This window comes from Alligator mississippiensis, chromosome 2, assembly GCF_030867095.1.
Source record: "Alligator mississippiensis isolate rAllMis1 chromosome 2, rAllMis1, whole genome shotgun sequence".
NCBI lineage: Eukaryota > Metazoa > Chordata > Crocodylia > Alligatoridae > Alligator > Alligator mississippiensis.
The window spans coordinates 15,976,785-16,048,873 of record NC_081825.1 but is presented as its reverse complement, the minus strand read 5'-3'; the positions used below and the strand labels follow the sequence as shown (position 1 = coordinate 16,048,873).

Below are 72,089 nucleotides of genomic sequence, written 5' to 3'. Positions count from 1 at the left end.
ACTACAGCCCTGTTAGCCTGACAGCAACAGCATACAAGCCTTTAGAAAATATTTTGAAAGAAAAAATAATTAGGCATGAAGATAAATGGAAAATGAGAAAACATGCCATATGGGTTTACCAAAGGTAGGTTGTAACAGGTTAACCTGATACAGATCATTGATAGGAGGTCTGATTTTGTACTTAAAGGTACTATGGTTTCTCTCATCTATCTGGATTTCAGTGAAATGTTTAAAAGCTCCACATGGGAAATCATTACTTCTGCTGGGGAATATGGCAGTTAGTAAAAGACTTGCAAGGTGGAAAAGGAACTTGCTAGAGGGCAATGGGTAATGTTGGAAAGGAAAACATCAGCTGACTATAAGGATATTGTTAGCGTAGTTCCTCAAGAATTGGCCCTGGGAACTGGTTTTGTTTAATCTTTTCATTGGTGACCTTTGCTCAAATGGGAAGTTTGCTGATAGGGTAAAGTGGGGAGCAGCTGTCAATACAGATAAGGATTTGGGGTACCATAGAAAAAAGTACTGGATGATCCTGAGGACTAGAATAGTAGTAATGAGATGAAATTCAGTGGCAAAATGCAAGGTCGTGCACTTGGGAACGAAAGACAATTTGAGAGAAACAACCCAGGAGGAGGAGCTCAGTGTAGTAATGCATCATGAGATAACTATGAGCTGCCAATGTGATGAAGGCAAGTTTAAACCAGAGTGTACAAGGAGCTGTACTTCCAGTAGAGCAGGGGTTCTCATCCTTTCTAGACACAAGAACCCCTTGGAAAAAGCTGGCTCTTGGCTTTCACTCATTTTTTGAAACATAACAAAGAAGTCTTTTGTTGCAAAGGCCTTGGAACGGCCACCACAAGCCAGGATGTCGTTGACACTAGAGAGCCCTCCTTGAAATCTCTGGGTTTATCTTGTAAATCGTGTAGATGTTTGTCTTGCACGCCACCTGTAAAAGCATCTCAAGGCACACCAGGGGGTCATAGCCTTGTTGAGAGTTGCTGCAATAGAGAGTTTAAAAAAGATGAGGGTGTTTTTATACTGGTCAGCTTTACCTGGAATCCCATGGACAATTCTGGTCACTATGTTCAAGAAAGATAAACGGGAAGGGATATGGAAAAGAACTAATAGGATGATCAGGGCACTGGAGAGATTTATCTTAAAAGAGGAGATTAAAAGAGCTTGGCTTATGTAGGCTAGCAAAAAAAAAAGGCTGAGAGGAGATTTGCTCACCGACTACATATATGGCATGGGTAAAGGCTAAGAAGGGAGATACCTATTTAGGCTAATGGCAGTGTTAACATAATCAACAGGGATAAACTGATAATTGAATAAGTTTTGACTGCAAAGTAGAAGGGTCCTTAAAAAAACCAAAACCTACCTACTTTAAGATGGAGTAGTATTACTCCCAGCTTCTGTTCCTATGTTCTTCTTATGTTCCTAATTTAGCTTTTCCTTGAATTGTAAATTCACTCCCTCCAGACACCTGGATTTTATTTTTTTTACTCTTCTTTTAATGAGCTAATTCTTGTTCCTCATCGCATACAAAGGATACATACCTGTTACCAACGTCAGTGTGTCACTCCCAAGCTCACAGTCTGAAGATCCCGATGAGGAAAATCCTTGCCTCACATCATTAACTAACTTCAGACTTCCTTTTCTTGAGCAAAGTTGTGGGGAAAGTATTTTTATTTTCTGGCCCTGCACTGCCTCCCTCAATGATTGAGGTTGGCTTGCCATATAAATGGGCTTGCCCGAGTCAGAGTGCTTAACTGCCTTATGCTTGGCTTCTGATTAAAACAAACAAACAGTAAAAACCTCTGTCTTTTCCTCTTGTTTAACCTCAATGGATATTTAAATAATATCAATCACTCTGCTGGAAGAGGAAGAAAGTGCTGCCAGTCATCCCTCCTACGCAGTTGACTCCGACCGCTCTAGCCTTTCCAAGATTCGGAAATGCAGGCACGGATTTTAATGGGAAGCTTAGATCATTTCGGCTGTGGAAGAATGTAGATTTAAGCCATTTTAAAGGGGGAAGTGAAACTTGCCACCTGGAAGCATGCATCACGGTTATGTTTGCCCGCTCCTATACCAGGATATGTCATCGAAACCACTGCAATTTAATCCTGAATAAAACAGAGTTAAAGTTGCAACTGTCTAGCTGCTCTTACACCAGTACAGGAGGAGATAGCATAGCACATTATACCAGTTCAGTTTACTACAGATAGACCTCTTATGTCTGTCCACTTCCTTAGCCTGGTCTTCTGTATATCATAAGCTATACAAATGTACCCAGTTAATCCTGCAGTGTGCTCAACTAAAACATATTTTCTAGTTTTGATCCAAAAAGGGCAACCGATTTAAAAAATAAAAATAAAAAAAATCCACCACTTCCCTTGGTAGTTTTTTTTCAAATGTTTCATCACCCTTGCGGCTAAAAAACTGCTTTACATAATTTGACTGTCTGGCTTTAACTTCCAGATATTACTTCTTGTTATGTCTTTCCCTGCTAGATTAAGGAGACCTCTGGTACCTAATATTTTTTGATGGATTCACAGATTTTAAAACTAAAAAGAGCCCCTTAGATCATCTACTGTGTCCTTCTGTATATAGCAAATTAAATTTCACTCCCCTATGGAGCCAACTATCTGGTGTCTGACTAAAATACACTGTTTGATAAGCCCAACCACTCTCAATTATTTTCCTTATGTGAATATGCTTCTCCACCATAATTGAGTCACCTTTCAGCGGCTCTGTATTTTTACCTAACGCAATATATCAAATATCTTTTCTGCTCTGCTGTGTCCTTTATCTGTGACCTTCTACTTCCTCCCTTTGGAACATCTTGATTCTAGGTTGAACTGTGATTATTGCTTACAAATTAGACCCTACACTTTCTTGACTTATTTTCTGATATCTTTATCATCTTCCTGCCTTTACCAGCTTGCTTGTTGTGCTGGTAAACCATTATTTTCTGCCAAGCCACAAATGCTACAAAAGCTTAGTTAAAAGCATTTCTTGTCCTGTGAGTCTGATTCCATTATCACTTCAGCTCTGCTACTGCTCAACACGTCAGCGTATACCTTAATCCCAGTAACTTAAAGTTAAGCATGTGCTTAAGTACCAGAAGTAGTGGTGTTCTTGACATACTTTTTCTTACTCTCACTTAATTATGCATCTGCCTATCACAACCTACACCATATTAACAGAATTCATTCTTACCTTGACCCTGCTGTGCCTTTCTTCAATCATTTTGTGCCTCAGTTATTGCAATTCTCGCTCTTTTACAGTATTCTTAAATTATTTCTCTCTAATTTTCAGGAGATCTGGAATGTAGCACTCGGAGTACCTTCTTTCATTACAAAGTATGACCACAGGTCATCCTTGTCTTTCATCACATTCATTGTTTCTATCCATCTCAGTGTAGAGCTCCTGGACCTCTCCTCCTTTTCCTGACTCCGTTGCATAATTATTCTCAGATCTCGTATTCAGTGTCTCTCCTCTAATATCTGCTCTCCCCTCTGCAGCCAACTAGCCTGGAATTTCCCCTCCCAACTTCCTGCATTACAGAACTAGGTCTCTTTAAACCCAGTCTGAAAACTGTCTTTGCCTTTACATTTCTGCTGAAAGCCCCTGTGAAGTGTTTTTTGATGCTACACATCAAGGACATTGTAAACAAAGTAAAATATAGTCTATAGAAAGCAATCCACTGAGATGCTTCCAAAACAATTTAGATTGTCCTTTGAGTACGTCAAGCCCTTGAAAACATATGGTACTTAAGCCTTTTTTTTTTTAATTACTTATCTCCTCTACTCAAATAGCATCTGAAAAGGACAAACAATGGTAGGAAAAGACTGTCAGCAATCAACAGATTCAAAAATGAAACTACAAAAATGCTACTTAAAAAAATGTATCTAGAATAGAAATGATTCAACTGTAATGACAAAACAGACCTCTTGAACCTACATTTTATTTTGCTGACATGGGAAGCCATATATGTCTGGAATTTGGTGTATTGTGTGTAGGACTGTATGTGTAAATGTGGAAGAATGTGAAACAGAAACAGGATTGACATATTTCTACAAGCCATGGCCCATAGCAAGTTCAGATGAAAAAGTGATGGAACTATTCCTGCCTGTTGCATCACGCTCTTTCAAAGGGGTGAGAATATAAACCCCTATTCAGCAAAGCAGAAGTTACATTTCAGCCAAGGCCCATAAAACATGTTCTTGGGTGCTATACTGAGCAAGACAGGAGTTAAACATGTGCTTAAAAATAAACACACGCTAAGGTGCTTTGCCAAATCAATGCCATATGGCATTTGATCTCATGGCAGTTTCAGGTAGTCATTTTTTAAGGCTCTGTCCACGCTCTTTGTCAGGCCGAACATGTTAGTCATATTATGTAATAATTTTGGCTTAAACTGATGAAGAATAAAGCTGTTAACTTAGTTCATGACAGTTGTTGTTAGGTTGAAGGCCATTGTTTTTCTTTTCCCAGCCAACCCTTTCAAACTATTACGCATAGTTAAAATGAGCTATTTCAAAGTATTTCAGTTTGGGGGAACTGCCTTTTTTCCCTACAGACCAATAGTTTTGGTCATCGATCCCTGTAGGCAACAGAGGCTAAGAGGTGTAAAGGTACAAAATAAACTGCATCGATCCACAATGTGGCTCACAGGCTGTAAATCCCCCCTCCAAATCCAAAGTATAAAGGCATGGCTTTGCATGAAGCGATGGCTATGTTAGCAATGAGTTCAGTGCACAGAAAAATAAAGGCAGACAAGGTTCCTTGGGTGAATTTGATATCTTTTATTAGACCAACCTAAATGGTTGGAGAATAGTTATTAAGCAAGCTTTCGGGTTCAAAAACCCTTCGTCAGGAACCTTGTCTGCCCAACACGGCTACATCCTAAACCCCTGCAGAAAAATAAAGACACTTTTAAGGACCTGATGAATTGGATGCTCTTTGGATTGCTATATGTATCATGTTTTGAGCTTGAACATAAGTATCATATGTTCTCAGCTTCCAAATCCAACAATTACCAACTCCAGTGTGTTCATCCATTTGTTTGTTTGAAGAGAAAGACAACTTATATTATGGTATAAGATATAGTGGTCTGTAGAGACTGAAGAACTGTATCCATGTTATACCTAATAAGGGCAGCTCAAGTACAAGATTTCTTACGCTGCTCTGCTCCCTTTCCGGCTAGGAAGGATTCTATCAGTTCTCAGCAAAGGTACCAGGTATTAACCATTGCTTATTAAGTATTGTGACGCAGATACCTGCAAGTTCAGGACTAGATGGATTCAGCTGACTTTATTTAAACAGATAACAGTATAGCCATTGTGCATAACAATAGTTAATCTCTTCCAGTGTGCTGGTTTGGAACTAGTGATGGAAAATAAAAATTTTCCAAGCACCACTAGGATGTATAAACCAGAGTTCCCATTTTAAAGCGAGTCTCTTGCATCAGTTCTTGGAGCTAGATTTCTGGAAAGGTGGGACACATTAGGTAATGTTGTAGTGGGGTTATTGTCAATAGAATGTCTTCCACTTTAAATTGATAGTGTTTAGGCACCTACGGACTAGTCCTGCATTTGTGATGTAACGCTATGTATCATTTCTTGAAGGAAAAACTAATTGTGTCCTTCTCTTAAGGCTCAGACAGAAGTGACAATTTTTGCTCAATCTGGCTCCTTAAAGCACTCTACAATCTTGACCAAACAGAAATACACGGCTGCTAAGTGCTTTAAAAGGGCCCAGTCCTGCAAACATCTGAACCTTTGTTGCATGGGGGGTTCAAAAAGAAGACATCTCAAAACATAGTGTCTTCAGTAACTTCTGTCTGCCTGCCTCCTAGCTTTCGAGCTGTTTTCAGAATAGGAGGTGGTGAAGAGAGCAGAGGGAGTTTGGTTTAGGGCTTTTTTCAGCCCATGCTTGAGCATGAGGCAGGTGGGGGACTTCAATCCACCCATACCACTCTCCAGCACAGGCTGGGGAACCCCTAGAACAAGCTCCCTCTGCTCCTTTCCCCCCTCCCATTCTGAAAGCATGCTGACCGGGAGGAGGGGGAGCATTGCTCGGCGAAACAGCTGGCAGCCGGCAGCTGGATTTCCCAACCCCTCCCCTCTTGACCCAACAGTAAAGTATTTTTTGGTCCAGGGGATCGTTGTAACTTGGAACGCTTCCTGCAGAGTGCTATGAGTTACAGTGGGGAGTTGCTTTTCTGTCTGTGCCTTCAGTGAACAGGTATCCACACTTCCTAGCTTGCATCTATTGTCAGCAGGAGAAGGGAAAGATTTTGCTGCTCTTGCTGTCAACAATGTGCATCAGCTGATGGTGAAAAAAGCCTAACACCACTTACTGGCCTAACTACACGAAAAAGTAGGGAAAAATAGAATGGCAAAGTCCGTCTCATTCTTTCTGTACCGTAAACTCTATGCATTAGTCATCATCTAGGCCAGAGTTTGAGGTGTGAATCTTCTGAGGTACTGAATTGCATTTTAATACAGACCCAATCTTTGGGTTCAGTCAGAGACATCTAAAGTTTGTTTCAACTTTTCAGTCTGGGAACAGATGGACATTCAGAATGCGGCATCGTTGTTCTCCAACATTTCCTCCCCAGCAGTTATACAATGTTGTTTTACCCTGTGGCTGTATTCTCACTCTCAACTCTTTAACACTGGAAGTGTGGAAATCCTTTTATGTGAATGTCCATGCTATTCTTTAAGTACTGCGTATATTACATTTGATCATTTTATCACATTGCTTTAACTATACTGTAGTTTCACATTCTTATTTATCTCCTAATTTTGCAGACTCTGAAAATAATCAGTGTTGGTGTCCGGAAGTGGAATGAAAGTCTGAAAATAATTGATGATCTCTCAATAGCAACCACTAGGTGGCAAAACAGACACTTCATGGATTAAAGTTAAGCATAATAATATAACTCAAGCTAAAACCATGTATCTGTGATTTGTATATAGCTCTGTTCAGACTGCCCCTATAAATGTCATTTTTACAAGCTACCATGATGTACAGCACAGCTAGAAATCTGCAGTTAAAAATTTCTTGTTACTTATTGGTCACTCAAATGTTAGGGGGTACATTTTTTAAGAACATTTCAGCCAGGGAATTCAGCTCTTTTCTCAAGGGAAAGACAGAAATTAGAGAAGGAAAGGATGTGTTGGGTAGCTTTGTAAGATACCATGCATTTTATCACTAAACTTACTCACCCACCCTTCACCATGATAAGCTTTGATTATTATTCCTTACTGGCTTGTATCACTGTAGAGCCCTGGGGAATTGGCCACAATCAAGCTTCATTATGCAGATATGCAGTGAGAGGCAATCTGTGCTCCAAACATCTTAGTCAAAGAAGACAAAGCAAATAAAAGGCCCACAGAGAGCAAGAAGCACAGAGAAGGGAAGGGTGCAGGCAGAAATGTCGCTCCCTGCTGTAACTGAGAAAGCTTTGCAGGAAGTGTTCTGACTTGCAACGATCCCCCGGAGCAAACACAAGTTCACTGTTGGTTCCAGAATCTAGCTGCTGGCTGGGGGCCTGCAGTGGGTTTCCCCGAGAAATGGCCCCTCTTCCCTGTGAGGCAGCAAAGTTTTCAGAATGGGAAGGGGGAAGGAAGCAGAGGGAGCTTGTTCTAGGGGTTCCCCAGCTGGTGCTGGCGGGTGGGGTGGGTGAATTGGAGTGAACTTCTCTTTGGTTCGGGGGGGGGGAGGTGTTACTGTAACTCAGAGTGCTTCCTGCAATGAGTTCTCAGTTATGGCAGGGAGCTGCATGTCTGTCTGCACCCTTCTCTGTGTTTCTCTTTCCCTGTGCGCCTTTATTTGCTTTGTCGTCTTTGACATGCCCCCCACTTTGGGTGGGAGGGGGGCTCCAACCCACCTGTCCCACCCTCCAACCCCCAGCCCAAACTCCCTCTGCTCCTTTTCCTCCCTCCCATTCTAAAAACAGATGAGGCTGGGAGGCAGCACAGACACACGTTACAAAAGACACTGTTTTGAAACATCTTCATCTGACCCCTCCTGCAATGAGAGTTCAGATTTTCACCTGATGGGCCATTTTTGAAGCTGTCCGCAGCTGTTCACTTGTGCTTAGTCATGGCTATTGACTACTTTCTGTGACCAGATCGGGCAAAAATTGTCGTTTCTGTCTGTGCCTGAAATGCCTCCCATGCTCACACAGCATGGCCACGCAGGTCCAGGGCAGAACGAGGAATAGGACCTCTGTCACCTGAGTACTAGTCCTGTGGCCACACCACAAGAAAGAATTAAAAACCTGAAAGAAATGGAAAAAAACCTCTCATGTCCTAATGTGAGCACTCCTAATTAGCGAGTGCTAATGCACATAGGTTCCCTTCCCCCTGCCTGTCCAACAGTAGCATGAGATTCTCTGCTAACACTTTGGCCAGTTTGACCTGTCTCAGATTAAAGGCTTATGTTATGGTCTTTGACAACACCACAGTCTAATTGTTCTGAGGCTGTTTATGTACTGGTATATTAATACTGGGCCAAACCTGGCCTGCCTTATTCATAGGAGACTTCCTATTGACTGAATGGGACTTGAAAGGCAAGCAGTGTTGAGCCCGGGTCTGCTGTATTGCAGTGCTTCAATAAATGTATGGTAGCTACATGGGGAAACCATCCAGCAGAAAAAGATATAACCAGATCCCTGTCTAGAAGCTAAGTTAATTCAGATGAGAAGAAAGGCACACAATTTTTAATGGTGCTGGTAATTTACCACTGGAGCAACTAAAGAATCTGAAGTGTTTGGATACCACAGGAATAGTGACCATTATAAGCCTTTAGACGGAAAGGCCATATGAAAAGCTGGAGTTTTGATGTACTTTCATATTAACTGACTAGAATTATTCTTCCTGAATTCCCCCCTAGGATGGGAGTTTTCCAAGGGCATGCACAATTCCTGCTGTTAAAACTGGCAGATGGCAAAAGGTCAGTATCCTTTTGTGCTCATGTAAGTATGGCACAACAGTGAATTTGGACCACAGGAAAATCTCTGGATTTACTAATGTTATGTTTTGCTTGGAAAGGACAAAGAGAGGAATCAAGAGGAGAGATTTCAACAGCCCCGTATGAATGAATCTAGCTACCTAGCTCTTACCTTCAACTACGCAAACTGCTGATGTTATACATTTAAGGATCATTTCTTATCTCCCCTACCCCTTTACCCGTGGGAGTCTGTCCTTCCCTCCCTTCTTTCCTTCTCAGAGACTGGCATGCCATTGCTATGGCCAGTCTCTTCGACACATTCTCACCCCTAAATGAAATAAATCCTGAGCCAGTAGCAGTTTGGGGAGAAAATGTGTTTCTTTCCTCTTAAAACATTAAGGAGCCTCAACCGGGGTTTTCTAATTTTCATCCTCCTCTTCCCTCAACAGCAGACTTGTTAATTGTCTGTCTCCCTTATCTGAGCAGCCTTTGCTTCAGTAAGTATGGCCAGGCCTAACCTGTCTTCTCATTTAGTCTTATTCATGAACAGTGGTTGTGGTGCTGTTCTTTTGGAAATCTCCCATGTAATTATATCCATGTCAATACAGATAGATATAGATAGAGAATCTATTGCAGGAAGAATGAGCCAGTAATTAGGATGTGTGGTCTATCAACAAGAGGAGGCTAGATGACTTCAAACATCAGAAGGGAAACAATGAAGGTAAGGAAGTGCAGGGTGTGACTCCTTGTTAATGACCACACACACAACCTCCTTGGGTGCCTATACACATGCAGCAAGGCTGCTCTGAACCACTGTAACCAAATCTGCTGAAGTGTGGTAATTACCTTACTCCAGCAGACTCCAGCATCACGTCCATCCCTGCACTGAAAAATGGTGGCAGAGGTGCTCTAACAAAGCTCATTTGACAAGATTTTGTTAAAGCACCCCCGCTGCCATTTTTCAGCGTGGGGACACTGATTCATGTGATGCTCCGGGCACTTTAATTAGAGTGGTTCAAAGACAATCTAATTAAAACACCCTCCCACTCCTGGAGCATGTGTATCCATGCCCCTTGTGCACAGCTGCTGGACTCTCTTGATGATAATCCCTGACTTTCACCAGACTCTAGGTGTTGTGTTGTGGGGTCTGTTCGTTGAGTCAGGAGCCCCTTTAACAAAGAGGTTTCTTTATTCATGCTGCCAGCACCCACACAGCCATCAGACTCTCCTCTCCAGCTCTGCCTCTAACTCTGCCTCTTTTAAAGATATACAAATCAGAGTGAGGGTTGAGTTTCTCGCAGAGTAGATATAGGCTCCACAGAGGCCTCTGTTCAGTGTGTTCCCCACTGCCGGGGCTTATCAGGGAAAGGCATGGTTTCATCTTTTTCTGAAAGAGAGAGAAGGGGGACTTGGTGCCTGTTTCCCAAATGGCTTTAAAAAAAAAAAAATCTGGGATTGAAAGAAAAGTAGCACGAGCATAGTTTACATTTCTTTTCTGTGTGTCTTTCATTTCTTGGGCATTTATATGACACCAATCAATATGGCACCTAGGCTGTATTATAGGCAAACATGTTAATACAAGTTACAAACTGAATCAGGATTGAACAAGGAGATAAACAGAATATCGAATAGTTACTCACTTATTGAATCCAATCCTTTCTATGCATTGAATGAGGCAGTGGAAATACAGCATGTTGTCATATAATTACAGATGGAATCAAAATGCGTATTGGATCAAATTCAAGTTGTACAGACATTTTCTAGCACAGTAAATACAGCTCGTTATGGAATAAGTGGCCCACGATTAGCAGCTTTGGAGAAGACTGGTATTTCCATGCTGTGATGAATCTGCTGACAGTGGTTCTTGCCATGGCTCCTGACTGGCGTGCATGGTAGGCGTGGCAGGATGTTTGGTGGGGGGGGGAGGTCCAGGGTTGGTGAAGGATGGATGGAGATCAGAGGGATGAGGCAGACCACAATAAAAGCATAGCAAAGCACGGGGTAAATAATCATGTTGCACCATGTCACGCTTTGGGTTATGTTTGTCTCAGCTGCCAAAACTGGCCCATTGCGAGGCCTCAGATATCAGCCACGTCTACATAACATGTTTCTAGCACTCGCTTAGTCATCGTGTCTTTGTCAACAGACCCAATTTTTTAAAGTCGACCAAAACTCACAATAGCACATCAGTGAGTTGATGTCGGGCCTTTATATTATTAAGAGGTTACCCAGGGCAAACTATTAAAAAAACTGGTTAACTTAGCTTTTATACAAATGGAGGGAATTACAAGCTGCATTAATTGTAGTCACTGATAATATTGTGAAAGCAATTTTAAGTAAAAAGTGCCACTTATGGTAGAAGCACACTTAAGGATTTTGTAATTATAAATATTTGTACTGTTAAGTGAATTGCATTAAAGTATTTGTTGTTCTTGCTTTATTTCCCTTGAGGAAACTTACATGGTGGAAGCTTTGTTATGTTGATAAATGCGCCTGAATGCTTTATAACATAGTGATGCATTGTAATGATAAATAGATCTGGTTAAATAGCATAGATCAAACACACAATTAAACAGAGTGTAATATACATTTTGCTGAGCAAGGCAGAATAGGAGTGGAGTCAGTAAAGAGTAATATGAATGGTTTTATTAAACTAAGCAAAATATGAAATTTGTTATGCCGACCAAGAGAAGAAAACCAGGTATTTGACACTTAACTAAACAGATCTATAAAATACACTTTGTAGCTTAACAAATAATTGTTTTGGTGTTTGGTATTATAATCTAAGGATAGCTCTTTCTCCAGAAACTATTCAAGTCAAGAAATAAATGTATCCTATGGAGGTAAATTAAGTCCGCACCAGGTTGTATTCTCCAAAGCGGGAGACTGCTTCAGTGCAGTAGATGTGGTGTATACATCTGGCAGAGCAGTAAAATTAACAAAAACATGTAGCACTTGACAGAAATATTGTAACTGAATATTGGCATCACCTGATCACATTGTTGAAAATTTCCTTTCCGAGAACCGTTCCCAGCAGGAAGTTAGTTCACATTTGGCAGTTCAATGGGAGTTTCACACTTCTTTTACTGGCATCAGAGGTTGTTCCAAATACCAAAAGAAAATGTGTTTCAAAGGTCAAAGAATTTTGAAAGAAGAAATTATAGTTGTGTATTGACGTATAACATCGCATTCAACATGCTATAGTGCCTAGAATTTTTTTAAAAAAGAGGGGACAGTTACAAACACAGATGCACGACCCGAAATTCCAGAGCAGCGTGACATGTTCGCAGAAGGCTGGCCTCCATTTCAAGCTTGAATTACCACTAAGTCTACCTAAATGAATTAGCTTTGCAATGGTACCCACAGCAGTCAATGCAGCAGTGATTTCAGTGCCTTGTCCTACAGCTATCTCAGGAAAGCAACTCTTCCAGGAAACATCAGAGGATTTAGGTAGGTGTTATATAAAATAGGTAGAGGAAAGAGCTGGCTCTGATGGTTTCTAGACATGGCCATAAAGAAACAAACCAGCAGTAACTATTTGCATTGCAAAGCTAATTCATTACCATATACAACAGTATAATACTGATTTTTCTCAGGTAACTCAACACCATATTATAAAAGTTACAGTAATGTAGAGCTATATATTGTGTGTCCGTTCCAGTTTTACATCAGTGTTGAGGGAGGCTACCAAGTAGTGTATAGAGATCCATACGCAGCAAGTGCATATCTTTATAAGTTTACATGTAAATATAGCCATCTTTTTAACCTTTTTCTACTGGTGCAAGAAGGGGGAGGTTATCAAAGCCATCTGAGGCAACCAATCAATGTAATGTATTGACTCAGAATGACAAAAGAATTACAAAGTTACATCTGTAAGTGAAGAAATGCTTTCTGGAAAAAATTGCTATATGTTGGGCACAGCTGCTGAATGGACCTTGAGATCCCAGGTTATTATTCTTAATGTGTCACAGTAACATTTTTTTGTTAACTGATAGTAGCAGGATGAGTGGAAAAGGGAAGAAGGAGCTCGCTCACACCCTCCCCCTTACTGGAGTGAATCCCAGAACTTGCCAGCATTGCTGCCAGACTTGCCAGAATGCAGCCCGAGCTGGCATGGAGCAAACCCTTCCCCCTCTGGAGCAAGGGGTGGGGGCTGCCCCCGCCATCTCTGGTTTTACCAGAGTGCCAGCATGAGGCCAGCCAAGCAGGATGCACCAGCCCACTGTGCCAGGGAGGTGCAGAGCAAGTGCAATGGGGGAAACCCTAAGCAGGGCACCTGGGAAGCCCAGGAGTTCTGGCTTTGCTGTGGACTGTCCCCAGTTAGATGGTCTCTACTCACCTGTAGGAAGCTGGAGTGGTGCAGCATCAGAAGTGCCCAACCCTGACCCACTGGAGCACCTGAGAGGCTGCTATAAGAGGAGGATGCAAGTGAGAGTAGAGTCCCACCACGCCCGGACGAGAGGCTGAGAAACATGCACCAGAAACTGGTGAAGGGCAGTAATTCTACCCACATTTTTGGTTTTTTTTATTCAAGATGGACATTTAGGGATCCTGGGTGGGAAGACCAGAGTCTATTCCCTAGGAAGGCACTCTGGCCAAAGCTTGATGGTATGAGTGCATTAAAAATTCTCCCAGCTTGAACCAGGGTACAAGTGACTGATTGAAGGACTTATAGGCTTGTGGAGAAAATTTAGGGGTGGGGGAGCTCCCAATTGTCCCCATTAGCCTCACTCAGGATGAAGTCTGTCTATAGGGGAGAAGAGGCTACCCTTTGACTGGTGCACAGAGGGATAGACATGAAGGATGGACTAGATGTCGTGAAAATGGCAACAGCATACTAGGACAGTGGGTGCCACCATGAACAGCAGGGTGGATGAAGTTCACCGGAGCTACCAACCCAGCAGGACAGGAAGGCCCCATCAGAAGACTTCTACCTTTTAAATATCAAGTCATGATGGGCAAGTCTGGAAGTGGGGCCACCCCTTTCTGCCCGAGGTCATTAACAGGCATGTCTTCTGGGCTCCGCTGTCGGCTGTTACACTGATCCACCTAGACAATACTTCCATCCTATATTTGTTGACAAAAGGTTTCAAATGGCAGAGTGCCTCTCAATCTCCATATGCATTTGGTTTGACATAGTACACGTAAAACAGGCCAGGAGTGAGTAGTTGTTGATTAACAGTAGTGGTCAGACCCAGATATAATAAAGAGTCAGTACAGAAGTGCTCCATGCACATTTTATAGCATTGTAATTTAGAGCACTTTTTATAACACTATAAAGTTACTGTGCTCTTAAAGATGACAGAAGTGCAGTGTTGGTGGTGGGGTGGGGAGAGGGCTCTGAGCGTCCCTGCATTTTCCAGACTAGGCAGCAGGGGGCGCTCCACAGTTTCCTGGGGCTTCTCCAACGCTGATAAATTTGACCAGTGTACAGAAGTTATTTAAAACACGGTAGGTTGCTAAAGTGCTGTAAAATACAGGGCTTCAAATTTAATACCTCATTTAACAAGGGTTAATTTAAAGCACTTTAAATGGCAAAGAAAGCAAATTCTGAACACACCCAAAATGGCTTATTCATCTGGAAGTCACTTGGTAAGATTCCCATCCTATTTGTAGTGAGCCTAGACATAGCCTTACATTTACTTTACTTGGTCCCTTAACGTAACACTATCACTTCTATATTTGTTTTCCATTTTGAGTCATATGAACAGAAGCATACACGTACATGTAATGTGGAATAATGGCTGGGTGTTTAAATTTGCTGCTGCCCTTTCCTATTGCATTTCGGTGATACTCACAGGTTCATTGATTTTAAGGGCCAGAAGGGGCAGTTACAACTTCCTGTGTAACACAGCATATAGAATCGCACAGGGTAATTCAATAACACAATAACTTATGGTGAAAAAAGGACATGCCAATTCCCTTGCAGATCTTTGCTGTTGTTAAGATTCAAGGCATGTGCACAGCCAGTTTCCATATTTGAGACATTTAAGGCTGGAGCTGAATCTTTTAATTTTGTGGTGTTAGTTTGGGCTTGAGTTAGCATTCTCACACAGAGCTATCAACCCCGCACAAGACAACCTCCTGGGGTTCTTTTAAAAAACAATCTCCATTTACAGTCTAAGCTAGACAGCAGCAGGGAAGGAAGGAGTAGGCTACATTCATTCATGGTGTCAGCAGCAGCACGACTGCAAGGGAGCCATGTTCATCCAGACCCCAGTTACTCAAACCTCTTTAATTTGTGAAGAGTTGGTGTCACCTAGAGTTTAACTTGAATATTCAAGGTTACCTTGACAAAACTATTATGTTCTGACGGTCTTTAAGGTTAACGTGTCCAGAGTTTACAAGAACTCACCTGTCCAGAATGCATAGAGTCTACAGGTTCGTCCAGCAGAACCAAGGCTCCACCTAGGAGGGAAAACTCATAGTGGAGTTAGGGGTTTCTTTGTACAATCCAATTATTGATAAAGAAAACACAGTCTTGTTTCCGTGAACACAATAGGAATTAAGCAAGAGAGTCTCTCTGCTCGCAGCTCCTTTCAGGCATTGCTCAGTGGAGAAGTTTTTCATTCTAAGCATTCCTCAGGACCCTGCTCCGTGTGCTTGTTCTAACTGGCTCGTGTCTCTTTGCTGCCTAACCTTTCAAATTTTCTTATTATCTTTCTAATCCTTCTCTCTAACAGACATACCAACTTCAGAGAGCAGCGAGACTCCTTCATGAACACATGCCTTGCATGTGCCTTCGTTTGGGGTGGAAGTTGCTATTGTTTCAGCTATGTAATTCCACAAAGGAGTTCAAGTATTTCTTGCACCTTTCCTAAATAAAGGGCAATGATTTATAGATTCATAGGTGTTAGGGTCGGAAGGGACCTCAATAGATCATCGAGTTCAACCCCCTGCACAGGCAGGAAAGAGTGCTGGGTCTAGATGACCCCAGCTAGATGCTTATCTAACCTCCTTCATATGGTTATACCCTCCTTCATAATGTCAGTAACGTGTAGCCTATACTATACTATACTATACTATACTATACTATACTATACTATACTACATATGCCTAGCCTACAAAAACGGTGACTACTCTTTGTGTGGCAGTGGGATGTTCTCTTAGAAAAGTTTTGGAGGCAAGCAGCCTAGTGAGATTGTATGGAAACTATTAGCTCTCCTCAGGTCAGAATTCTTGGATGGCTGTAGGGCGTAATCTTTTTTACTGAATGCAAATCAATAGTCCTGTAAAAACTAGAACCAAGAGAAGAAATAAGATGTCAGTCTGAAATTCTTTGATGCTGTAGCAACTTATGTATAACTTTTTCTTGTATATGGGCACCCCCTGCTTAACACTGTTTTGCTTAGCGCTATTTTGCTATAATGCTCGTTTTACATTCATACCTGATTCCACTTAGCGCTCAGCAAATTTTGTTCTAACGCTCGCAGGCATCAAACAGAGAGTGCCACAGTGCATTGTCCCTGCCACCCACCACCTGGCATGGAGGGGACCAACAGCACCACCTCAGCAGCCTGGGCCTGGGTGGGCACCAATGGCATGCTGCCAGCAAAGCTGGCCCTGAGCTACTAGGTGCTCATGTCACTGCTGCTGGGCACTCTGGTAATGAATTATATTTATTTACCTTAATTCCTATGGGAAAATGGGTTTCACTTAACGCTGTTCCACTTAACGCTCGGTTGTTCTGGAACCAAGTAAAAGCGCTGTGCAGGGGTTGCCTGTACTTAGGAAGCCACATTAAAATCAGTGAATTCCTTATATGTATTAAAATCAAGCATGTAAGTAAATCTTTGCAGGATTGGAGGCAATGTGTTAGACAGAAAATTGAATTTGGAGATGCCATAAGTTATATTAATTAATGTTAGTTAAGAACAGTGATGTCAAACCACAATGAGAGATGGTTTTGATGAACCTTTTTTGCCATCACAACAAAAGAAAATAGTTTCCACCTACAGAGTTTTCCCTTGTTCTAGGCTTTCCATGGATGGCTTACGTTATGCACTGACAGGCAGGAAGAAGCACTGACAGTCTTCAGGCTGAGAGACTAGCTTGGTTCAGCTATTGTTTAATTATGCTGTAAGTGATAACTGTTCTTTGTAATGTAAGCTTTCTGCCAGTCTTGCAACATTTGGGGAATGCTAAGTAATCAGATGTTTAGAAATGCGACTGTGAGCTTTTCTCTTTTTTCTGTCATGTGCCAAAACTCTGCATTTGCTAAAGGTATATGGATTTGCATTTGGAAATTGCTTAGCTAGGTTTATTGACTGTGGAGAGGTTTGGCAAGATAGAGCCTAAATTCTCACTTTGAAGGAAGATGACATAATTGCCCAAGCGTCTGTCCTGGAGTCCCATCTGTGAAGAGTTCGGAGAAAGTTCTGGTCTGGGACATGGGCCATGGTAGGGTAGCAGCTAGGATTGCTGTTGCCAGAAATGGCACACAAACTGGTACAAGTGATCAGAAACCGGTTCAACAGAACTGGTAACACAACAGAAAGTCAGTGCGCATAACCCGCTTTCAAAATGGCCAAAACCAGTTCAAGATAAATCTGGATGGATGTAGTATCACACTCAACTGATTTAGGTGAAATCGGTTTATTGAATTTCTGTCCCAGCTCCCCTCCAGATTCAAATTAACTCACAACTCTCTCCCCCCCAGCATCCCAGAATGCCTTACACCTCTCCTGCAAAGCCCCCCTCGCAGTGTGGGTGGGCTAGGCTTGACCCAAGCTGTTTGCTCCAGCCAAGCAGGGAGGTGTGCTCTAGTGCCCCTCGGCTTCTGGCCTGGGCCACTGCAGGCATGTGGCTGCATTTCTGGAATAAAAAATGAATGTTTGTTCAGTTGCTTATCAGTTCAATCTATGCATTTTAGACTAACCTGCAAAGACTGAATCAATGCAGCCTTGGGCTTTTTGACTGTCTGTTCTTAGCCCTGGGGATTTTTCTACCCATATTGAAATATCCCTATACAAGCGGAAATGAAGCTGCAAATGCTGTTGTGTTACATATACAGCTGTGAGTGTGCCACACCCCGACCAAGCCCCATGTGAAGCCCTTTTGGAACACAGTAGCTGAGTGTGTGAGCCCAGGCATTAGGTGTATCATATGGTTCTTATTATCTAGCACGTATGTGACAAAGACGTGGAAGACGTGCATGAGGTGCTTGAGACCACACAAGCAGCCCTACTGGGATGTCCTGCCAGTTGAGATGGTACCAATGCCAGAGACAGCCCTTATAGTCTGCACAAGTTCAAATTCCTCTGGTATCATCTCTGGAATAGGCTCTGCTGATGTTTGTGACTAAGTTTACGGCCATCCCAGCCGGAGTAGCTAACTTGTTGAGCAAGGCCTGCCTCAGGATGCTTTTTGGCTTTGCTAACCACACAAAGGGGTGTAACAGGTAGGTGCCCACAACTCAGGGAAATGAATACTTGAGGTCCATGCCAGATAACCTGATACAGAAGCTGAGGATGTGTGTAAGGCACCTAGACATCTGTATGGGAATGAGGAAGGTTGATAAGTGAGAAAGGCCTGCAGTCCTTTGAAGGAGATACATCATGCTGTCGGGACAGATATCTGAGGGAACAGAAAATGTAAAGCTTGCTGTACATTTAAGTTCATGTCTACACAACCTCCTTCCTGGCCCTGGGTCTGCTGCTAACAAAATAAGCCCCTCTCACTTGAGTGCACCTGAGAGCAGCAATTAGGAAGAACAGTCACTTCAGGACCGGACCCAAGGAGCTTGGAGTGGCTTTAGCAGCCCTTTCTTCCCCCAGCTGGTGCTGCTCGCAGGTTCTCCAAAGCCCAGAGCGTGGCCTGGGCATATGCACTTAGAGCTGCTCTGAGCTGCCTACTCAGCTGAATTGCTCATTTCTCAAAGCACTCAATGGCAGAAAGCAGGGAGGACGGGAGGATGTTATTTTGTCATCAACAGAGTCAAGGCCTGGAGGGAGGCCATGCAGGCAAGCCCTCGATAACCTTGCATTAGTTTTTAACTCGGAGTTCAGTTTTAGTTGCAATATGACTGGAAATGGAGAAGGAAGCTCAGGGTTTGGTGGGGTGGGGAAAGGACGGGCAGAATCTGATTTGTTGGGACATCAGGGGCAGAGGAATGAAAATTGCAGCCAAACTCTTTTTATACAAACCCCAGTCTGAGCTTGTGATTGTGGCCTCTCAGCATGTTTAATCAAATTTCTTTCTCACGGCTGGCCTTGCTGGTTGCCTCGGGCATTGCTAATGAAACACCAGCTCTGTAGCAATGCCTTCTGCAGTAGCACCTGGAGATACCATATGTATTCAAATACAAGAGGACCCTGAATGTAAGGTAACCTCCCTCCCTCCCCCCCCCCACCCCATTATTAGATTTTACATGCAGAAAATTTATAAATGTATTTATAGTTTTCCATGCATCCAGTTATTGGAGGATCATCTTAAATCCACTTGCCCCCTGCTGCCTGTCCCCCCACTTATCCCCTATTGTGCCTGCCCCCACAGCCTCAGGTTGCCCTGATTCTCCCTTCCTCTAGTCCCCTCTCCTCCCCTCTCCATGCTGCATCTGCCATATGAAGCCTAGAGTCCCCACCCCCCCGTCCCCCCATCTCCAACCCTGCAGTGTCTGTCCCCCTGCCTTCCCTTCAAATCTCACCCCCTTACATTTGCTCTGCACCAGTGGGATCCATCCCTACTGCACTTGGGGCATGGAGCATAGCTCCAGCCCAGCCCTATAGCAGCGGTGCAGAGCCAGCGCTGCTGTGCTAGCCCAGCCCGGTTGCAGCAGCATCTTTTTGGGGACAGCTGAGGGATCAAAGTAAGATGAAGGGCTCACATGCATACATTTTGGTCACACTCAAAATGGAACTGCTGATCCATACACTTTTGTGTTAACATATACATCCTTTGTAGGAAAATGACCTCTGAGGTAGTGTCAGCCTACAATTTCAATACCTATAATTTAATCTAGTCCCAAAATTCAACTGGGAAAATCACACAATACAACAGAGATGCATTCATTTGGCAGACATTTTGTTATTTAAATCTAAATATAAAGGTCCAAATGACAGGTTAAAGGCCTGAAAATATATTACAAAAATAATTAGGACGACTGAATGTGGCATTCAGGCATACAAGATTTTTTAAATGAACACTTAGGAGAATGAGGAAGAAAAGAACATAATGTTTTAGTGTCCTGCATAACTACTTTGACATTTTCCAGACCAAATATTCCATATCCAGTCACTTTAGTTACAATAGTACCAAAAATGTTATTATATTTAATAGTTAAAACGTTAAGTGATTTAAATGTTTATATGGTTATAATTTAAGTGGGATGTATAAAAATCATTCACTTATTACAACTATGGTATAAACTTTGTTCAGCTGATGCTTAACTCCATTCTTGTAGACACAGTATTGGAGTCTCTGGAAACATGTTAAAGCAATTCAGTGTGTTCTGGCAGTCTTATAACTACAACGTTCCCTAGAGATACTACTGAAATTTAACCATCATCAAGTTGTCTTTTCTTGTGAGATTTGGTCTGGGTCAAATGGACCATGTATCCTAAACTCACCCCAGCTACATGCAAGGATGATAAATAATTTAATAGAAATGTTTAATAAATTTCCATTGCAAAACTTTAATGGGAAATGCAGCTTCTGCAAAATGAATTTGTTATGGAATTATTTTGATTTTAACAGTTTCATAGATGTTAGGTTCACAAGGGACCTCAGCAGATCATCAAGTCTGACCCCCTGCCCCGGGCAGGAAAGAGCGCTGGGGTCATATGACCCCAGCCAGGCACTCGGCCAGTCTCCTTTTAAAGACCCCCAGGGTAAGGGAGAGCATCACCTCCCTTGGAAGCCTATTCCAGATTCTGGCAACCCGAACTGTTCTTTCTAATGTACAACCTAAATCTGCTCTCTGTTAGTTTGTGGCCGTTGTTCCTGGTTATTCCAAGGGGTGCCCTGGAAAACAGAGCATCTCCTATTCCTTGCTGCCCCCCCCCCCCCCATTTGAAAACAGCCACAAGATCCCCTCTCAGCCTTCTCTTGCAGAGGCTGAAGAGATCCAGGTCCCTCAGTCTCTCCTCGTAGGGCCTTACCTGCAGGCCCCTAACCATACGAGTGGCCTCCTCTGAACCCTCTTGAGGTTGTTCACATCTCTCTTGAAGTGCAGTGCCCAGAATTGGATGCAGTACTCCAGCTGCGGCCTGACCAATGCCGCCTAGAGGGGAAGTATCACCTCCCTGGACCTGTTCGTGATGCATTTGCTAATGCATGATAGAGTGCAGTTAGCTTTACTGATTACTTCATCACATTGGCCACTCATATTAATCTTGGAGTCAACTATGACTCCGAGGTCCCTTTCCACTGTTGTGCTGCTGAGAAGGTCATCCTGCAACCTATAGATGTGTTAGCAATTCCTTCTCCCTAGATGCTGCACTTTGCACTTGTCTTTGTTAAACTGCATCCTATTTTTTTCTGCCCACTTTTCTGACCTGTCCAGGTCTGCCTGGATTTGATCCCTTCCCACTAGTGTGTTTACTTTACCCTATAATTTCATGTCATCTGTGAATTTGGATAGGGTGCTCTCCATGCCCTCATCCAAGTTGCTGATGAAGACATTGAATAGCACAGGTCCTAGGGCCAAGCCTTGGGAGACCCCACTGCCCACATCTTTCCAGGTTGATACCGACCCATCTACCACCACTGTCTCGGTATGACCCTTAAGCCAATTTGCCACCCACCTGACCATGTAATCATCTCTGTCACAGCCACTCAGTTTGTTTTTGAGAATAGGAAGAGATACCATATCGAAGGCCTTCTTAAAATCCAAGTCGATAACATCTACCTTGACTCCTGCATCTAAGCAGTTTGTGACCTGGTCATAAAAAGAAACAAGGTTAGTCAGGCTGGATCTACCTGCTATGAACCCATGCTGGTTGCCCTTCAGCATTATTTTTTCTGCTGGACTCCTACAAATGTGATCCTTGATAATTTTTTCAAAGGTTTTCCCAAGGATAGAGGTGAGACTATCTGGCCTATAATTACCCGGATCCTCCTTCCTCCCCTTCTTGAAAATAGGGAAGGTGGCAGGAGGGCAGCTGGGTGTGCAGGCAGCTGGAGAAGGTGGAGGGGACACTGCCCTGGGTGCTGGAAACCTAGGTGGGCTCTCAGAAATTTGGGCTTGGTGGGCTTTCAGCGCCCCATGCACCATCCCTGCTGCCTTCTCTGGCCACCAGCACACCCAGTCACCCTCCTGCCACCTTTCTTTGCTGCCCCAGGGGCAAGCCAGTCCATTCCTGGGTGGTCCCAGGTGGCAGGAAGTGGTAGGGACAATGCACAGGGTGCTGGAAACCTTGGCGGGGGGGAAAAATAGTGAGGGGCCCACTTCTGGTTTTTTTTCCAGAATTTTTTCTGCAGCGGGGGGCGGGGGGGTGAGCTGCTGGCGGCATCTGAGTTGTGAGGGCCCAGTCCTTCCCTCCATGGTGGCAGCACCCCTCAGGGCTGCCCAGGAAGGCTGCCAGCAGGCTGGGTGCTGTCCCACCTTAGAGCCAGCACCGAACTCACTAGCACCCCACCTAGGAGGGCCCTGGGGGTGCCACCACCTATGGAGGGAAGGACCAGGGCCTCCTGCAGCTCAGGGGCCACTCAGCCCACTGGCAGCTCACTCTTTGGCTGCGGGCACGCTCTGCCGGGGCGGGTAGGGGAGCAGTGAGGGGCCCAATACTGTCTTTTCTTTCTGGCAGAGTCTGCCCGTGGCTGGGGAGTGAGGTGCTGGTGGCATCTGAGCTGCAGGGGTCCCCGGTTCTTCCCTCTGTGGCCATGGTGGCCCCTGAGGCTGCCCAGGTGGGGTGCTAGCAAGCTGGGTGCTGGCTTTGAGCAGCTCAGGACCTGTTGGCAGCTCGTCCCCAGGTTGTGGGCAAGCTCTGCCAGAAAAAAAAAAAGATCGGGCCCCTCGCTATAACAGTGATGGAGCCCCTAAATTGAAATGGTGGGTTTTTAATCATTGCAATTAAAAACCCACCAATTAAAATCCCACTGTTTCAATTTAGGGAGAACTACACCTCCGTCACGTGTACAAGCGGCCTTTGTTTTGTCAAACTTAATTTGCAATGTTTCATTTCGAGTCAGTTCAGCAGCTGAACATAAATTTATGGGGAGTTTTGTTCTTGTTTCTTTTTTGAATCTCTGTGGTGCCCCATAAAAGGTGCAAGATGCAGTTGGGTGTCAAGCCTCCATTATTTTAAAAGCAGGTACTCAAATCTCCCAGCACCTCACTGTCTGATTGAATCACCATAGTTTGTATCCTGCGATGAAAGATGTATGGGCAGCATGATCCATGAAGGAGAATGAGAGCATGAGCTGTGTTGGTAGTTCAGGAGAACATGAATGAATGGTAAATAAATCCAAAAAATCACATATAAAACATTTGAAGCCTTTCTTTTCATGACAATTTGGTATTTCATTTTTTCCTTAGCGTTAAAGATGATGATTTTGAGAGACCATGTATACTAATTTGCATTTCAACTCTAAAATCTTCTGATAAACAGCCAAAGAGCTGTATCTTCTCACTGTGGCTTGATTTATCATTCAGTGACAAGATCATTTAATATATGAAAAAAAATGCACCAACATTGGCAACCTGATCTTGGTAATATTTATTTTACTCCATTTATCTTCTATATGACTATTTTCAGCTATGGCTAAGTTGATCATATCACATCTGACTTGTAGTACCTGCAGTCACTGTCTCTGGGGATTTTGTTCTTTTCTCCCAGCCACAGTTAAAGCCTTTTGAATTCTTAAAACAAAGTCACAACACCCTTCTTTGGTTTCCTCCAGAATATTGTCCAGTAAGGATACAGACTTTCACATCATCTTCTATACTCTCTTACTTTATCCATAAAGGATCATCATCATTTGTGAGTTAGGTTGTGTCAGGTTCCAGCCTGAGTTGATAAGCATTTCTGGTTGTAGTTTTTGCTCAGATAACCTCTCAATGTGTTTCTCAGCTGTCTGAAGCTAAGGAGTTTGCTTAAAATATGTTGAAATCAATCCACTTTGGCTTTTCTCTAGATTTTTCACAGCATCACAAATTGCATTTGGAAATGGATTCTGTGCAGTTGAGTTCCTAATTGCATTTCCATCTGGAGTCCACACTCCAATACTGGGACAAACACCCTTGACTGAAGAAAGCATTGCAATATTGACTCTCCGTATGTGCTGGAAATCTACTCAAGACGTAAGCTCCAGTTGTCCTGTTTGAAACTCTTACAATCTTATAAGAATCTCTCCTGCTTTGCACATATTCAGAATTGTCATTCAGGCAGGATTTCTATTTAGCCCTAAGTTAGATAAAATATTTAGTGTACCTACAGGACTTCATCATCTGATCTCACAATGCTTTACAAAGGTGAGTAAATGCACTTGGCCCAGTATGACAGCTGGCGGTGTGTTACATGCTGGCAGGGCCTTGCCACGCGTTGTGCTTTGAACTTGCTTTATTCAGGTCATAGTAAGCATTACTACAAATTAGAAAGTTCTCTGACGAGTTGCATGCTATTGCTTAGCGCTGTCAATTAGTTTCTGAAAAACCAAGTGTTAAACAAAATGAGCGTTAAGCAAAACTGACGACTCATAATGGTGACCACAAGTGTTTTTAATGACCCAAGATGGCAACCGTGAGTGTTACAGTGATACTTCCTGAGTGCTCAGTGAAATCAGGTATCCATTTAAAATGAGCGTGATAGCAAAATTGCCCTAAGTGTAACAGCATTAAGTGGGGGTTTCCTGTACTATGATCTCAGGCCTCTGGTCAGGGCTGGATTTTAGGCTTCTGGACAGGGCTGTAGCCAGCTGTGCAGTAGACAAACAGCTGATTCGTGGTCCTTTTTCCCCCACCACATTGGAGTCTCGAGCCAACTGGTGAGGACTGCATCAGTAATCAAACCTACATCTGACTTGGACAGCTTTCTCTTACAGACTAGTGACTTCCTTTAATATACATGTTGCAGCAGACATAATCTGCAAGGTAGTGACAGGAAAGGCCTCAGACTTGCCATCAAATCTGTGCAGGCCAGACATCTGCAAGAAAAAAAAGGCCCGCTCTCAGGTACGTCATTCCTCATTTCTGGAATTTGCATGTCTGGAGCGGGAGCAGGTGGGTAAGGTATTTTTCATGGGGGCAGACACACCATGGTGGTGGTGGTGGTGTAGACAATCTCTAAGTGACTTGCCTGCAGTCCTTTAGGAAGTCTAAAGCACTGAACCCGGTTCTCCCAAGTCCCAGGCAAGCACCTTAACCAATGGGCATTGGCTCTCTTTCTGGAAAAGCACCTGCTTAAATCATGAACCCAGATATTGGAAGGCTTTTAATGGTGCTGGCAGCAGCATTGCTGCATGACTACCACCGTACATCAAAGTATCCTGATACCACAGCTTTAGAACAGGTTGCATCTTTTGTCATATCTCTGTATGCTGTTGCCCTTTTTGCTTTTGGGCTGGTTCCCCACCCAGTGGCGTTCCAGATCTTGAGTGATTTTGGAGTGAGCAATTTTAAGCTTGTGTTATAAGACTTTGGGTGTTGATTGATTTGGTGGTGTTTCTGAGAGAGGCTAAAAAGGAGACATGACTGCCCTGTGGGCTGCCCGGTAGGTGGCTTTTTCACTTTGCATATTTGTTTTGTATTTTAATACCAGTGGATTTTGGATTGGAAGTGTAACAGCTGGATGTCACCGGGACTTGAAGTAAGGAACTTAAAGGCTCAGAACTTGAGCAAAAACACTGTTCTCCCTCGCTTGAAGCTATAGAAAAATTGTGCAGTGGTGCAGAGCGAGATGCACAACATACACGGAGCAGTGGGTCATGGAAACAATGACATGCTGATGCTCTGTACCGCTGAGCGGTGTCAGAAGATGGTGTTTGCAGTGGAAACTCTGCAAAAGGAAACCTACCCTTCGAAGTGTGGGCACACGTAGCATATACTTCTGTCACTGCATCTTGTCACTGTACTCCAAACAGAAGATTAAAATAAGTCAAAGCAAATGGATTATAAGGGTGAGCATGTGGGAGGGAAGGGGAATGAAGTACTTATTTGAGGGTTTTTTAATGGTTGCTGTGTATAGGGCAGTTCTGATGGTTATGCATTATTCGGTGAGATCCAGCTCAGAAAGAAAAGCTGCATCTGGCCAGCAGGAGCACTGCAGGAGTGACCTGGTTTATGAGTGACCCCTGGTAACCCCCACCATTTGCCAAGGTAAAGTTTGGCCATGTTCTCATACACATCTGGCACAATCATACCAAAAAATCGCTTTCCAAATGGTCTTCGAAAGAAGCTGTGCTTCAGTGGAAAACATCTTAAGCTTGCCTAGCAAAAAGAGAAAATCTCTGCTCAGAGGTTTTAAGGCATGAAAAGTTCACGTACAATAAATGCAGCTGAAAGATAGGAAGGCTTAATGCTGTGCTCTCCAGTTAGCCTGCTTCTAAGCTGCAAGGGTTGGTAGAACAGTGTCATCCCTCAGAAAGATAATGGAGGACACAGCTGTAGCAGGATGCAGCCAGTGGTGTTCCTGGAGGTACCCCGAGTAGTGGTAGCACCAGGTAAAAGCAAGAGAGACTGTGTTCCCATTCTCCAACAAAAAGTTCCATGTTGGGGGTTTCATCACATCTGAACGAAAATTTCCAGATCCTTCAACTGGCTAGATGCCTATGGAGTAATCGAGGGCTGGGGGAGGTCTCTTCAGGCCCACTCGGGACCTCTGCAGCACAGCCAGCTCATTGCACACCCGGTCCAAGAGGCCAGAGGGGTGGTTCCCATTATCCCCGTGATTGTAAGTATTTAAAGGAGAGACGGGTGCTACCTCAAGTGTTAAAGCGTGTCAGAACTAGCCCTGCTCTAAGTGATGAGCACCCAAGGTGTTCCTTCCCTTGGATCATGTTCTCCAGTTTATCTGTGCTCCATGGCAAGGGTTACCAGTTGCTTCAAATAAGGGAAAGGCACTTTAAAGCATGTCTACACTGTGTCCTAGGACCTAGGTATTTCTCAGGAAGATTACTGTTGAGCACAGCCTGACTGTCTACTCCTGCTCACACGTGCCAAACCAAGAAATGTGCCAGTGAAGCCACTCAGGGGCACTCTCCAGGTCTGTTCTTGAGTCCTCTGTTGCCAGTGTGCTTGAGTGTGGAGGGCATCACCCCAGAATGGCTTCATTGCTGGGTTTCCTGGATTAATGTGTCTGAATAGGAACAGCTGGGCAGAATGTGTTTATTAGTGGCCCACCCTGGCAGTGTTGGGGACATGGTGTAGTCATACCTTGGATGTCTCCCCAACTTCTTCTATAGCTGGAGAGCATTGGTGACGCATAGGGAGATTGGCCGTGCACCCTCTGGAAAACCAGTGGTCATTTTGGGCTCAGCACTTGGCCTCTGGGAGACCTCCCCCTGGTTGGTGATGAGCCACTGGGCCCCCCGTTGGCAATCTGATGCCCCCCCAGACTCGGGAAGCACCGGTCACCCCTGCTGAGAGAGATAGTTAGCTGTGTTAGTCTGAAGTTAGGCCAAAGGCACAGCAGTGGCGCCTTATAGAGATCTTCCTAAATCGTGCCGGAAGTGCCCTGCTCAGCGGCTCCTTTAATCTTGCTCTTTTTGCCATGTGCATCCCTGCCACTGATTGGCCAAGGGACCCCAGTGTCCCCACTCCTGATCGGCCAGAAGGCAAAAACTGAGGTTTTAAGTATGCCACAGTTTTTTCCTCTTGCAGGTTTCCCATACAACCGAGGGGCTCCAGTGGCCCCACTGCTTGCTGCTGATCAGCCAGGAGGCAAAAATGCTTCATATTTAAAACCATCGTTTTCGCCTCCCAGCTGATCTGAAGCAAGGAGCAAATGGTGGGGCTGCCGGGGTCCCTCGGTCACTCAGCAGCAGGGGTGCATGCGGCAAAAGGAGCAAGATAAAAGGAGCCACTGCGCAGCACACTTCCACCATGATTTAGGTAACCCCCTAATTACAGACTTAGTTAGTCTATAAGCAAGTTATGAGATGCCACGCTGCCCCGACTTCTTCCTCTGTAGCTTTCATGGACACCCTGCGACATCTAATTGTAAAGGGAAATAAAAGCAAAGCGATTACAAAGACAGCTGAACGCTCCCTTTTGCTCATACTTTGCAAGTGAGATCATTTTCTCAATGTTGCCGTCCTCTTGTGTTTATCCTATTCTGATCAAATAAACCTTTCAGCTGTAGTCCTTATCTGTAGCATATAAAATTTTCCTTTATGCTTCTCTCTGCCTCAGCCTTATTATTTAGCTGTATGGGAAACCTGCAAGTGCTGGTGGATCAAAAGTATCTGCTAACAGGACAATGTTGAAAAGAAAGCGCAGGCTTTCTGCATAATCGTCTGGTTACTTACCAACCCCGCTTTGTATTACTGCAGCTAAGCTCTCTGTGGTTGCAGGGCTGAAGTGGATACATATGCACAGGAATTGCAGCATTCACATCAATCACGTAACCCGTGAATACCTCCAGTTCTTTCCCACACAATAATAATGTCACCTGCAGTCAGTGCCCCTGCCAGCTCTACGTGGGGATGATGTGTTGTTCTGAACTGTCGGTGTGAGTATGTAAACCTTTCCTGGCTGACAGAGGGAATTCGATCTGGTGACTCACTTTTTACGTATTTATTTTTCTTCCAACAGCTCCAGTTGTTCTGAAAGAGTAAGCTATATAGAAAATGCCAAGGGCTGCATCTGAGCTACTCACTTCTGAGTTGTGTGACCAATGCAAAGTGAACTCAGATCTCCTCGACGATTCCCCCAGGACAGAGAGACTCAGGGATGGAGCAGAAGAGCATAGCTAGGTCATGTTTTGGGCCTCTTCCACCGCCCGCTTTTGTTTGCGCTGCCCACCACAAAGGGGTGAATCAGGAAAAGGATGCAATGGGTTGGTCATGGGAGAATTGCATCAGGCATATTAGAGAAAAGAGTGTTGATGTGGCAAAACGAGTCTTTGCTTTGTCTAGTGCTCTGGTGGTGCCATGCCTATGGATGCTGTATTAGTGGTGTAAACTAAAGGTTAAAGCTTTCCACTGCAGCTTGAACATGTCCCCGAGCCAGGCCAAGCAGTCGTGGCGGTCTGGCTGTCTTGTCCCTGACCTACCACACCTTAGTTGTACGTAAGTGCAGTGAAGAAATCAGGCAGTTTGGGATGTCCAGTTTAATGTGGAAATTTGCACTCTCGAACTTGGAAGCAGGTTAGCCTTTTTCTTTTGAAACGGACCTGGTGGCAGGTCCCTCGTATACAATTGGAAGCCAAGATGCTGCTACTTGTCAAGAATGCAATATCTGCCTGGATTTTCATGGTGAGAAGGTCATTTTCCTGCACGTCTGAATCGTGTATTCTGCTGTTGTTCATGCTGCATAACTGGCACGCCCATGCTTTGAATTTTTGTGGCCTACAGATCTATTTCCTTAACTCTTTATTAAATATAGCCATAGAGAGGAGCCAGCAATGGCCAAGGTTTTAAAAACTGACTAGTCATTTTGGATGCCTCTATTGAGCTACCTAAAAGGCCATTTTAATGATATGTTAATTTGGACACCCGCTAAATGAAGGCCTTCAGAAGAACTAATCACTTGAAAAACTTACCCTAACACTATCAGAAATATGCCAAATCATATAAAAATGCCAAAGAGTTAGCAGGCACAAAAGAGAAACCTGTGGTATTATTTTAATCATTAATCAGATGAAACAAAACCTTTCATCCTTACTTAGGTACTGCTGGTTTCCTTGTCATTTACTCATTGTAATGATACGATTCCATATAATTTACATGAAAATGGTTTTTGGCAATCCATAGGGCGTTAATTCTGCTTTGCTTCAGTGGTGTAAGGTGTGTCTCAGTGTGAATGATGGTGGTGGAATCTGCATGTAATTCATTTGAATCTTAGGAGACTTTTGCATTAGGGAAAGGTGGAATACAGCAGCGGTAGGAAGAGAGGGTTTCTCTGAGTCTTAACTGAGTATAAACAACAGAGAAACAAGAAAAGGATTGTGCAGCTTTCTTTGCAAGCACTTACAGTTCATTTTCAGCAGCCGCGAGCAGAGCCAGGGCTCTAGATGACAGTAATACTGCAGAGGTATAGGAAACGGAGCAGTGCGCTGTGTTCTTCGCTCTGTGCAGCGTTCTGGTCCATTTGTTACCCTGCCCATCCGCTCCATTAACTTCTTGCATAGTCAGCTGCCTGCATTGCTTGAAGCCAGCTGTGACCTCCTACTTGTCTACAAGCACCTCTGGGCCTTCTTCCATGCACCCATAACCCCCTCAACTATTTTCCTCTCAACTCCTCCTTTAAAGCTCACTTCTGCACTGATAGATACAGAACACTGCCAGTGATACCAGATACTGACTGAAAGTGGTCTACGAAAAGCATGTGACATTATTGCTTCTTCCCCCTCTGCCATTTGTTTCATGGCTTCACTTAGCATAGGGTTATAAGCTCCCTGTGGCAGAGACTTTCGAAACTCATCTTGGATCCCAGATGGGATCCAGACCATGAAAGCTCCACAGGGGCTGGAACCAGCCTAGGGCACGGGGCACTTGCAGTAACAGTAGCCACGGCACTGACAGCAGTAGGGCAAGTGGCCACAAGCTGCTAGTCCAGTGGGCCAGATGGAGGAGCTCTAACAGCTAGATCTGCCCCTTGGCCCATGGGCCAGATGGAGGACCTTTAAGGGCCAGATCTGGCCCATAGGCCATGTTTGACATCCCTGTCTGACTCCATATCTGTACAACATTTATCACAATGGGGCTCCAACTTATTTAGGGCCTCTTGAATAAGGCTGTCATAAGAAGAATGAATAATTCGGTGTGTATAACTGAAAGGCCAAGATATTTTTGAAGCATCTGAAAACTCCCTCTTGGGGATGTATAAGTTGAAAGAGCATTATATGCAAAAACACATCCCATTGCGGAGATTAAAAGTGTATGAATCTTGTAACACGTACAAGCTTGACAGTGCTTGCAACACAATGGTTATTTCAGGGGCTTCAGGGGTGCCATTGCGTTGAATGGAGAATTGCTGTTTCAAAGCATGGCTGAGAGAGAAAGAGAAAGAGAGAGAGAGAGAACGATCAGTTGGGTAATGCTTTATTGGTATATTTACAAAGTTAAAGCAATGTGGAAGCCTACCAGTGTCTTTATCATCATGATAAAATAAATTCTAAATACCTATATGTGTTGATGTGTACTTTTGGTTTTCTTCGCACATGATGGGTGTGTGATGGCGGGATGTGGTGTTTGCAGGAATAGGGTGGGAAGAGGTGTGGGGAAAGGCGGGTAGGTGTGTGTGGAGGGATGTGGGTTGGGGTGTGAGTAGGTGTGGGGTGATTGCTGGGGGGGACTGTGGGTGTGGGAGACCTTGTGGTGGGGCTTCTCAGGAGGAGTGGGTCCCCTGGTCCCCGCAGGGTGCAGCCCCCCCACACAGCACATGGAATGCCCCACTCCACAGGGCCCCAGCTCCCCATGGAAGGCCACAGCCCCTATCCCCCACTGGGCCCCAGCCCCACCATCCAGGGTCCCAGCTCCCCTGCCCAGGGTCCCAGGCACCCTGGAGGGCCACAACCCACTCACCCAGGATGCCAGGCACCCTGGAGTGCCACAGTCCCTCCGCCCAGTCTCCCAGCTCCCCTCTGGAGAGCCCCAACCCCCCTGCCCAGGGTCCCAGACACTCTGGAGGGTCACAGCCCCCCTGCCCAGGGTTCCAGCTCCCCCTGGAGGGCCCTAGCCCCATTGCCCAGGGCCCATTACTTACCTTTAGCAGCAGCAGAGGGAGTGGAGCACTCTAAGCCATGGTGACAGAATGCAGCGCAGCATGTGGGGACCATGTGCTGGACCCAGCCAAGCCCTGCTGACCCTGGGGACCCTCTGCCACCCAGTCGGGCCATTCCTATGGTGGCAGGACCCGGCGCGGCATGCAGGGACCGTGCACCGTGTCCAGCTGGGTCCTGCCAGCCCTGGGGCCCCTGTGCTTCCCGGCCAGGTGGCAGAGGGGCCCCGAGGGTGGCAGGACCCAGCTGGACCTGGCCTGTGGTCCCCGTGTGCTGTGCCGGGTCCTGCCTCTGCCCCACTGTGTGTGCGGGGGTGGGGGGGGAGGTGGCGCTCAGTGGGACCTGGGCCAGCCCCGTGTGCCTTGCTAGTCTGGCTTTGCACTGGAGTGGGTCACACGGCTCTGGGAGGCACGGGTCCTGTGCGCATCTCCCAGAGCCCTGCAACCTGCTCTGGTGCAAAGCTGGATTAGTGACCCACGCAGGGCTGGGCCCGGTCCATGCTCCCACAGCCCTGGGGACATCCTCCCTGCCACTCCCCACCCCCCTGCACCCTCCTGCCACCCCTCACCCACCTACACCCATGAATCCCCCCCCCACTTACCTTGGACAGTGCTGGGGGCCAGAGGCAGCAGGAGAACCAAAGAGAGACTCTGGCTGACACCAGAGCGTCTCTCTAGGAGGATTCACTCCCTGGCATGGTCTGGGACTGTGCCTTGCTCTGTGCTTCTGCAGAGCCGTTTTTTAAGACCCCTGGATATCCAGGGGTCTAATTTTCTCCCTGCACTGCAACCTTGTAGTGCAGGGAACCTTTTTTCCTTCCCGCTTGTGCCTCTTGCCCTACCTCAAAGGGGTCTGAGATGGGGCAAGAGGCACGTGCGCACTCGTCTGGACGTGCCCTATGTGGCAGCAATTCAGAATCAGTTAAGAAAAGACCAAATTACCTCCCCCAGCTGTGACAAAGCAACTAGTACAGCTAGAAGGGCTACAGCTCAAGCAGAAACTGGTGACGAGGAAAGGCTGGAGTTGACCTGGTGAGGTTTCAGGGATCAGGTGGAGAGGAATCCTGGAAGCAGCTCGATGGGGAGAAAGCAGTTCAGGGAAGTGATGAGGGTCATAAGTAGCAGTCTTTAGCTGCCTCACTCAGGATGCCCGGGCTGCTGCCCAGAGAAGAGGCTGGGCCTGAGGTTCCTATATTCTTCTTCCCTTCTCTGTAGAAGAAGTTTCAACCCCCAAGGCAAAGGGCCCAAAGGGTGTCTGAGTTTGAGCTTTCTGGCATCCCAGGAGGCAGAAAACGTGATGTGACAAAAAGTCGCAGCACCAGGTCTGGCCACAAGGGGGCACCGCAGGCACCGATGAACTCCCTCAACACCTCTAGTCTCCCAGTGGACTGTTTCACCTCTTATATTTTTAGTACTATATTAATTTGCTTTCCAAACCCGTTATCAGTATGTTTCCCTTTTCAGACATTTCCACTTGCTAGGACCAAGGCAGAAGAAGGGCTGTCGGCTCTGCTTGGCTTCAGCACTCTGGTGGCAGCCAGCCCTTCCTTTCAACACTTGACCTCTGACGTGCTGAAAAATGCTTTTGCCGTGGAGATTGGACTGGTCGTCCCGCTGCATGGACTCATTCTGCGCACGTCCTCTGTGTATCGCCGCCGCCAGATCCGCGCGCAGAGCCAGGCAGAGACCAATGCTGTGGAGGCACGAGGAGATTTAGTGAGTTCCTTTCCCTCCTCCACTATAACTTCCACACTGCTTGTTTAACATGACACTTCGCTTATGAATGACTTTGGAGATCAATGCGTTCAGTTGCAACATGCATTACCATATCAGTCTCCATCTATCTAGGAATGAAAAATTACATGCAGCAACTCCTCCTTCACTGTTCAAAGCACGAATGATGATGATGTTGGTAATTGGGTGTTTGATGTCTAAAGGATGAAGTTTGTAATCCATTGCTATTGCTGACAGGATGCCTCTGCCAACCCCCAAGCCACGATTTATCTCAGCCATTTAATATCTATGTGTAGGGATATAATGGCGTGTTGAGAACGAGCCATTACAATCTGTCTGTTCAAGAATACAGGGTGTTTTATAATCTTCTGTGAATGTTTCTTACTTTAAACGAAGGAAATTAATGGCTAGATTCTGTGCAGAAATGGTGTTACATGTCTGATGTAAGGCAGGAATGGGAGGATGTTGCCACAGGAAAGTGGAAAGTATTTTTTTTTTCTTTCATCACTGAAATCACAGGAATCAGGAGCCTTAACTCTTAATTTCCTGCCTGTTATCTATTCCCGGTCCTGTTGTATCTGTTGTAATAAAATATGTTTCAGGAGACAGCAACATGTAGATCCAGATTCTCCCTATGGTTTTTTGGCATTTGAGAACTAGTGTAACAATTTGGACCCGTCCCTAAATAGCTCACTTCTTGTTCAGCACAGGCAAGAAAAGCAAGTGCCAGGGTACTGAAGTGCTGAGAAATTAGGCATCAGAGCACCAGGAAAAGGGGCCATAGAGAACAAAGGCAGATGTTGAAGTGCTCACAAAACAGGCACCAAACACTGAGAAAATGGGTGATAAAGGACTGAGAATTACATGTGCCAAAGCATTGCAGAAGATCATCCAAATACTGCAACTCTGTAAAATATTGAACAGCTCATAGTTGAGAGGCAGGGTTGTGAACACGGAGAGCGTCCAAACAAGTGTTGTTGGGACCCATAACTACAGCAATAACCACCGTGGCACAGCTCATGCATATGGGCCCTTGAGGAGGGAACTGAGCCACGTTGTGGGGCAGCATACATGTTGGAGGGTGGCTGCTGATGGGCAGTGGGGACATGGTTTTTCTCCACCCTGCTGGAAGGAATTGTTGCTGTTGTTCAAAATATTGTTTTTAAGAAACCCCACAATGTTAGGGAAAAAAATTGTTGATATTTATGGGGGTTTTTTTTAGTTTGTTATGAAAAGTTTTGTTGCTTTCTTTTCTTGGCTACTTTTAACATTGTTTTGGGTTATAGATCCAAACTGCTTACAAAAATGTTTGTGGACCAAAAACTGGTTTTTTTGTTTTTTTACTATGATTTATCTATGTTCAGGCTCAGTGGTCCTCAGGAAAACTCTCTCTCCTGGTTTGTCAGTACACGCTGGTATGTTAAACAAACGTACTAGACAGCCTCCTTCATGCATTTTCAAATCTGGTGTTTAAAAGGGTACTTTGAAGGGACCTTACAATTCTGGAAAAGCGAACGGTGCTCGGCGATCTTAAAGGAACCCAAACCTGTGATGCTGGAGCTCCTGCAGTGAATATGATGTTTTTCAATGCACTGTGGTTATTTCTGATGTCTCAAACTCCTGGATAGCTTTTGATGCTTGCATTATTTCTATGGAAATTCAACCCATTAGTTGCTGTTATCAATGAGGTACAGATTGAATCATAACACCCCGTGCAATTTAACGCAGTCTTAACAAATAGGGTGGGGGAGAGCTAAGCCATCAAATTACAGGCTGTTAGAAGTGATTTTAGAACACCAAAAAAAATGATTTTCAAACTTCAGAGTGTAAACATCCTGAGCTATTACCAGCTATAGAGAATCGTAAGCAGGGACGAGTTGTGCTAACCTAAGGACTTGAATAGCTCATAGCCTGCGCCAATCGAATTCCAGTCCTGTCATTGAACTGATGCTAATAATAAGTTTCTTTTCTTGAAACTAGGAAATGTTAGACTAGCTATTCACTTGATTTATTGTTGCCACATCTAATTAAACCCCCCCAAATTGTTTTCAAATAAGAGTAAGGATCAGACTTAAACTCATAAAAGCAGAAAAATTAGGATAAGATTGAAATTGTCTCTCGAATTCACCGCACCGTGCCTTTGGGCATTGTGCTGTGCAAATAGCACGTGTCACTGATTAATGCCTCTTCCTTGGGCCTACTGGGAGTGGAATTTCAGGTTTAACTCTGAATTGTCATGCTTTTATGTGTTTTAAGTCAGGCCACCAATATTATTTGAATGTATTTTTTGTAGCTTTATTTCACAGTAATATTTTAAAAAAAAAACAATCTCCCCCCTAAATGAAGAGTGAAAGACAACGTAGTTGACTGATAGGTCCACACAGATCTATCAGCAATATGATATGAGCAATATAGGGATTGATATGAGAATAGCAGTATCAATCCCAATGTAGGTATTGATATGAGAATATGAGCAATATAGGGATTGATATGAGAATAGCAGTACCAATCCCAATGTAGGTATTGATATGAGAATATGAGCAATATAGGGATTGATTCAGCCCTCCAGGAACTACTAGTTGTACCCAGTACAGGTGGCCAGGTAACCCTTTACTTCCTTATGGTATTATCAATAAATTTGATCGCCCTTGCATACAGGCAGGGAGAGGCAAGCCTGAGCAGCAAAGTTCAGATTCAGATACTGATATATGTTTTTTGAATGTTCGTGGTGGTTTGGGTCTCAGACAGAGAAGTCATTAGTTGCAAAAATTGGATCCAGATCTGAACATCTCCACAATGAAGAGGCCTTTGGACATATCGCTAGAAAATGTACTGTAGGGATTGGTCAGTACTCACAAGTGGATGAATTAATAGGCCCGTTCTGTCTCTAAAATGTATGATCCTACTTTTTCCCATTATCCTCCCCTCATCTATCCATCTTCTAATCGGATATTAAGGCCGTATATTAATTTTTCATAATGCCTGCGTCGCTGCTTTATGCGTACCGTTTTGAAAGCTGGTCTTGAAAGGGGCTCAATAATGCGAAGAGCGAGTTCAAAGTTTTCACAGGGCACCCATCACTCATCCCCACCACGACTGAGCCATAATCCTGCCCTGTCAGCACCAGGCTATGATGGATGTAAATACTGTAAGTAGTCCGTTATTCAACACCAGCTCTGCAACAGATGCATATTAGGTCTAATCCCTCTGTACCTTAAAGCACTGTGCTTGTGACAGTCCTAAAAGAAAAATGATAGAGGATGAGAAGAGAAGAGCCCTACTAGCAGTCATCAAAACTGTTTCCAGAATTTTGACAAGCTTTTAGTTTGTTTTTCCACTCGTGTTTTAGGCCCAAATCCTGTGATCTGATTCAGGTACATGAACACAGTGCTAGGATGTCCTCCACTGTGATCCAACAGCTGCTCCCATGCCTACAGACATTTACATCCAAGCGTACTTTCCCTTATGAAAGAAGTCTCATTGCCTTCAACGGTGCTTCTCACACTAATGTTATTAAATGTGCTTATGTGTTTGCTAAATGGGTACATAGTTTATATCTAAAGTGGGCCTAGTACTAAAACTAAGCCAGGCTTACATTTTCATTTCTTCATTAGTCATCCCATTTATTTGTTAAAGTTAAGTAGTTGGAGTATATGCTCGCCCCTTCTCCTTGAGAACAGAGGCAGAACTATTTCATTGTATATCATAAGTCCCATACTGCTAATAGCTGAGAGAGGTTCTCCCTTACACCGAGAGGTGCAGAGGTGTGCTTCGTGATCCAGGTCTACCTTGGCCATCATTGCGAAGTTCCAGAATGACTGGTGATACAATATTGTCCAAACCAGGATCTCCTTGTGGACCATGCATTTTATACCATAACTATAGTTGACACTGCCCCATTTTCAGATGTAACTCAATGGCCTGGAATTGCAACTTGTGGCCTCTCCTCCTCTGGCTTTATTCTGTGCAGGAAAAGACGTGGCCCTTTTAGGTGCCTTGAAGAGTGGCCATGACTGCAAATCCAGAGTGGGGAGAAGCACCTCTTTCCAGCCCACAGATCAGCAGGTGAGTCCCCGAAAGGAGCAAGGTTAAAGCATTCCCCTCTCCTCAGCATTTTCTATTTGCTGTCATAGCAGTTTCCTGCTCAGTGCTGAGTTTTGTTAATACTGTTCTTAGGTGCTGAAGTCTCCCTGTGCATTGCACAGAGAGCTGAATCCCCTAGTCCCATGGTTGTGGAGTTCACTGGGCAGCAGGGTGCCTGGTGAGTCTACCTGGTGACTGCTTTGACTGAAAAATGTGTTTCTGTCACAAGTGCTGCATTTCTGCATTATCGACCCCATGATAAAAGTGAATGAAGGTGATATTTATCTAGGAAACTCTCTTGATGTATCCAAATCCTACAGATTCTTCTCTCTCGTATACTGTATATCTTCTTGACTTTCCTGAATGCATGCTTGTTGTTATCATTATTATCTATCTCACGGAGTATCTAACAGATGATCTTTGTGTTTTGTAGCCATTTTCAAGTTAAAGTTTCATAACCTCCCATCACTGTGTGATCAAAGGTCAGGTTAGCATTATCAAGGTATGCTATATAACCCTTGGTGTTACCTGTGGCCATGTCCAGATGTTCGGGCCCTGGGGTGCCAGGTAGCTTTACCCTTGCTCAGCTCACGTAGGAGTGGCCAGATGCTCCCTGAGAGGAGAGGGCTCCCTTTTACAATGGAGAGACCTTGCAGACTCAGGAGTTTTAATTTAATTTACAGATTTTAATTGTATGTTATAATATGCAAGCAAATATTAAATGATATCAAAAGTTTGAAGTACTCTATTTACAATATGACAAGGGTGAGCTTATATAAAAATCAGAGTTAATAACTATTTACACTTAAGAGATGATCAAGTTGATGGGCACAAAGCCAATCATTTATACACTGTGCTAAATACTCATTATATTAATCCCCTAATTAATTATTCACAACTAATGACTGTTTACCCCAATTTATGTCTGCAGGGTGGGACCATGTTGCAGGCTCTTCCCAAGCCTCTTCACTCAGCACATGCTTCTTACTACCACCATCGGGGGTGGGGAGACACCTGGGTTTAAGGGGAGCCACCCAGCCAATCCCTGGGCTGGAATTTACCTGGGCCTCCGACCTGATTTTTAATTTTTTTTTTTTAAATGTTGAATACCCTTGCTGGGGATAATCCCGGACTAAAAGTATGGCATCCCAATTGGGACAAAATTGATGGTAGTTCTTGGCAAGGTGTCCCTGCTGGGATAATCTTCAAGCATTAAGGCAGAGCCTGATGTAGGACACTCTGAAGGTAAGTGCTCCTTAAACGGCCTGTTACACCTGTTTCTATAGCCAACAGTATGCAAGGGAGTGATGTAGCGGACATGGCAACTGTTTGCCTTTGGGCTTCACCCCGATGATCAGGTATCGATTTATAGCGTGATCAAAAGGGGGTGGGGACGGAGTGTCCTGAGTGAGGCTTTAACTCATACCTCTGGATCCAAAAATCAGATTCCTTAACTTCCTTGCCACAACACCCCTCTTCATAGCTGAACTGATTCTCATCCCAATTCTGAAGACATGCAAGCTGAGGTATGGGGAAATGATGTGAGGCTGCACCGTAGAGCCAGAGCTGTAAGTCGATGCTGCCCATCCTGGGCTGCAGTAGGTCACATCACTCTGTTTGCTAAACCTCGACAGGAGCTGTTGGGGAGAAACAATCTTCTATTACTTTAGTCCAGCAGAGGTAATTTTTGGCTGAGAAGATGAGCCTTCACACTCCAGTGTGCGGGCTAGCAACCTGGACTCTGGCAGACTATCAACTACAGCAGCCTCCCAATGTCGGGATTTTCCATTGAAAATGCTCAACCTCCTGTCCTCAGATGTTGAAATGTATAGCTTTATCCACATGAGCATGTTAAATGATTGCAACCATCCTGAGGAAACACAGGAGGAGAGTCAGTTTCTTTGGTCTCCAGCTTCAGAGGACAGTATCTTGACTTGTGCCCAACGCCAATGGGGAACCACATCACTGCAGACAGCATAGGGAACCTTGTGCCTGTGATCTATCCAACAAAAAAGCGGGCCTCAGACCACTGTGCTCAGCGGCCCTTGGAAGGCTAAGTGAGTGATAAGTTGCAGTAACATGAAATGTAAAAATGAATTTTTCCTGCTGCTGTTGCTAGACATGGTGGTGCATCTGAGAATGATACAGTTCAGTTGTTCCAAAATGTATGATTTTAATGTTTTGATAGGTGCTACTGTTTCAAACGACCCATTCCCTCAGTTTTGTCCATCTTCTCAAACTGTATAAGCAACTTGTTGTGAAGGAAAGAGCTAAAACAGACATTTGGATGAGGGGGGAATGAGGGCTAAAGACGTATCTAGATATACAAGTTGTGGCAGGAGGCCTACTCAGGGCCAGCACTCACTGTCAGCCCGCCCACCTGCCCAAGGGGCAGTCTGCCCAGTCTCGTCTGCTACAACTTGCTGTTTAAAAAACTGGTGTAAAAGTGTGGGAGGCTGCCCATTTAACGCCCCAATTCCTAGGTCATTGTACACAGCTCCGACCTCCCCTCTACTGTGTCCCATGCCTCGCAGATGGCATCCAGATTATTATCACACCTCCAGCTTAAGGCCAGGCCAAACTCAGTCCTATGTTGGGCCTCTCACATTCTGCCCTTCGCTGGGCCATGTACGTACCACTCACTCTCACTGGGCCTCTTCCACTCTGGCCTCTTTCACCCTGCCCCTCACTGGGCCACTCTCAACCTGCCCTGCTCCCTGAGCAGCCACTTTCAGGCCATCGGGCTTCACTACTCACACCCTGGCTGGTGCATAGGCAGCACCTTCAGGTTGCTCGAGCGATCCCTGCTTTACAAGGCACCCTGCTTTTCGAGGCACCAACCTTATGCCCCTCACTAGGCTGAACTCAGCCTCTTGCCCTTCATCGGGCTATTTCACAAGTTCACATTCTTATGGGGGTTGGCCTGTGTGCTGCCCTTCAGGCTGCCTCTACAGCCCTACTCAACACCCCACCCTGGTGCAGGCCTTCAGGTCGCCCCTGCAACCCTACTCTACATCCCCAACACAGCGTCCTTCAGGCCACAACAGAGCACCTTACTCGGTGCGGGCCACCACTTCTGACCCCTCACTGGGGCTGCTCTATCTTCCTCCCTCACTGGGGCCTCCGGGGTCTTACACCCCATAGTGCTCATGTGTCCATAGATGTGCCTGGCCCTCGTGTCTGTCCCTAGATATGGGTAGCCCACCAGGATATGGGAGCTGGGGTTATAAGGCACCCCTACACACCTTTCACTGGGGAGGCAACTGGCCTGGCATTTTTGGGGAACTACCCTGCCACGGGCAGTCCCACTAGGCCATCCTTCCTCAGCAAGGTGTAGTTTTTGGTCATACCCAGGACCAGGAGCCTGAGAGATGTGTCCCTAACAGTCTCCAAATCTGGAAGATTTTCCCTGTGTCTAGAGACACACCCCAGAGATTACCAAGGGTTAGTCTCTGGAAGTGAGAAAAGCCTCCACTTCTAGAAATGGGCCTTGGAGATTGTCAGGGGTGTGTCTCAAGAAGTGGGGACAGACTTTCCTTGCTTCCAGGGATGTGCAGCTGGAGGGTGCAAACAGCTCCAGCTTGTCCACATTCTCTCGCCACAAAGCAAATGAGTATCTGCTGCAATAAAGCAGCACAAATGATTACTATCTTCTCTTGCGACCACATTGTGATATGACAAAGCGTATGGATGTCTATTTGCTTCTGTTTTGTGTCACTGTACAAATGTTTGTGGTGGCACAAAGGTGACAGAAGGCAACATCTGTTTTCATCCTTAGTTCTGTGCAATATGCCTGGCCACAATATGACAGCAGGAAACCATATCTTCTGAAGTATAATGAATTAGCTCTCATGTTCCGTTTAGAAAAATCATTTTCCTTCATTTAATTTTCAGAGCCATTGCTGTGTTAAGTAAGTGGAGGATTGGCTGCTGACACTGTTGAATAAGGAAAGGGAGTATATTTTGTTAAAGGAAATTGGTTTTGGATGTGATTTCTTTTTAATTCATCTTTCTTTCTTTAACTGAGCTATAATATGCTCAGAGAAAAGAAGGTAAAGCCTGATTTGAAGAGACTTTTTCATATGAGCACTTACTTGTGTAAGAACCCCACTGTCTCAGGTGAGTCAGGCTTTGCAAAACTGCTCCCTAAGCTTGTAAAGTTCCCACTTTCCACTACATGTCCTCTCCAAATAGTGTGTGTTGATGCAGGCAAGGAGCTCAAGATGCCCACAAAATAGTGGGCATATAACAATGATGTGCATATTGAATTCCAGAACCCAGAAAAATAGTAAAAGCAACGGCCTGATTCTTCTAAGCAGTGACTGCCCCACAGCTGCTATTCCAAAACATAAACACAAGAAAACCCCATGGCACTGCATTTTTCAATGCCAACTCAGAGTTAATTTGAACAGTAAAAGCTTTCTGTTTTGGTGTCCAAAGGACTGTGTGGAGAAGCTGGTTCCATAAGTGAGTACTTACAATCAATTCATGACTACTCCTGCAGAGCACAGGTGCAGGAGAGAGACAGGGCACAGACACTAGTGCAGCTCCATGGTCGAAGTCATGGAAAGCACTACGAGTTAGACAGATCCTCCTGATCCAACAGACGTTAGCTGTTGGGTTGGGAAGGTGGGAAATCGAGCTCCAATTTGGCGCCAATTCAGGGAGAGAGGCTGTATCTCTGCAGCCTCTTTCCTAGCCCTCACCCTCCCTCCCCTGGCTCTTGGTGCTGCTCAGGATGGAAGGGGGAGAAGGCAGGGGTGGAATCCATTCTGGGGTTTCCCCAGCCTGCGCTGGAGAGGGGGTGAATTGGGGCTCCCCACTTCGGGGGCGGCAGATGGGGGGGGCGGGCTCTAATCCACCGCCCCATGCTCCAGCAGTAGCCACCTCCATCTGAACCCTCATAAAATTCCTAGCACTGACAAAAGCTATGGACTGATTTTTCACTGACTGCCCAACAGGTGCTATTCCAAAAAAATAAAAACAAGACATGTCTAAAATCCCACGATACATAAACCTAATGGGTTTATGTATATCAACTGATCAGAGGGTTAAGGACTTCGACTGCCTCTCCATTCTCTCCATAAATTAAGTAGTAGGGATGTGTGAAGCGGGCCCTATTCAATTCTGATTCGGCCTGAATCAGGGACAGTGATTCGATTAGTTGATTTGGATCACTGTCCCCGATTCAATTAAAGCAAATCCGAATCTGAAGAGTTGATGCTGATTTGGAGAATCAGGGATTCGGACATAGACGCAGCTGTAAATGTTTCTTCTATATACCTTGAGGTACCAGCATGGCTTGTGTACGCTGTGATGCTGGGGCGCATGGAGCATCCCACAGGAGTGCAGGGGGTCCCTCCATGTGCTCAGTGGTGAACCCATAAGTCGACCAGAACTACTTCTGGTTTACTTCTGGGTCTTCCAGGGAGCATGCTGGGGGCCCCCCGCACCCTTCTGGCTCGGCGATTGGCCGCGGGGGGACCCCAGGTGCCCACCCAGACCCAGGATGCACCAATCGCAGCATGCTCCCCAGTGGACCTGGAAGTGGACCAGAAGTACTTCTGGTCCACCTCTGGGTCTGCTGCCGAACATGCTGGGGAGCCCCCTACGCTTCTGTGGGACACTCCATGTGCCCCAGCATCATGGCACTGCCAAGCTGCCTGGTACCTAGAGGTATGTAGAAAAAACATTTAAAGTTGTGTCTATGCCCAAATCTCTGAATCTTTCCGTATCTCTCCGAATGGATTCGGAGGGTTCTGATTTGATTTGGAGAGATTAAAGGGTCCTTGATTTGATTTGGATTCAGAAGTTCAGCCACTGAATCAGGCCAAATCTCCATCGAATCAAATCAGGAACCAAAGCTTCGTACAGCTGTATCAGGTAGTGTTCTGAGACTGATCCTCATTCTTTATGGTGTGTAATTCTGGAGATGCACCTGATCTCCATTGATAGATAGTCTGGTTACAGTGTTATAATCTCCTTTCAGAAAGGGTGTTGGCTGGCACTTCAGTTAATAAATTTTCCTTCCCCTACTTGTGAACTATTAAAATAGTTGAGGGAAAGTATCAGGCTTTAGATTCTTTTTGGAGACCTTTGCTATGCCTGAGGGAAGCTACCATCTATGTTCCTTGGAAAGTAGTCTCAGGGCACTCTGTGCAATCTGTGGCTGTTAGCACCCACTTTAACTCCCTTGGTTTCTGTTTGCTTCTTTAAATAAATCTGTTTTGTCTGAAAAATTCTGGGGAGCTGCAACTTCCTAAAGAAATTCTCCTTTTGCTGATGATGCTCAGAAAAGGCTGTCATACGTCATTTCTGATAACATTATTTCAATGGGGAATAATCTACAATGGGTTCTTGATTATTCTAAGCCTTGGACTACAATTATTGGCATCAAGCTGAATAAATACAGCCAATATTTCCCCTTTTTCCTCCTTTCCTGGTCTCCATGTTCATAATGGGATCATTGTACTCAGATAGTAATTCAAGCAGCATGTGCAATAACCAGGAAAGACCTGCACCGTGTAGCTAAAATCATTTCTTTATTCCGGGACCTGCTAATGAATAATAAGATTTGCACTCAACACTGTCTTGTTAACATGGTGACACATAAGCATGTACCCAACTGCAGGGAGATTGGTTTCAATAACCCCAAAGGTAAATTGCATCATACATTTCTCTCTATGAGATAATGAACTTCTCCTAGCAGAAATGAAAGAATCATGCAACATCCCTGTTAAATTGTTTCTAAGTATCAGTGTCATAAAAATGCCATTGGGATAAATTAACTAAATTATAGGATCATAGGGAAGTAGTGCTGCAAGGGACCTCATGAGGTCACCTAGTCCAGCCCCGTGCTTAAATCAGGATCATCCATGACAAAACCATCCCAGGCAAGTGTCTGTCTGACCTGCACTTGAAAATGTTCAGGAATGGAGAGTCCATAACCTCTCTAGGTAGCTTGTTCCAATGCTTGACCCCCCCCCCCCCCTTATAATCAGGAAGCTCTTCCTAATCTCCAACCTAAATTTCCTCTGCTGTAGTTGGAAGTCATTGTTCCTAGTCCTTTCCCTTACGGTCACCAAGACAAGGCTATCTCCATCCCCTTTATAAGTGTGCTTCAGATATTTGAAGGCTCTTTTCACCTCCTCTTCCTCCTGCCCCCCCGTCTTTTCTTCTCCAAACAAAGTAAACCCTGGTTCTTTCAGTCTTTCTTCGTACGGCTTCCCAGGCCTCCAATAGTTCTTCAAGTAGTTTCTGATTGGTGGGCGTCTCTCACATCCTGAACATTTGACTGGAGATTTTTTGACACAGCATTACCTGTAGACTCTACTCTGGGCTTGAATGCCTCATGGCATTATGCTGAAGGAATGAGGGGAAGTGTGAACTTCCTTCTCCTCAGTTTCTCAACCCCTTAGCTGAGATGAAGTGGCTGGTGGTGCTTGTGGCTCCTGTTTTTTGTCTTTGGACAGTTGTACCCCTTCAACAAGTTACTGTTACTCCGTTTGTATTTCCATACCCTTTTGTTTAAAAAAATAAACCTTTTCGTTGGGCAAGTATAGAAATAAAATGACAACATTAGAAGCATTCACAGGAATTGCATGGGGTTGAAGTTATTGTATCTTTACAAAGGAAACAACATATAATGGTACTTTATAAATGATCACGTCTAATATCATTAGAATGACTACATATGTGAACATACCATTCAATAATATTCATTAGTATTTGGAGAATCTGGCTAAAGACTCTGGCTTACTGGCTGGTGAATTTTTGTCCTGCGTCGGACAAGCCTGGAATCAGTATTTCAAAATATCTATCCCTCTTTTGTCTCTTTTTGGACAATCAAACCTAATGGGACAGTTTCTCCATCACTAGAATTTCCCATATTTGACTGTACCACGGGGTCATCCATGGTGCAACCATTTCAGGTAGGTGTCTGTCTGATCTGCTCTTGAACATTTCCAGGGACGGAGCATCCATCACCTTTTTAGTAGCCTGTTCAAATGCTGGACCACTCTCAGAGTAAGACCTGCTGCATTTTGAGGCCATTGCTCCTAACTTTCTCCCCTACAGTCACAGAGAAAACACCTTGAATTTGTGTGTTGCTCCTTTGTCCACCTGGGAGAATGAACCCCTATTAGATTAACTCCCTGCACATAATCTCTAGTCCCTTTCACAGCTCTAACAAGCACATATTTTGATTAAAAAATCTGTTCTATTTCCAGCTGGAACTTGTCATGTCCTTCAGGACCGAGCTTGACTCACCTCATCAGGTGTATCCTCATAGTGACGTGCCATATTTTCATCCTATAAAGATCTTCTGCTGGTAGAGTCCCCCTTTTGTCTGTGTGTGCTGGCATGCCAAATCGCCTGTGCTTTCAAAGCCGTAGGAGAGATATCAGTTACCAAGAAAAGCAAATGGAAACAAATGCTAGCTTTTAAAAAGCATTTCTACAGGTGGGCTTCTCATTCCCATTCATTTGTGCTGGGTCTTTAGCTAAAATATCTCTAAACCGTGAAATAACAGTGAAACAGCCTTCTTGCTGAAATGAGTGGATCGCTTGCTCTGGTGTGGTTTGCCCCTCTTCACCTTGGTCATAATGGAAGAATAGGGCTTGTTTTATTTGTGTGGAGTATTGGCTTCGTATGGGCAAATCCAGCAGATGCTCAACATCTAATAAAGCAAGTCTTCTGCTCCTCGTAGTTCTCAGGAAAAGGAGACTTCTTCGAGGAGAAGCTTGGTAAGGTCAGAGCTGGTAACTCAAAAAGTTTACTCTGTATTTTAGTAAGCCACAAGAAGGCCCTACATCCCTTATACCTGGGCAGAAGTACTCTTCATTCCTGCCAATAATGGAACAAAGAAGGGGAGCAGGTTATTCCAGTGATAAGATCTGGATCTGAGATACCAGCGGCAAACCCAGATCAGAAAGTGGATGCAAGCCTACTTTCCAGTCCAATCTGATATAGGAAAAGTAGCAAATCAAAAAGGCAGTGTTCCTTGTGGCTTGTCTCCATCCAGAGTTAGGTCTTGTGGGCAGGTTTTCTCCTACACTTCATTCCTCCATCTGCTTTTTATTCTTCAGGGATGACAAAAGTTACACTGTTCTGAAGGGGACAGTTCGTCTGCATGAGCTAGAGGCAGCAGAGCCTGTCCCTCCAGGTGAAATGTGCTTGGGTCTCTGGGTGAGAAAAATCGTGGGAATCCCTCCAGCAGTTTTGGACCTCCAAAGTCTATGCAAGGTGATGAAGATGTCAGAATTCAGATAAGAGACTCTAACTTCTCCAAGTTCACAACCTTGTCAGGAGACCGTCTAAGTCCAAAGTGATTTGGAAGAAAGCTCTTTTGCAAGTGCTTTCCTTTGTCTGCAGGAATCACTGCTTTGCTTTACAAAATATTACCTTGCTGTGTCTCCTCTTCTCTCAGAAGGGGTATGAAAGGGGCAACCTGAGGATATTAGGCACTTGTCTCTACCCCACTATTACCTGCACATTCAAAAGGAGTTCATAGGAAGTGACCCAAAGAACCGCTTCCATAATTCCCAGTCTTATCTTAAGGCCTCTTTTACCCTCCTGAGATCAATGGACATCTTTATACCAACTTCATAACCCCCCCTCAGAAGATTTTTCATCTATGGGTGAAGGTGAATATAATGGGAAGAGAGGTACAGAGCAAATGTCGCACCCCCACAGGCTGGGGTGAAGTCACAGACAGAGGAATCTGTTATCTGTTTCAAAAGCGAAGGTCCTCAGGCTTGGCAAAGGATGAGGCAAGCCCCCTGGCCAAAGAAATGATACAGTGGGCAGATGAAGTACAACAGCACCAGTGTGGGCATTTATATTTGTTTTCAGAGGGTTGAGTAAAAATAGACTCATACACCTATGAAACCCTCCAAAAAGCTGCCAGCAAAACCTATTTCTCTCAAGCCGAAAACAGCCTCGTGTGGGTTAAGTGCAACCACTTTCTGTCAGCTGTAACCATGATGTAAGCGTCTTTCACTATGGGTAACCCAGGCAGAAACACCATTAACCAGCTGGTCCCCAGTCACAGTCATCTGGAACTAGCTGGAACAAACCCCAAACTGCAGTGCACAGACTCAGCATGGGACAAAGCACGACTCCTTCCAGAATCAACATTCAGCCACTGGAACAAATTCAGCACCCTCCTTCAACAGTCCTCCGAACCGTCTTCCCTGCTTCCAGGAGCCACGTTTCAGCTTGCTTGGTTCTGGATGGTAAAGGCTGGTTTTGGGTGGTCCTGGCAGATTAGTTTTAGCTCTGGGAAGAAATATGCTTGAGTGCAGCACTGATGCTCTGAGCTAGATGATCTTTGCTACATATGAGTGGAACAGATGAGAATATTAAAGGTTTGCATTTGTTTGAACTTTCAAATTCCAGGCATCCTACAGCCCTGACTGGGGAGGGTCCTGGCTAATTACAAATGGTTCTTGGTGAGGGGAAGTTAAGGTGCCTTGCAGTGAGACCTTGGCTGGGCAGGTGTTTTCTTGCTTGGTTTTTGAGTGTTTAACTTGGGCAGTAGTGGTAATGATCAGTGTTTGTGTTACTGAGTGTTATTTTAGACAGATTCAAGGGACTTGCAGTACTGCAAATATCATAGTTCCTATATCTATGTCTGGCTTTGCACGTAGTCCCAAATTTTTCCTTCTTATTCATTAGAACCCAAATCATATTCTAGTGGAGACAGTAAAATCCATGCAAATGGCTTCACATGATTATATGAAAATAGTGCATGAGATCCTGCAGAATTTGCCTAGGGAATGTCCTCGTCTTCAAGAGTAGGCTTGCACTCATTTGCTAGGGTTTAAAAGGCTTTCAGTACAGTTTGTATGGCATCAGTGTTTGTACCTGTAACTAAAGGTGTCAAAGGTGGAACTGCCAAGATTTTCATCTGCTGTTAACTTTAATGTTATAAATCTTCTCAGTGTCCATAGATGAGAGATTGGTATCAGCCCTCCTGAAAATGCTGCCCTAAATATTGCACCTCTTGAAAATGTTGGGACAGAGAATTGGAAAATGAATGATGGAGCCTGGGTTCTTATCTTCTATATCAAGCAAGAATGAATTATACCTATAACACTTCACCTGAATCATTCATTTGCCTTGTTGCTGAGTTAATCAAATGAGTAACCAATCCCACTGACACCAGTGAGACTACTTTTGGAAAGAACATGGTCATTGATGTAAGAGGTTCATAAAGCTTGTAACTGAGCACAGTCTTACCTTGTAGTGATGCTATAATCCCTGGAAAATATGGCCCTTACAAAAATCAGGCTGTAAGGTATGTTTCAGTCAGTTATTTCAGTAACTATTCTGAATATCTTTGTATGATCCATAGTAAGTATGGTCTTCCTGCTTTCATAAAGAATAGATCTGAAAAAGGGGTTAGACACTAAACAATCTTTCACTATAATCATGTTATATATATATATAATAATGATATATATACTTATATAATCATAAATGAAATGGAAACTGTACAACATGAAAAAGAGAGAAGCCAAACTCAACAGCAACATATATTTTCATATACAAGAAACACAACCTCATTCCCAGAGGACTAAACATCCTCAGTCCTCTGACTACTACACACAACTCCAAATATGCTTCCCAGCTATGCAGAAGAACTTCAGAGGAAATTAGAAGTCATCTACTTCACCTAATCTACTCAAAAAGAGAGGAAATCCAGAAGGAAATCACCACATGCTACAACAATTTAAAAGACAGAAATCCAGACATCTTCCCTAATAATATACAATACATACAAAGAGACCACAAAATGTTTTCTATAACATTCATCCTAAATAAAAAGGAGAAATGGAACAAATTACTCCAAGAACAACTTTCCCAGCCACAAAACAACCATCCGAGGGACAACGCCAACACCCTACAACCTTCCAACCTCAGACTTGATGAAACTGAAAGCAGCAACCAACCCTCAAATATCATCAATCTCTCCACACACACGCTTACCAAAACTGAAAAATCTGTCCTTTCTAAAGGCCTAAATTTCCGTCCAGAAAAAAACCCTACTAAAATAAACGTGGAGAACTAGAAGACTTCTTCTGACACCTCCGCCTCCAGGAGTATTTCCATGACCAAAATCAATCCACTTCCAACAACTACCCAACCCAGGGACTTTTTACACGCTCCCTAAAATCCACAAACAAGGAAACCCTGGCAGACCTATCATATCCAACCATGGGACCCTAACTGAGGAAATATCAGGTTTAGTTGAATCAATCCTAAAACTGCTTATCACCCAAAGAGCAAGTTTTGTCCAAGAAACTACTGACTTTCTACAGAAACTTAAAAACATAGACCACCTTCCCAGCAACACGCTCCTAGCCACCATGGATTTTACCAGCCTATATACAACATCCCACACCAGGATGGCATCCAAGCCTACCTTACAAGAGCAAGATTACAACTCAGAATACAGACCCAAAGATATTACCGACCTCATACACTTCATCCTCACACACAACAATTTCACTTTTAAAAACCAACACTTCCTCCAGACCATGGGCACAGCTATGGGCACCAAAATGGCCCCACAATATGCCAACCTTTTTATGAACCACCTAGAAGAAGAAGTCCTCAAGGAATGCACCTTCAAACCCTTGCTGTACTTAACATATATCTATGACATCTTCATTGTTTGGACTGAAAACCTGCAATCTCCAATTGAGTTCCATCAGAAATTCAGCAATCACCATCCCTCCATCCGACTATCTCTTGAATACTCCAGCACCAACGTCTCCTTTTTAGACACGATGATCAGCATCCATAATGGCAAAGTACAGACCTTGTTATATAAGAAACCCACAGACCAGCATACATATCTGCACAGAACCAGCAATCACCCTAAACACACCAAAAATCTGTTATATACAGCCAAGCCGAATTTGCACCGAGAAGAATACCCGGGATCGCCACCTCACCAATCTTAAAAAGGCTTTCATCCAACAAGGACCCTATTCCTCAGAGAGAGACATTGCATGTTTGAAACAGCCACCCGAAAACCACGTGAAGAATTGCTGCAGTACAAAAGAAAAACCTCCATGAATTGTACACCACTGGTTATGACATACGACCCCTCCCTCAAACCCATACGGAAAATCCTCAAACAGTTGCAGCCCGTACTAGAAAGAGACCGTATTCTTAAAGAGATCTTCCCAGAGCCACCCACCCTAGCCTTTGAACAAACACCAAACCTTGCTAACCTCATCACCAAAAGCAAACTTCCTCAGGCCCAGAACACGCCGAATGAATCCAGACCGTGCCGTGACAAGAAATGCAAAACCTGCCAACACCTCTCCACCACCCCCACTATTACTACATCCCACAACAGAGCCATCAGCATTCCAGCTGCACCTCCAGAAATGTGATATACCTCATCCAATGCACCAAATGCCCTGATGGAAAATATGTAGGAGAGACCAAACAACAACCGCGCACCAGAATGAATGAGCACTGGAAATCTATCAAAGACAGGAATAGCAAATTACCTGTGGGGGCACATTTCTCACTAGAAAACCACTCTCTCTCCAATCTCTCAGTTCTAATCCTCAAAGGGAATTTACAAAACACTTCTCAGAGATGAGCCTACGAACTTCACTTCATCAACCTCCTGGATACTAAAAATCATGGACTAAATATAGACATTGGATTTATGACACATTATAACCTTCCTGACAGCTGACTCCCCAGGTACCTCTCCACTATTCATCCCCTGTTTCTCTGCCTCCCACCCCCAGCCTGTCTCACCCACTGACTTCTCAATTTCCATCTTCACTGACTGCCTGTCTTGCCTGCAGACCAGCCCAGCCCAGCCCAGCTTCTGGCTTCTTTACTTTTCATTCCCTCCAGCAAGAGCACACACTAACTGCAGAAACTTCCTCAGCCTGATGAAGGGTTTTTAAACTCAAAAGCTTGCTTTTAAAAAATGTTTTTCCAACTATTTAAGTTGGTCCAATAAAACATATCAGATTCACCCAAAGAACCTTGTCTTACAGTATAATAGTTTTTTTTTTCCCCATGAACCAAACCTTACATGGACATTACTCAAAAAAGCCACCCTTAAATTGTTAAAAGTCTCTCTTTCTCTCTCTCTTTTTATATGTATATACACACACACATATATCTTTCAAATACCCTCCTTACTTTCTTCTATTATTAGGTATTTAAGACTTGTGTTTTGAAGCAACATGTAAAAGGTGGCTAGCATTAGGGGAAGAACATTCAACTGTAGATGTTTAATGGGCAAAAATATTCCCCCTAAATTATTTGTTCCACTTTGAATTTTTCACTCTTTAACTTTATAGTTCTTTTGGTTTTGCATGAGTTTGGAATAAAAAGGCCCAATTTATCTGTTCTGTAAAAGGTCTTGTATTGTGAACCAAATCACAGTGCCTCTTAAAAAATTACAAAAACCCTCTTTGCAACCTGTAATCATAGAAGAATTCTTATTATAAGAAAGTAGGATTAATAATGCATGTAATTATAATATACAATTTTCTTTAGGCTTTTCTAATTATAAAAACATTACAGATAACATCAACAGTGTGATTCTGAAATGCCTCTCATTTATTATATAGCTCCCTTAATCAATGCTCTGCCAGTGGAAATCAAGTCAGAATGTTATTATGCTCTCTCCTTCTGGATTTAATTACAGCAGTAACTCATGGCTCAAAGTCTGAGAAAACACACCAGGCAGTTTATAGCTTTGAAGAACAGCTATTAATCCTACCATCCACCTTCTAATGGAAGCCAATGAAAGCATTTTTAAAAATCTTTCTGCTTGAAGATAAACACACGTACAAGGAGTCTCGAGACAGGAGTGTGGAATGGCCCAACTTCCATGCCTAATTAGAGCTTGCATCATTGAACAGAAGGCAAAGAATACTGTTCACATGAAGTCTTAGGCCCAGATTCTTGAGGGCGCGTTTTTCTTTACACAAATAGTAGTTTATGTTGTTAGGGGTCTTATAGTTGTGCTCCTGCGCCTTTCAAGTCAGTGTCCCCTGGGCATCCAGTAGGAGAAAATACACGGGGCCAGGATGAGAGCAAGCCAGAGGGAGGGTGGCTAAGTGAGATGGATGCTGTCCTGGAACTGGGGAACCCTGGATTCCAGCCCTATTCCCACCGGGGCAGAAACCATCCCAGTAATATTTATTCATTTAATCCAATGAATATGAAATGCAGGAGTGCAATGGAGCAGCTTCAAAGGGAGGGTGCTCTGGGTAACACCTAGCTTATTCCCTGCTGTTTAAAGCACTTTGGTGGGAAGCAGAAAACAGGTTAAAATGTTCCCCGATTGAGGGGAGTGTGGAACCCTCTTCTCCCATTCCTAAGTGCCCTAAAAGCTATGTGCCAAAAGCAAAAACTATAGCTGTTGCTAAAGGCGGTCTTCATGGGCAGATCTAGGATTTTGAAAAGAGCTAAAAACTGTTTGCAGGGCTGTGAAATGGGAGAAGAGAGATTAGGAGTAACTAAGAGACAGCAAAATTACAGGAAGAAAAGTTAGAACGGGGGGCGGCAATCTTTTTGGGCAGAGTGCCCAAAGCACCCACAACTTCATGCACAACTTGTAAGATGCTGGCATGCCAGAAGCAGATGGCAGGGGAGCCACAAAGAGTCCCATCCTGGTTGTGGCAGTGCTGCCCCAGCCCCTTCCCTGATATGTGCGTGCCAAGAAAAATGCCTTCATGTTCCATGCTCTTGCATGGGTGCCGGGGGTTGCCTAGCCCGAGTTAGAACATAAGAACTGGTATTTACTGGGTCAGATCATGGGTCCCTCTTGCCCAGTTTCCTGACAGCAGCAGGAGGTGCCACCACTTGCCCCTGGCTGCTGCTGGAGCTGGGCAGGGAGCACCAGGAGCCTGAGGAGCTGCTGCAGACTCCTGCTCCTCCCCACCACCTGGACCTACAGCCTCCCACCTCACCACCACCTGCTGCTGTGGCCGCCTGCAGCCAGAGGGGACCCCAAAACACCAGTGGGGCCCCTCTACCAGCACCACCACCTGCTACCTGCTTGCTAGCTGCTCCAGCAGCACTTCTGTGTTTGTTCTCCTGTGATGAGTCCCGTGCTCCGCTCCCCCCTCTCGGTGTTTGTGGATGGCGTGCTTCCCCGCTCCCTCCTGTGTGTCCCTGTTTATTTTATTGTGTTCCCCCCAGTCCCAGCCCCAGCTTAAGCCCCTCACATGCACACCACCCCTACATGGGCTTACCAACTAGTGTAGCTGGAGGAGGTACCCTGCCCCCGCCCACAACAGGAGGCTGCTTTTCTCCCCCCAGGTGGAGGGGGAGCCCATGGGACACCCTCTTACACCCCACCTGGCCACTTTCCACCTAGCCTCCAATGGCAGGGCAAGAGACCCCAACCAGGGGGTTGCCAATGAGCTGGGGGAGACCCTGCAGGCCTGGGGACTCCCCCTAGCCAGTCTCTCCCAGAGTGGGCCACAGGACTCCCCAAATCCTGATGGGGAGGATTCTCTTCCACATGCCTCTGGGGAGGGCACTAATGCCCCCCAGGTGCCCGATCTGTCTCCTACAACCCTGGTCACGGCCACCCCTGCCACAGACCCCAGCATCTCCTGTGGCCTCGATTCTGAAATGGGGAGAAGCATGGTACCCCATCAATTACCCAAGAGGAGTATACCTCCTCTGCTCGTGCTTGTAGGGAGGCAGTTAGACGGGCCAAAGCTACCATGGAGCTGAGGATGGCATCCCAAGTAAAGGATAACAAAAAATTATTTTTTAGATATATAGGGAGTAAAAGGAAGGCCCAGGGAGGAATAGGACCTCTACTAAATGGGCAGAAACAATTGGTGATGGACAGGGGGGACAAGGCTGAACTCCTCAATGAGTTCTTTGCCTCAGTGTTCCTAAGCGAGGGGCACGACAAGTCTCTCACTGGGATTGTAGAGAGACAGCAGCAAGGCGCCAGACTACCATGCGTAGACCCTGAGATGGTGCAGAGTCACTTGGAAGAACTGGATGCCTTTAAGCCGGCAGGCCCGGATGAGCTCCATCCGAGGGTACTGAAGGCACTGGCCGACGTCATTTCACAGCCACTGGCGGGAATATTCGAACGCTCGTGGTGCAAGGGACAAGTCCTGGAGGACTGGAAAAGGGCCAATGTGGTCCCCATTTTCAAGAAGGGGAGGAAGGGGGACCCGGGCAACTATAGGCCAGTCAGTCTCACCTCCATCCTTGGCAAAGTCTTTGAAAAAATTATCAAGGCTCACATTTGCGAGAGCCCGGCAGGGCAAATTATGCTGAGGGGGAACCAGCACGGGTTCGTGGCAGGCAGATCATGCCTGACCAATCTAGTCTCTTTTTATGACCAGGTTACGAAACGCCTGGACACAGGAGGAGGGGTGGATGTCGTATACTTAGACTTCAGGAAGGCCTTCGATACGGTGTCCTACCCCATACTGGTGAACAAGTTAAGAGGCTCTGACTTGGATGACTACACAGTCCGGTGGGTGGTGAATTGGCTAGAGGGTCGCACCCAGAGAGTCGTGGTGGATGGGTCGGTTTCGACCTGGAAGGGTGTGGGCAGTGGGGTCCCGCAGGGCTCGGTCCTAGGACCGATACTCTTCAATGTCTTCATCAGCGACCTGGACGAGGGAGTGAAATGTACTCTGTCCAAGTTTGCGGATGACACAAAACTGTGGGGAGAAGTGGACATGCCGGAGGGCAGGGAACAACTACAAGCAGACCTGGATAGGTTGGACAAGTGGGCAGAAAACAACAGAATACAATTCAACAAGGAGAAATGCAAAGTGCTGCACCTAGGGAGGAAAAATGTCCAGCATACCTACTGCCTAGGGAATGACCTGCTGGGTGGCACAGAAGCAGAAAGGGATCTTGGAGTCCTAGTGGACTCCAAGATGAACATGAGCCGGCAGTGTGACGAAGCCATCAGAAAAGCCAATGGCACTTTATCGTGCATCAGCAGATGCATGACAAACAGATCCAAGGAGGTGATACTTCCCCTCTATCGGGCGCCGGTCAGACTGCAGTTGGAGTGCTGCATGCAATTCTGGGCGCCACACTTCAAGAGGGATGCGGATAACCTGGAGAGGGTCCAGAGAAGGGCCACTCGTATGGTTAAGGGCTTGCAGGCCAAGCCCTACGAGGAGAGACTAGAGAAACTGGAGCTTTTCAGCCTCTGCAAGAGAAGGTTGAGAGGCGACCTTGTGGCTGCCTATAAGTTCATCATGGGGGCATAGAAGGGAATTGGTGAGGCTTTATTCACCAAGGCGCCCCTGGGGGTTACAAGAAATAATGGCCACAAGCTAGCAGAGAGCAGATTTAGACTGGACATTAGGAAGAACTTCTTCACAGTTCGAGTGGCCAAGGTCTGGAACAGGCTCCCAAGGGAGGTGGTGCTCTCCCCTACCCTGGGGGTCTTCAAGAGGAGGTTGGATGGGCATCTAGCTGGGGTCATCTAGACCCAGCACTCTTTCCTGCCTATGCAGGGGGTCGCACTCGATGATCTATTGAGGTCCCTTCTGACCCTAACATCTATGAATCTATGAGTCAAATGCCATTCCAACCCTGAGGGGGACCCTGCACAGGAACCCCTGCCATCTGCCCTGCCACTCCCCATGCTACCCCCTCTGCCACCCTGAGGGGCTGCATCTCTTTCTTCCCCAGTGTCGGGAGATGTAGTAGACCGGCTTGTTTGGCCGGTGCTCTGCTGAGCCTCTGCCCCGGGAACACTTAGCCCACTTGGCATCCAGAAGGACCCACTGAATCACAGGACCAGGAAGAGGATGGCTGGGAGTTTGTGGGCTCCATAGAGCCTGCAGACCTCTCAGCTCCAGTGATACTATTGGGCCCTGAGGTTCCACGATGCCCTCTGCACCTTTGGGAGGGCAGCAGGATTCCCGATGGGCCCCGCAGGTGGTGTTTCCTCCTGCAAAAGCCCCGCCCAACCTAACAAAACCCCTCACCAATGACATCCCTCATGGTGATAACCCTCAACATGTCCAGCTGCAGGATGGGTCTCCACAGGTGCCAGGTGCTTTCCTTCCTGGGGGGGGCACCCCATGGTCATTCTGCAGGAGACCCACATGACTCCAGCTGCCAAAGTGAACTGGTGGCTGGAGTGGCAAGACAGGGTCTACTTCAGCCACCTCATGGAAGCATCCTGTGGGGTGGCCACCTTGTTCTCCCTGAGCCTGCAGTCAGAGGTCTTTCTTGCCTTTGAGGTAGTGTTGGTAGAGTCACTTGCTGCATCTCTGAGTCCAGGTACAGGGGCTTGTCCTCAACCTGGTTAACATCTAAGCCCCTATGAACGATGCAGAGATGGCTTGCTTCTACTGTCAGGTGGCCACCTACCTCAAGACCCTGAGCCCTCATGAGTGCCTGGTCCTCAGTGGGGACTTTAACATCACTCTCAAGGTGCAGGACCACACTGGCAGGGAGTGGAGCCATGCTGCTGTGGGCATCCTCAGGAAGTTCATCACAGACCACTCCCTGATGGACGTCTGGTGTGCCCACCACCCTAATGACACCACCACCTTCACCTTTGTCAGGGTGGAGGAACGGGCACGCCGCTTCCAGTTGGATGGAATCTCCATGCCCATATTGAACACTACCCAAATCCACACCTCTGGCACTATGCTGGCCCCTTACAGCAACCACCACCTAGTGTATGCTTGGGTCACACTGCAGCCCGAACATCTGGGGCAGGCCTATGGGCACTTCAACAACAGCCTGCTGGAGGACCTGGACTTTGTGGCCACCTTCTGGGAGTTCTGGCTGGCCTGGCACAAGCAGCAGCTTGCCTTTCCCTTGGCCCAGAGATGGTGGGATGTGGGGAGGGTGCGCATCAGGCAGTACTGTCACCACTACACCCAGAGGCACACCCAGCAACAGGTGATGGCTAGTGAGCAGCTTGAGAGGGAAGCGTTGGAGCTGAAGAGGTGTCTGACCACCAACCCAGACAACCTATCCCTCTGCGAAGAGTGTCAGAAGAGGCAGGAAGAGCTTCAAGGTCTGAATGACCACTGTGCCCACGGCACATGCATCTGCATGCGCATCCATCTCCTTCTACACAGACCTCTTCTCCCTGGGTCTGGCAGATGCCAACACCTGCCAGGTCCTCTGGGAGGGATTGCTGCAGGTCAGTGTGGGTGACCGGGGCTGGCTGGAGCCTCCTCTCACTCTGGCTGAGCTCTCGGATGCCCTCCATCTGATGTCCACTAGCAAAGCACCAGGTGTCGACAGGCCGACTGCGGAGTTCTACTGCGCCTTCTGGCATGTCCTCAGCCAGGACCTTGCCGGGGTCTGGCCCAGACCTTGTTGGGGTCTGGACTGAGTCAGAAGTGGATGGGGAGCTCCCTGTGTCATGCAGGAGGGTTGTCCTGACCCTGCTGCCCAAAAAGGGGGACCTCCATGACCTGAGGAACTGGTGCCCAGTCTTGTTGCTCTGTACAGGCTATAAGGAGGCTTATAGTTCTCCTCGATGGGCCGAGTCCCATGACCTTCCTACAGCACATCAAATATGCCTGTGTCATCCAGTGGCGGAGAGTGGATGCTGAAAGAGAATGTGAACAGAGGAAGCCTACAGTTTTTTCTAGTTGGGCATGGTCCTGCCTTGAGCAGGGGGTTGGATTAGATGACCTCCTGAGGTCTCTTCCAACTCTAATTTTCTGTTTCTATGATTTTCCACTGTTCCTGTCTCACTTGCAGCCTCTCACTTGCATTTAAGGTCTAGAAAGTTCTAATTCAGAGGCTGTGCCCCTAACTCCCATGCTCAGTAGTTACTGATGCATCTTCCTCCAAGCATTTGTTCAATCCCTTTTTTAAATCTAAGTTGTCAGCTTCCACACCATTTTATGGCAGGGAGTTGTATGTTTTAATTGTACACTGTTTGGAAAAGAACGTTCTTTTGTTAGTGTTCAACTTACGACCTACTACTTTCATTTTATAACCCGTGGTTCTTGTAATGTGAGCATGAATAATAAATCCCTGTTTATTTTCACTTCACCACTTAGTATTTTGTACACCCTTACAATGTCCCCCTTCAAGTATCTCTTTTCAAAACTGAATAGGCCTGGCTCCCTTAGTCTCTCCTCATATGAAAGCCCCTCCCTACTACTAATCTTCCTTGTTGCCCTTCTCTGGATCTTTTCTAGTTCTTTTACATCCTTTTAGAGGTGTGGGGACCAAATCTGGGCACAGTATTCAAGGTGTGAATGCACCATGAATTTATAAAGGGGCATAACGATACTTTCAGTTTTATTTACAATTCCCTTCTGAATACTTCCTATCATTTTCTTTGCCTTTTTGATGGCTGCTGAGCACTGTACTGCTGATTTTAATGAATGTTGTGCAATGACTCCCAGATCTCTTTCCTGTGGGGAATGTAGAGGCCATCATACTCTAAATATAGTTTGGGTTATTTTTGCCATGTGCACCATTTTACACTTATCTACACTGAATTTCATTTGCCATCTAGTAGTTGCTCATTCAGTTAGTAGTGCCAGATCCTCCCGTAGTTCCTCACAGTCTGGCTTGCTTTTCAACACTTTGAATAATTTTGTCATCTGCAGATTTTGCTATCTCACTACTCACCCCCTTGTCCAAATCATGTATGAATATGTCAGACAGCACTGGTCTGAACACAGATCCCTGGGGGATCCTTCTATGGACTTCTTTCCATGCTGAAAACTGGCCATTTATACTCACTTTTTGTTTTCGATCTTTAAGCCAATTTCTAATCCATGCATGGACCTTCCCTGTAATCACATGACTACTCAACTTATTCAAGACCCTCTCATGGGGGACTTTGTTAAAGGCTTTTTGGAAGTCCAGGTATAGTATATCAGCTGGATCACCCTGATCCACCCACTTACGGACGCCCTCTAAGAACTCTAATAGGTTATTGCGGCATAATTTCCAGGAACAAAAGTTAGACTAAGAGGCCTGTAGTTCCCTGCATCCCCTCCAGAGCCTCTTTTAAATATGGCAGTCACATTGGCAACTCTCCGCTCCAGTCCCCTGTTACTGAGGCTGTTTTTAGTGATAGGTTGCATACTACAGTTTGGAGTTCTGCAATTTCCAATTTGAGCTCCTTTTAGGAATCAAAGGGGGCAAAATATCAATGGTGGGCAAAACCCCCCCAACTTCTCTGCTTAAAACATGTGCCCCAATGTTGCCCTAACATCTATGAATCTATGCATCTATGAAACCTGGAGAGGGTCCAGAGAAGGGCCACTCGTATGGTTAAGGGCCTGCAGGCCAAGCCCTGTGAAGAGAGACTAGGGCACCTGGACCTCTTCAGCCTCCGCAAGAGAAGGTTGAGAGGCGACCTTGTGGCTGCCTATAAGTTCATCACGGGGGCACAGAAGGGAATTGGTGAAGTTTTATTCACCAAAGCGCCCCTGGGGGTTACAAGAAATAATGGCCACAAGCTAGCAGAGAGCAGATTTAGACTGGACATTAGGAAGAACTTCTTCACAGTCAGAGTGGCCAAGGTCTGGAACGGGCTCCCAAGGGAGGTGGTGCTCTCCCCTACCCTGGGGGTCTTCAAGAGGAGGTTAGATAGGCATCTAGCTGGGGTCATCTAGACCCAGCACTCTTTCCTGCCTATGCAGGGGGTTGGACTCGATGACCTATTGAGGTTCCTTCTGACCCTAACATCTATGAATCTATAAGGGCTATTTTGGGGGGGAAAGGTACATGTGATATGCAAGGGAAAATGGCTTCTTTAAAAATCTAATCTCTTGTCTGCAACTTGGGACATGCTGGGAACCACACATTAGCGTTAGGACCCAATGTTTTCTTTACCATACCTAGTGATAGAGCTTTGGCCGTCCTTGATTGGTGACAAATTTAAACAATGTTCTCCAACTACCTAGATGGGATCTTCCAATAAGTGCTGTAAGGTGGTTACTCTTTGTTTTATTCTTGTCATTCGAACTGCAGCTCTTTGTCGCTGTCATTTTTTAAATGCAGTGTTATTGAACAAGCCTAAAGTCACAAGCATCTGTATGCAGGGGCAAGTGCCAGTAGCTTCCCAACATTAACTATTCATTCCTCTCATTGGCTTTGTGCCTGAGGGAACTTCAGCCTGGGCTTGACTTTAAGCACATAAATAGTTTCACAGAAGTCAATGGGACTGCTCATATACTTAAAGTGAGACATGTCTGAGTGCCTTCATAGGATTCTTGAGTCTGCATCCAACTTGCCTTTCTAGTCTGGCAACTTATAACAGATAATAATAATGCATCATTCCAAGTGGCCATGCTAGCTTCAAGAAATATCTTTGTAATTTTAGCAATGCCCGTGAAGGATCTCTCCGCGACCAAAGCAGAAGCATTCTTGGGGCAGAGGGGGCATGGGAGTGGGAGGGGGTCGCACCGTTTAAAACTTAAGGGTGCCTGTAGATGTGCAGGGACCCTGCTGTAATTGCAGCGCATCGGAGCAGACTCAGTTAATCGAGTCTGCTGGAGCGTGCTAACTAGTATACTCCAGCAGCCTCTGCATCTCATGTTTTCAGCTTCCCCCTGCTTCAAAATGGTGGTAGGGGCACTTTAATTAAAGCTTATCAAATGAGTTTAGTTAAAGTGCCCCTGCCACCATTTTGAAGGGCAGGATGCTAAATACACGAGACACTGTGAATGCTTTAAATTAGAGTGGCTCTCGGAGCCAAGCTAATTAAAGTGCCCCTGGCCCCTGCCCTGGGAGCACGTGTAAAGATGCCCCAAGTTCCTATCCCCAGGACAATCCAAGTAGACAGGGTTAAACTCCTGCAATCCGTGTACAGTCAACAGAGATACTTTGCCACTTCTGAAGGGTGATTGGACTAGATCAATTTAAGGGCCTAGTTGCTCTATACATTGAATTGGGAGACAGACACCTCCAAAGGATAATTCAGAGAGTCTGGGGATACCTCGCAGTAAGCTTCGTTAAACATAGGGTTCGTCTAAACTGCCACCCATCCCTCTCCAGAGCTGCAGTGACTGGCCCAGGCTGAATATTGTCTTTGAGTCCAGAATACCTGATTCCTTTCCTCACCCAGGAAGCAGATTTTAATCCCTCCTCTACCTTATGGTATTAAAATCCATCTTGCACTTCCCAGGAGAGTATCCAGCCAACAGGCCATAGAAAAGCTTGTTTGGGGCTCATTTTTCCTTGTAATAATCTCACTCTCTGTGCCCTCTCCCTTGCTCAGCCACTCTACAAGGAACTCAGCACAGCTATTTTTGCTGCAGCCTGGGGTAGGAGCTGGGACAGCTGCCACATGAAACATATCCAGTATTCCTACCAGCCCAGGCTTTGTGTGCTGCTTGTGGCATGCATGCCGCAGATTGGCCATCTCTCAGCTATTTTGAGCCTGCATTGCAAGTTATGCTCCGCTGGTACTCAAAGAGAAGCTCTTAAATATATTATTTTAATGTTGAGTTCTCCCCATGCCCAACTATTAATTCAAGGGAAAGGCTCAGGGAGATAAACCAGTCCATCCTGAGCAGAGACAGTAGCTTCATTTAAAGTACCTCAAATGCTTCCTTACCTCTGGCGGGCACAAACTGCCTTAGTGACCCTTCAGCCATCCTCTGCAACTTGCTTTCTGTAGTATGTCAAATATGTTTTGAGCCAAGGAAAACAGTCCTGAAGAGTGAAAATAGAATAAATGTGCAACTCTGTCACACCCCCAGAGCAAACTGCTGGGACACCCTCCTGTTCCACAAATCAAACCAACTCCACTGTCCAGCAGTGGGAATTTCAAAGCAAGAGGTAGCAGCATAAACAGCAAAAGCTGCAGCACCATCCAGCACTTGCATCTAGTGCCGCACGAGGGTTGTTCTTCTGATGGCCACAGAGCCAGATGGGCAGCAGGAGGAGCAGGCACAGGAGAAGAGATCCCTGGATGCATAAGCTTCCTTCATGCAGAGATAAAGTATCCATAGACCATGGTCTGGCTAAACCTTGGCTTCAATGGATCTACTCATGTAAGTAATACGTTGCACAATTTGGGCCCATAATAACCAGCGGTGCCACCCACCATTAATGGCATCACTTTGACCAAAGGAAACACCAGCAGGTCTTTCTCGGATTATATCAATAGATTATAGCTGCATTGTGGGATTTTACAGTTTGGGCATAAGGGGGTTAAAATGGAGATGGGGACAGTGGGGATTCTCCTGTTACTGTCAGGGAAACCTGCTTCCTCATCCTGCAGGGAGGGTGGAGGGGCATAAAGATGAAATAATTTCTCTGTGCCATGTAGAAACCGATCAGATCATCTGTTCGAGTCATCCTAGAGACTTTCTGAAATCCACTCAGTGATTTCCAATAAGTACCCTGGGTCCTGGTAAGCCTCAAATAGTCCTAGTAGCCTCATTTGTGGGTATCCCAGCACTGTTTGATAAAAAACGTATTATAGATTGTGCCAGGTAGTTTAGTGAAGGAATAGAGAGAAAAACAGTTCTTAGAGCATCCTTAAAGCAGAGCAGCACAAAGAACGATCACAAAGAATAATTATTCTCTCGTAATCCTCCAGGGTCACATTGCTCTAGCACTGTATTGTGCGATCTGTAAGAATTCAGAGAGGTTTGTATAATTCCTGTTTCCAGTCTATGATGTAGTGGGTAATGTTGTTTTTGTACTAAGGTAATCACTTACCCTTTATTTACTATGAAGGATGAGGACTGGGGTCTCCAACTCCCAGAGCTTTTCACAGTTGGTTTTGTTGTCTAATTACTCGGAGGAAGAGCTATTCCATGCACTGCAGGTCTGTGTTCTTTGTAGCTGAGCCTGAGGGACTTTTGCCCTTGCAGAGGGTCTCTGCACAAGCCAGTATTTCCTCGAAGGGGTAATACTGAGTCACATATGCCTCTTCACTCCTTTTTTTTTTTCCAATGGAATCATGAATAAAAAAAGGTTTCTTTTCCATTGTCTTTTGCAAACCGAGGCTAGTGCCGCTATTGCACTCACGGACTATTCACTGACTATCAGCTTGTCATGCCCTGCTGAATTGATGTACATCTGACTTTTCCTAAAGAAAGCAGCCCCTGAGATTTTTACCAGTTGTTCAGTCACTAACACCAATATTGTTGTAAAGCACAGCTCTGCTTTATACACAATCTAAATAGATGGGGCTATTCTCTTCTTCATGCTGTCAGGCATATTGTTAAATTGGTTTGAATTCCCAGTGCCATTCCAAGGAGAGCGAAGTTTGCACATGTAATTAGGATTATTGTCTAGTCGCACTTTTTGCTGCAGCGTTAATGAGATGTGAGCAGACAGCATTTTTCCATTAGTTCTAAACGTTCCTATCATTGCTTTGCAGTTACGAAGTCTAGTCATTTAAATCACAGCTCACTTTTTGGTAAAGACTTGGAATCTCAGGACTGCTATTTTATGATAGCAGTTTTTAAATATTTGAACGGCTGCCAGAAAGAAAAGGGAAACCATATTTTCTCTCTTGCAGCTGAGAGTAGGGCAAGGACCGGTGGTTTGAAATTGTAGCAACATAGGTTTCAATTCGATACTAGGAAAAACTTCTTTGCCATCAGAACAGCAAAGTGGTGGAATTAGACTGCTTAGAGGAGTTGTGGACTCCATTGCTGGAGGCATTCAAGAAGAGGATGGACAGCCGATGGTTGGGGATGATCTAGGCGTAGCTGTGCCTGTGCTCTAGTGTGGGTGTTTCCCATGTGTCTCGGCTTTGCTCATTGCTGCATGGGTCTGGGAGGCAATCCCACTCCCCACCCCCTTACACGTATCAGGGGTTTTTAAGCCTCCCTCAGAGGCGTTGGGTGTTGGCTTCAGCCAAGTCTGGCGATTTGGACTGGGGTGTGCCAGTGCTTCTGCTGAGACTTAAAGTCAGGAGCTCCTGGCAAGAGGGTCTTGGCCCTCTGCTCAGGGTCAGACTGATTACCGTATTTGGGGTCAGGAAGAAATTGTACCCCTTGTGCCCCTTGGTCCTCCTGCTTGACCTGTGGCAGGTTAGGGTCTTACATCTTGTGTTGCGTCAGGATTGACTGAGTAGTTTTACTACTCTGTTAGACCATGTGTTTGTATGGGATGGTTTGGATAGGGATAATCCTGCCTCTGGCAGAGAGTTGGACTAGATGACCTCTGGAGGTCTCTTCCAGCCCTGCGTCTCTATGATTTTTATGACTTGGCATATCCTGAAGCTGCAGACTGTTAAATGTGCCTGTGCCATTGAGGCAGAAGTCAGGGGAGTATGGTGCCATAGGCCCCTGCCACCTGTTCCACTTGAGGTATGATTAACCAGTTAATCATGTCTTAAGTTGTAACCCAGCCAGATGTTCAATCACTTAATGGTGTGCCAGAATGAGGAGTAAAGAACAAAATTATTCTCCGAAAAATGCGTAATAACTTTGAGGCTGGTTCCTACTATGCCATTAATTGAATATGTGGCCAGGTACACCCCTGTGGCAGGGAACCCTGTCAGCTGAGGGGGCTCCCAGCTGTGGGAGTTTGCTATTTGCCAGTACAGGGGGAGCCTGATCATGATCTGGGGCTCCCCCTGCACTGACATTAAGGTGTGACGGCGTCTAATGCGTGATCCTACAATCACGCCTCCTGTCACGTGTGTGGCACGGCAGGAAGCACAATTGTGTGGATCATGCATCAGATCCCATCATGCCTTTGCCTGCATAGTTGAAGGGGTCCTTATAGACTAAAGAGAGGGAGTTAGCTGTGTTAGACTGAAGTCAGACAGAAAACAGGGTAGATATGCACCTTAGAGACTAACTCACTCAAATACATGAGCTTCCATAGGCTACAACATACTTTGTCCAATGGTATGACATTCATAGCACCTGAATTCATGATGCTATGCATTCACAGCATCTGACAAAGTAGGCTGTAGTCTGTGAAAGCTCATGCCTGTCTGAGTGAGTTAACCAATAAAGTGTGTGTCTACCCAGTCTTCTCCTGACTTCAGACTACCACAGCTACTTACCTTTCTTTAGCCCATCAGATGCCACACTGTCCTCCTTCTGCCCTGCCCTCCTACTGCCCTGCCTGTGTGAATACACAGCATCATGAATTCAGCTGCTATAGATTTCATACCATGTGACAAGTAGGAGGTAGCCTATGAAAGTTTGTGCCTTCCAATGAGCTAGTCTGTAAGGTGCTACACTCTGCCCTATGTCTAAGGACTGTTTTTAGGACCATACATTGCATCAGGGGCAGACCAGTAGAATATTTTATGCTCCAGACCTAAACATAAGGTCATATTCATATATGGAGTATAATACAGAGCAAAAAAGTGGAGTGCAAACTGCCTTTCTATCCTGTATGCTGTTGATGCTCCAATGATAACTAATACCTCCCAGAAAACTAAGTATGGTTCTTGCAAACGAAGGGTTATTTGAACTTTCTTATTGATTGAGGCTTATTTAAAGCGTGGATCCTTACTAAAAGGGTCCAGGAAGAGTTTGTAGTATGCCTGCCTTCTCATAACTCCTGTCCTATGCATGCACTTCAGGATTACTAGCATTTGACTAATCCCTGTGACTGTGCAGAAAGACAGCTACCAGAGCGCCTGGAAACCACTGTGGTAAGCCTCAACTGCAGTTCCCAGGAAATGGGCTTGTGTAGGTTGGAGGGGGAGCTTTAGGAAGTTTGATAGGAAACCACAGATTTTGAAAAACCCAGTGAATAATTTTGAAAGTAGGTTTTAACGTGGCAAGCTTCAAAGGCTCCATGAGACCGTTTGATCTTGAAAAGGCTTGTAAATGAGAGCACTATGTCTGAACAAGACACTTCTGTGTCCAAACAATTGCAAAGATCGAAATGGAGCTGCAAAACTCAGTACAAAGGGATTCATGTTTCACAGGACTGAGTGCACAACAGCATTGATGTCTCTTTTTTTTTAGTAGACATTTCAGCAAATGTTATGGTTTTAAGTGTAAGCTTTTAAACTTCCAGTGCTGAAACCCAGGGTGAGGCGATGCTTTGGAATGAGCTGGGAACTTGCAATAAGACAGAACCCAAACTGTGAATGTAGCTTCAAAATCTCAGCCAAGGGAAAGAAATGGAGTAGGGACAAGGAAAGCAATTAAACATTACTATCTATGGATAGTGGCTTTGTAGCAAGTTTCTTCCAAGTCATCCTATTCTCAAGTATTCAAACCCTGCCTGAAAACATGTAAAGATTTCTGAGTAATGTTGGATGATGGATTCATTTGTTCATGGATAGAACAGGGCCTGTTTCTTTTTCAAGGAGAGAATTGTCTCATGCAGATGCATGAAAACCTTAAGGCTGGCAAAGCTTGGGGAGAAAATTCAGGCTCAGTTTCATGTTACAATGTCATTATTTAAATTGCTAAGAGAGCTACAAGAGTGTGTATTTATTTTGCATATATAGTTCTTTTAAAGAAGGATGGTGACCTTTGGCAATACGAATCCAGCGGCTATCTGCGAGTGTGGTACATGACTATAAGAGACAGTTTGCTCTACTTGCATGCTTAAAGTATATTCCTCAGTTATGGCATTAGTTACCCATCTGTCACATTTCTAAATAAAGTTAGAAATGTGTTCCCAATTGTTTCCAGCTGAGACAGAGGTTCAGACAGAGGACTGAGAATAAACTGTCTCAACAGCCTTGGGACTAAGCAGTGACAGCCAGAGAAAAACAGCAAGGGCCTTTGGAAAGCCATGTTCTCTGGTGTCAAGGCAGAGTCATCCAGAGAAATGAAACTTAATTTAGCACTCGCATTTTGTATATAAAATCTGAAGGTGTCCTTTCGTAATTTTGAATGAAAATCACTTTTTATAAATGAATTGTGACAAGCAATTACACAGTGCTCTGCAAATTCTTGGGAAAAAAATTCCTTGCCAGTGATGGCAGCTCTTCAAGCTTGTTGTGTCTGCATATTCACTCCTGAGAGATGTGACCTCTGGAGAACTTCAGGAACCTTGCTTCACTGCACCTTTGGAGCCATGCGGATGCCCTTTCTTGGGACCAGTATTCAGATGTGTGGTTAGAAAAGGGATATATAGGCTGCAAATGTCCATCGTTGCTTCTGCTCAGTCGCAGTGTCCTAAAATAATAGGACCTGAGAAGAAAGAGAGGAACAAAGGCGCTGGTGTGCATAGGAAACACTCGCTGAGTTGTCCCATTACTACGTGACCTTTCTAGCTGCTCTGAGCTGACCTCTGCCTATGGGGACAACAAATCCAGAGAACTTCTTCTCAAAGCAGCTTCAGATCTAGAGGCCAGGCCAAGATGGCATCTCTGTAACTATGAGAACAAAGCACCAGGAATAACCGTGTACATGCCTGTGAGTAATATTTTGTGGAGTTGAGCACTAAGTGTTTCCTTTTCCCTACTAGAGGGACTCCTATGATTCTCTGTCCTCCCAGCTAGTATATAAGAGCTGAAAGTCTGACCTTTGGAAATTCCCATTAAATTACCTGGTATTGACTTACCTGCAATAGTAGGGCCATTGCCTGCAGATTGAGGAAGTGATTATTCCCCTCTATTCAGCACTGGCGAGGTCACATCTGGAGTACTGTGCTCAGTTTTGGGCACCCCACTACAGAAAGGATGTGGACTAATTGGAGAGAGTCCAGTGGAGGGCAGTGAAAATGGCCTAGGGGCTGGGGGACATGACTTATAAGAAGAGGCTGAAAGAACTGGGCTTATTTAATTTGGAGAAGAGAAGACTGAGGGGGGATTTAATAGCAGCTTTCAAGTACCTGCAGGGGGGCTCCAAAGAGGATGGAGCTGGGCTGTTCTCAGCGGTGGCAGATGACAGAACAAGGAGCAACGGTCTCAAGTTGCAGCAAGGGAAGTTTAGGCTAGGTGTTAGGAAAAACTCTCTCACTAGGAAGGTAGTAAAGCATTGGAACAGGTTACCCAGGGAGGCTGTGAAATCTCCATCTTTAGAAGTTTTTAAGACCTGGCTAGACAAAGCCTTGGCTGGGATTATATAGTTGGAAATGGCCTGCTTTTTCCATGGGGTTAGATTAGATGACCTCCTGAGGTCTTGTCCAACCCTAATTTTCTATGAGTCTATACCTGGGACTGGGATTTTTCTCTATATGTCTCCATGATCCACTAATACTGGTATGGAGTGGAAACAGCACTCCCATTACTAAATGGTTAGATGATTTTCAACCATTTTTAACCATTTTCAACCATTTTTAACCATTACTAAATGGTTAGATGATTTTCTAAATGCCCTTTGAAAATAAAACTTTATTTCCATCAGAGGCAGGTAGCCTCAGCATCTATCTTGTGAGAAAGAGCTTTTGGAGAAATTATCAGATGAATGGTTTGATTTAGGGAGGCACTCAGGTTGCTCTGTGCTTATAAATTTGGGATAAGATGCAGGACAGTTTTGCCCCCTTGAAAAATGTTGAAAAAGGAGAAACCCTCCCACTCACTCACTTGTCTTGCAGATTAATATAAAAAATATTTTTCATGACAGGCCAGAAGGTGAATCCCTCACACTTGTCAAACAGATTAAAGATTCTGTATTGACAAAGGCTATCTAATTTGTGGAAATAAATTTATTAGTGCATTAAGGAATCTTAGGAGGGCAGAATGCCTGATTCAGTTATTAAAGAGATCAGAGTTGGTCACTATCCTCCACCATTTATGTTAAAAGGAGGATAGCCTCTAAAGACACAGACTATTTTAAGTCATTTCATTTTCAGCATTTTAAGAAATAAACCTAGCACACACAAGAGTTCTCTGACTTGTCAGGGGCTATGCAATCTTCCTGTGGAATAACAGGAAAATACATTTAAAATGTAGAAAAATAGCCCAGTTGGAAAGACGTCAAGTTAATCTCTATGTTTCATGAGTTAGATAGTATTGAGCTGTTGGGTGCAAGAGACTGAACGTAGTTTTACACAAGCAAAGCTTTCTGCATTTTTTTGCCATGTTGTGCAATACCACACAAAACAAAGAGTGAAGGTTGTTGGTGAATGTGGAATTGTTCTGGTGTTTTCTTAGGCAACAGAACAGTAAATTACTTCCCTCGACTTTCTGGAAAAATATGGGACCTTGATACGTCAAATGGGATTTATGTAAACAGTTGCAAAAGTGTCTGAGTCAAGCAAAGGAGGCCAGTTCTTGGAAACCTGCAGGGAATGCACATGGGAAATTCCCATATGCTGTAGAAATCTTAAAAAAATATCTCTCGGATCTCTACTATGTTAATGATTAATTTTGGAAGTCTGTGTTTTTCCAGATTTCCAGTCACATTCTGAGTGATTTGCATGTCCAGTTATGTACATACTGGGGCAATTAAAAATTTCATTTTACCTCCTGTAATAACTTTTTTCTCACATTATATATAAAATTTCCCATCTTAAAAGCAGAATCCTGCAAAAGCTGTGGTAAGTAAAAATCACAGTGTGAGAAATATCCATTTTGTGAAAAGCTGAACTGTGTAGAGGCTCATGAATTAGCTGGAACTGGTTGTTGGGTTGTTCAGCAATCACTTTTAGCCAAACAGAATGACAGAGATCCTGCCGTACTTCTGACAGATCAGATTTGCTTAGCATGACCATAGAAGCAGTAGGTTGCTTAGATGATTTTGAAATGTTGAATTCTGAGATTTTTCTCAAGGACCGGTTGGAATTGATTTGTATTGTGCGTAACCTCATGTCTATTCATATTCTTACTGCTTCCTGAATGATGTCTGTGTGTGACTGTTTGGATGGGCATACACTGAAAAACTTGTAAGTTCAAATTTGAATATTAACTCAACCCTGCATGAAGATGCAATGTGCCAAACACTTGCGTAATCCCTTTGATTCTGTTTTCTCTACTTCCAGCAGCTCTGGCTATTCAGCCACTTGGATCTAAAGGGCTAAACTTTTCTACAAGTCTTTTGGTTGTATGTAATGGTGTGTCCGATAACCTGCTGTATTGTACGGCTCCATTGGAGTGCTTGCAGGCGTGGCACATTTTGTAGCAATAAAAACATCTTGACTATTTCTTTAGAGTAAGATGGCCTAAGGAAGTGGAGCATGGCATTATGTGTCATGATAGGCGTTAAGATTGGGGCACTCAAATTTGCTGCCTTGGAAAGCCTGTAGCTGACGGCACATAAGGGAGTAGTGTGGCTAGCCATGTGTCTGGACACTTTTGGCTCCCCAGCCTGAGTGACCAAATCCTTATTTAGGAAGGTGGACTGGGGACTACCTTCAGCACGAGTCTGGAGTTGAGGCATGAACTCATGCCTCTGGAGCTGTAGTACGGTGTCTTATCTGTTTGTCCATCATACTTCAGCTTACAGTGGGTCTAAATATCTCTGCCTAGCAGAGACATTCCTCCTATTGCTTTCTCACCGTTATAGCTCTTGGTAGGTATCATTATACCTAAGAATATATGTGTCTGCCATCAAATAGGTGCAAATATAAAGAGGAACATGGAAAACAATAGGCATGGCAGCAGACAGGATCAGTGGGAGGATTGACCTTAAGCCAGAACACATGAAGGGAGAAAATTAATGTGTGTGAGTGTGAGTATGTGTGAGAGAGAGAGAGACTATTTTTTGTGATTATTTTTTGCAGATTAGGAAGGTGTGATAGTATCTCAAAATACCCCTGGCAATTGCAGATGGGACATACTGGTGATTTGGACATCCAGCAGCCTTATAAGAACAGCAAAATAATTGAAATCACTGCAAGGTTTAAAAAGGTGTACTAAAGCAGCTTGCTGCTTCTCAAAGCATAGCATGTGCCACTGGAAATTATTTTGGAAGCCACGATAGACAATTAAAACATCCATGAGGTGAAGGTTGCTAAATCATGATTTTAATCATGACCCTTTGCTATCTGATGCATCTTCCTCAAGCGTCAGCTCTTGCAGCTGGGTTAATATGTGAGAATCGCAGCTTTTAAAAAACAGGTATGTTTCTGGTTCTCCTGTGGTTGTTGGAAAAAAGCCTGAAAAATATGGCCAAAGTGCACTGTAAAGGGTCAAAAACACCCAGAAGGCTCATAAAAGACTGGAAAACGTGGTGTTTTTCTTAAACAAAGCCTGTGTTTATAAAAGTTTTGTGCAGGGAGCAGTGAACAGTTCTGCCTATTTTATTGTCACACTATTATTTTAAAATGTCACAGACGATTAAGTTCTAACATTTGTTTAATGAACTAACAGGTAGCAAAGTGCCAGTCATATGCAGCAGCTGAGCAATTTGAACTCTCTTCTTCTGAATTGCCAGCTCTCCCAGGTCTTTCCTGAGTTTCACAAACTTTTTATAGGTATAATCTACTGGCCACTCCCTGGGTGCTACGTATCCCTCTCTGTGCCTAGTGTACAGAGGATACGAGTCTGATACAGCCCTACCCACGAAGCTTACTTGGTTCACCTTGTGCTGAAGAGACTCATGATTTCAGCTCTAGAGATCCTAGGGCCAGGCTTTACTGTCATCCATTATGGTTGTAAGTGGGGGCTGGTCTGAGATTCAGCCTGCATTCACCTTTTCAGTTGGTGCTGTGGAG

The 72,089-nt window shown here is 45.0% G+C and overlaps 2 long non-coding RNA genes across 3 annotated transcripts; both read left to right on the top strand.

Moving 5' to 3' along the window:
- The first annotated feature begins 6,489 nt into the window (after positions 1–6,489).
- On the top strand, positions 6,490–11,404 carry LOC132248488 (uncharacterized). Its single transcript, XR_009459678.1, has 2 exons — positions 6,490–6,930; positions 8,908–11,404. It is a non-coding gene; the product is annotated as an uncharacterized LOC132248488 (long non-coding RNA).
- Positions 11,405–22,554: 11,150 nt separating this feature from the next.
- LOC109280925 (uncharacterized) lies at positions 22,555–31,191 on the top strand. Of its 2 annotated transcripts, XR_009459677.1 has the most exons (3): positions 22,555–26,020; positions 28,415–28,572; positions 28,656–31,191. It is a non-coding gene; the product is annotated as an uncharacterized LOC109280925 (long non-coding RNA). The 2 variants fall into 2 exon arrangements; XR_009459676.1 differs by lacking the exon at positions 22,555–26,020 and having other exon boundaries at positions 27,889–28,572.
- Positions 31,192–72,089: the final 40,898 nt, after the last annotated feature.